This window comes from Enoplosus armatus, chromosome 1 (genome assembly GCF_043641665.1).
Source record: "Enoplosus armatus isolate fEnoArm2 chromosome 1, fEnoArm2.hap1, whole genome shotgun sequence".
In the NCBI taxonomy this organism is placed as follows: domain Eukaryota; kingdom Metazoa; phylum Chordata; class Actinopteri; order Centrarchiformes; family Enoplosidae; genus Enoplosus; species Enoplosus armatus.
The window spans coordinates 8,448,566-8,520,238 of NC_092180.1; the positions used below are offsets into that span (position 1 = coordinate 8,448,566).

General features: G+C 41.0%; 4 protein-coding genes across 8 annotated transcripts; 2 read left to right on the plus strand and 2 right to left on the minus strand.

Annotated features, from left to right (window-relative positions):
- The first annotated feature begins 1,232 nt into the window (after positions 1–1,232).
- Positions 1,233–13,000, plus strand: scg3 (secretogranin III). Of its 5 annotated transcripts, none has more exons than XM_070908972.1 (12): positions 1,233–1,353; positions 2,244–2,296; positions 2,466–2,508; positions 2,648–2,875; positions 3,911–4,053; positions 4,438–4,596; positions 4,685–4,919; positions 5,284–5,400; positions 8,279–8,362; positions 9,110–9,220; positions 10,372–10,461; positions 12,882–13,000. In XM_070908972.1, the coding sequence occupies exons 1-12, from the start codon at positions 1,251–1,253 to the stop codon at positions 12,998–13,000; spliced, it is 1,485 nt and encodes a 494-aa protein (XP_070765073.1). In that variant the 5' UTR covers positions 1,233–1,250. The 5 variants fall into 5 exon arrangements, with proteins under 5 accessions (XP_070765073.1, XP_070765094.1, XP_070765079.1 ...); XM_070908993.1 differs by having other exon boundaries at positions 4,730–4,919; XM_070908978.1 differs by having other exon boundaries at positions 4,438–4,593.
- A 1,500-nt stretch (positions 13,001–14,500) lies between these two features.
- lysmd2 (LysM, putative peptidoglycan-binding, domain containing 2) lies at positions 14,501–19,097 on the minus strand. The gene is made up of 3 exons (XM_070908836.1): positions 18,810–19,097; positions 17,330–17,676; positions 14,501–14,684 (listed from the first exon to the last, which is right to left on the minus strand). The coding sequence occupies exons 1-3, from the start codon at positions 19,053–19,055 to the stop codon at positions 14,633–14,635; spliced, it is 645 nt and encodes a 214-aa protein (XP_070764937.1). The 5' UTR covers positions 19,056–19,097; the 3' UTR covers positions 14,501–14,632.
- A 7,304-nt stretch (positions 19,098–26,401) lies between these two features.
- On the minus strand, positions 26,402–43,126 carry tmod2 (tropomodulin 2). The gene is made up of 10 exons (XM_070906521.1): positions 43,058–43,126; positions 37,582–37,802; positions 36,164–36,320; positions 30,835–30,957; positions 30,396–30,470; positions 30,175–30,305; positions 29,970–30,077; positions 29,717–29,860; positions 29,119–29,263; positions 26,402–28,530 (listed from the first exon to the last, which is right to left on the minus strand). Exons 2-10 carry the CDS (start codon positions 37,705–37,707, stop codon positions 28,499–28,501), a joined length of 1,041 nt encoding a protein of 346 aa, XP_070762622.1. The 5' UTR covers positions 37,708–37,802; positions 43,058–43,126; the 3' UTR covers positions 26,402–28,498.
- Positions 43,127–45,444: 2,318 nt separating this feature from the next.
- Positions 45,445–56,074, plus strand: leo1 (LEO1 homolog, Paf1/RNA polymerase II complex component). Its single transcript, XM_070904263.1, has 14 exons — positions 45,445–45,517; positions 46,924–47,072; positions 48,164–48,453; positions 49,456–49,664; positions 49,948–50,052; positions 50,217–50,320; positions 50,520–50,668; positions 50,960–51,044; positions 51,226–51,320; positions 51,423–51,557; positions 53,249–53,384; positions 55,089–55,281; positions 55,389–55,486; positions 55,761–56,074. Exons 1-14 carry the CDS (start codon positions 45,460–45,462, stop codon positions 55,878–55,880), a joined length of 1,926 nt encoding a protein of 641 aa, XP_070760364.1. The 5' UTR covers positions 45,445–45,459; the 3' UTR covers positions 55,881–56,074.
- The last annotated feature ends 15,599 nt before the right edge of the window (positions 56,075–71,673 follow it).

Below are 71,673 nucleotides of genomic sequence, written 5' to 3' on the forward strand. Positions count from 1 at the left end.
CATCCTGTGACACATGAAGATGTGTCGTTATATCACAAACTCGTTTTTCATGATGACATCTGGTCTGACATCTATTTGAAGACATTTCTATTGCTGTTACGAAAGATGCAGCATCTTCAGTTAGGAGAGGAAGGCTTCTCATCAGGCAAATCCTTCTTCTGCACTCTCTCCTGTTGCTCAAGTCTAATAAAAGAACTGGGACATTAAACCACCTCGTTTTGTTTGGAGCCTCATTTTGGGAGCTGAATAGGCCACTGGAAACTGAACCTAGTAACGCCTGAATCATCCATAAGAGACGTAAGCATCCGTCTAATTAGCAACACCGAGCTTATGAAAGCAAAGTGGTCATAAAACGGGCCTAATTTACCTTTCCCTTTGTTTACGTGTCTGATTGTCTGTCGTTTTAATACCGGTTGCTATTGACTGGGCAGTGGAAGATCTACAACCGTGACGCAGGCTGTGTGTGACGCACGAAATGGGCGGATGTTCTGCTCAAGCGCTGCGAAAAGTATTCAACTCAGCATTTTGTCCCCCCCCCCCCCATAATATGGGTTAACAAATAAGCAAGTGATGCAACATAAATGCTGCTTACTTCCAGTGCAGTCTCACTTGTTTCTCTGGATGTTTCCCGCAAAAGAAATGCATTTTCTCACTGACACTAAAATTGAGACAATTCTACTTTTTTAAAAGAAAAATCTTAATCAACTCTTGAATATTTTGGCACTACAAGTATGTGAAACTTGAAATCAGGTCTATGCTGCTGTATAAAATCAAAGGACTCAACACCAGCTGAAATGTCTTCGTAAGATGGACACTTTTTGCAGTGGTCTCCTCCTCCTCCTCCTCTTCCTCCTCCTCCTCCTCTGTCAGGACAGAGGGGGCAGGTCTTGTTGTAGCGGGCTCTATTACTGCCTTGGCAGGTGATGCTGTATCTCACACGGGGCTTGAAGAGCCTCCCTGCTTATCTTGTTATAATTATAGAGAGGTGACCTGGTTTCAGCACCGCGGCTCGTCAACAGCCCCAGTGCACAGCGGAGATTTGCCCGGCCCCTCCCCGCCCGGAGCGTCTGACACAGCGGGTGCCCGGGGCGCAGCGTCCGCGGCAGTTTCAGCACCAGCGGCCGGCCGGAGCGGAGCGGAGCTGTCCACACATTCAGCACTTTTCTTCCGGGGGAGGGAACCAGACCACAGACAGTAAGGCAGCCAGGATATATCTTCCTCGTGGACACTCCGAGAGAGCTGGTGTCAGGATGGCGTCAAAGTCAGTTGGCCTTTTCGTCCTTTTCCAGCTCCTAGCCCTGAATGTAGTGAGCCAGATATCTGCCTTCCCCACACCTACAGCCTCAACGGACGGTGAGTTGGCCATCGCCTGCCAGAAACATGCAGTGTAGTAGTCTTGTACTGTAAAGCATTTCTGCAAGAAGAAATGTTGCGGAGAGCTGTTTCTGGAAGCACTCACTGAGGACTAAAGAGATTGTAAAAACACCACAAAGTGCAATGTGGTCATAAAACCGCACACATGGTATATGAAATGTAACAGTAGCAAATACTACAAGGTTATGATACACTCATTGTTGATCATCTACTCATTAAACACATTAAAAACATATGCAGGAATATCTGCAGAGATTTCAACTAAATTTAGCCATTACACGTTGTTCAACTCGTACGGTGCACGCAGGGGAAGTTGCACTGTCCAAATGGATATTGTTGGAATTTCTTGGCAGTTTCTGTTCATCTTTATATAGGTTTTATACTGTCTTATGTACTGTTTCAGGAGCTGCAATTTAAATTAAGCTATAAACCTTAACCTTGACTAAGAAAATGTAAGAAAAAAGCAGTGCCTTTAAAGTTGAGCTCCAGCTCAGCCGGGACTGGCGGGGCTTTTAACGTCGCCTGGTCTCATGTTATGGCCGCTTGTGGTCTATTTTCGCCGCAGTTTAATCTTTTGTTTGATAATCCGATTAAGCTCTGCCCTCGGGGCGGTGAGTTGGGAGAGCAGAAACGATCACATAAATCTGAGAGCTGAAAGTGTATTAAAATGACATGGAAAAAAAAAATATAATGAAATTAAGATAGTATAATAAAATATGCGACAATGATGTTATCATTGATTTGTTTAAAAAAGCCTGTTATCTGTGTGCAATTTACATTTGCAACCTACAAAATCTGGGTCTGCTTATTATTAATAAAGTTTGCTCTAAGCCACCAGTTTAGTAATTTCATGTTTTTTTCTGTTGCAGATAAAACTGTGTACAATAGACAGTTGACAGAAGAAAGACCACTACAAGAGCAGGTAAGCTCTTTCTCTAGGTCCCATACAGCTAATTTCCTCATCCAATATCCAGCCAAATGGGCTTTATGATCACTTGCCAAACAACCTAGGTATTAGCCCAGCAAACATTATTAATCAGAGCTTATATCCTGAGTGGAAATTATTTTTCTAATGTTTCTCATTTCCCCAGATTGCTGAGGCGGACAGCGTGAAGGCTGCAGTACAGTCAGCTGGTAAGAGGAAACCTCACTGCCAATCAATTAATGACTTTATTTCCGCCTGCTGAGTGGGGTCATGTTGCAGCACTTCCAGTAAAACAGGCTTCATCTGTACTGAGAAATAACAGTAATGTGTGGTTCTGCTGCCTTTCAGAGAGCAAGCGTCCGACTGCCTCCAAGGACACGGAGTCAGAGCAGGACCTGGATGACTTAACTGTGCTGAAGTCGCTGGCTGATGGCCAGAAATCAAAGGAGGCCACTGAGGTGCCACTCACGAAGGAGGTCCGGTATGTTCCAGATGAATCAGACTCGACCAAGAGCCGGCGTCTGGCTGAGGACTACGACTCCACCAAGAACGGGATGGACTACGGCAAGTACCAGGGTACGCACACCTGTACACCACGCACCTTGTACCAACAGGCCCACGTCCTGGCATCGCTTGTAAAGGTGCAGTCGTTTAGTCGCTTGCTCCATCTGCTTGTGTGACCTTTGCCCCCGTCGTCAAGGGCAGGCCTCATGCCATGTGCTTCTGTCTGTCAGCGGCGGGCCACCAGGCAGACATTTTAAGAAAGAGTAGGCCGAGGAAGCACATGCGTGTGATGGGGATAAGCAGAGACAGATAGAAAGAGTCAAAGACAGAACACGTGCATGCAAGAGAGGAAGATTATCTTCTCTCTCTCTGACACTGCAGTAGTGAAAGCTAATGCTAGGCTACTGTGCCAGCTTTGTCGTTTATCTCTTCACAGGTGGTACAAAAACAATCCTTCAGTTCATTTTGAATTCATATTTTAATTCACTCGCGATCAAATAATTTGCTGATATCTACATAGATTTTTAGTCTCTACAGATTGCGTCAGATCAGCACATATTTCACTGTATATGCATGTCATTTGATATCCAGTCCAATCATCAGCATAAAGCAGGGACTCTGAGGTGAGGTGACTCAGACACAAAGCGCTGAGTGCTACACTTCATTGATTCATGCGGTCGGCCCGGCAATGACAAGCTGCTCGTCAGGTTACGCTACATCTAAATTTGGCAAGCGCAGTCTGGGTTTCATTTCTGATTTTCCTAGAGTGAGATAGAAATAGGCCCAGCGTTTGAAAGTAAAGCACATCACTGATGATTCAACCCGCCAATACAGGCAGAGGTATTCTGGCACTGCTTATTTTTATTGTGTGTGGACGTTGGAAAGCAGAAAGGACTGTTATGTAAGAGTCAAGCTGTAACAATTGCACATTTCTTACTCAGTAATGCAGATATAGATATGTTAGATGAGTCATTTATTACTCTCAAATCTTTTCCCACCTAATGAGAGAGAGACTTTATTTCTAGATTTAACATTTTTGGTAAAGTAGAGAGTAGAGAAGGGAGAAAACTAGTTCCATGAAGTGAATGAATATGTGTTTCCTCTCAGACGACCCAGAAAGTTTCCGTCAGGTCGACGGCACTCCGCTGACAGCAGAAGACATCGTCCAGAAGATCGCAAACAAGATCTACGAGGAGGACGACAGAGGGGTGTTCGACAGGATCGTCTCCAAACTGCTCAAACTGGGGCTGGTAGGTTGTGAGCTTGAACTGTCATTTAATTTGACACAGCTTGGAGCATGACATTTTCTCAACAGGAAGTCTCTCTCTCTCTCTCTCTCTCTCTCTCTCTCTCTCTCTCTCTCTCTCTCTGCACTCCCTGCTGTCTCACCGGGAGAGGAAGAGATGTGTGAATTGTGCTTTGTTCCAGGATCATGGTTGTGAATTACTTTTTTGGCACTCAATAAGTTGTTTGGAGGTGCCCAAATTGCTCCCTGAGATGGATCTCTCAGTGACAGTGATCAATATGTGATACTTGGAGGTTTACAGTCAGTACATGTTGTTCTGTTCTACCACATCTCACAGCGCATTTGTTAGTGTTTCTCAGTCTGTCTCTTTCTCTTTGTCTCTCTGTAGATCACAGACAGTCAGGCAGATACTCTAGAGTACCAGGTGGCCGAAGCTCTCCAGGATCTCATCACCAAGAACGCCAAGAACAACGAGATTGAAGACATTGAGAGCAACGACCAAGAAGCCAGGGGAGAGCAGGACGACCAGGGCTCAGACGCAAACGTGGTAAAACATGCAAAAAAGTGATAGTAACAATAACAGTGATAACAACAACGATGACAACAATAACAACTAAAAACTCTGACATTTCCAGGACACATGGGAGCCACCCAGTCGCCGCTACAATGAAGACGAGGAGAACGAGGAAGAAGATGGTGATGAGAATGAGGACGAGATGGACAGGGATGCAGAAGATGAGGGGGGCGACACAGCCGACAACACCTGGGACAAAGATACAGAAGAGGGCAACGAGGTGAGCCCTGAAGACGGGCTCCAGGACCTGCAGTACTTCCCAAACTTCTACCGTCTGCTCAAGAGCCTCGACTCTGGTAAAGAACACGCACCACGAGGTCGCTGTGACATTTTAGATCAGTGGCATAAAAATCATCACCTCACAGCATCCTCTATCCAAAGATAGAAGTTCTTCAGATCCAGAACAATAGTAGAGAGCTGTTGTTGTCATGGCGATATTGTTCTCAAGCATGAGCTAATGCTTGTTTTGTCCGCCTTTGTTTCCGTGACACATCTTCCTAGGAAGTGCAGACACACACACATAACTAATTATTTATAATCCCGTCATCATGATCCCCCACAGTCAAACAGCATGCGGTAACATTAACACCAGTTACCATTAACAAAACATCCATGCTAGATGTCAGTTTTGAATTTTCATCCTCCGGTTTGCTGTTGCAGATCGAGACACTCAGGAGAGAGAGACATTGATCACCATCATGAAGACGCTAATTGACTTTGTGAAGATGATGGTGAAGTACGGCACCATCACGCCGGAGGAGGGAGTGTCCTATCTGGGTAAGACAACACACAACACCAGCACTGTTTATCTATAGTCCTGCACGTTCAGTGTCAGCATCTTCAGCAAAAGAGGTATCGGAAAAAGACGGATAAAAACTAGTATTATATACTTTGATTTAAGTTTATTCTATCAAATATCTTCTTTCTGTGGTATCAGGTTATGACTATATGATCATATTATGTTATTGTTTTACAAAACGGTGTTGTCCAAAGTAATGATTCCTAATTTAACGAACAAAAAGGATTATTGAGGTTTTGTTTTTTGATGTAATCCATTACAACACAGTCGAGTGCTTTAAAGACCAGTTTCAATCTTGTTTCGTGTGATTTTGCATACATTCGCCATATCAGGGTATATATTGATATTGATTTCAATCATGTTAAACAGCCTTATGTATGTGTGGCTTACATGTGGATGAACGATTTCAAATTTAAGTATAAATCCGTCCATTGCATTAGCCAACGAGCGTTCATGCATTTTTCTGTCTCTGTGTGTTATATGTGCTTTTCCACTGAATTGTGTGTGCTCAGTCGAGCTTATGTCCCCCATCAGCCAGTGCAGTGGAGTGTGACGCCTGCACAGCCAGATTAGTGTCAGGGGCACCCTATATAACCAGTTTTTATGGCTGGCCAACACATCAGTGGCCAGTGGAAAGGTCAGCCACCTGTAAGGACAGCTGTCATCTCTCTCTGTGAGCTTGAGGAAACCCCTGACCTGACATCTCTCTCTCTCTGTTCAAATGACATTCAGTCCCAGAAAGAAAAAATAGAAGTCACTTGCTCATAGATGTGTTCTCATCTAGTGCTGCAAGACTATTGTCAACATCGATTAATGCCCATCACAAGCCCAAGGTGACTTTTTTTTTAATCCAACAGTCCTTTACAGTGATATAAAACAAAGAAAAGCCGCCAATCCTCACATTTGAGAAGCTTAAAACAAAGAATGTTTGGCATTTTTGCTTGATAATTGACTTCAAAATCAAAAACAGTTACAGATTAATTTTCTGTCTATAGCCCAATCAATTTAATAACTAATTGTTTCAACACTAGTCTAAATGTGTTTGTCCCACTATAAGAGATCAAGTATTATAACTAAGGCTGACCTTTGCAGGCTGTGGAAGGATTAATCAATACTCCTTCAGATGACACCTAGCAGCAGCTGGCCGTTGCTGTCTCTTACAGCAGGCATATGCCGTTACACAGGATGTGAGTTTCCTAGACAACCACTCTGGCTTTATGTAGTATAGGTTGTGAGGAGATAAGAGGATGGAATTCCACCATCGCCTAGCAACATGTTAATGCCCCCCCTGCCCCACCTCCACCCCCAACTGGTCGTGACGCTCCGATGAGTCACCCAGGTACACAACTGAATACACACAGCTGCCAATCAACGCTAATCTGCCTGAGGGTGAGACAAGCCCCAAGCTAGATAGAGAAAGAGAGATGTGGAGGAAAAGAGTGGGGGAGGATGAAAAATTGTGTGTGTGGGCAGAGGGTGAAATAATGGGCCTCCACTGTGCTACAGGTGGGAGGAGGCGGCTTGAATACACAGAAAGTGCAAGGGAAAGTGAGATGCTTATGTAATAAGAATTAATGAGATGAGAGAGGAAATTGTGAGGCTCCTTGATGCTCAGTTACGACACTGAAGTCAAGTCTCTGTGGTGTCCTCATATCCTAATATCCAGATATCTAATATTCTGTCACCTTGCAAAGCTCCTTTAAGATCTGGACCCAATTCTGGAAAAAACTGTTCCTCTGCCCTAAATATGTTCTCCTCTTACGTGTACTTGTAAAAAGTAAATGGCCAAAATTTCCAATTTCCTAAATATATGTTAAAATCCAGAATATTAGCTCTGTTGGAGTCCCTATTTAACATTTATAAGTAGTAGCCTATATAATTGAATAAATGGTATATAACACAATAACGTAGCTGTAAGCAGATATAAGTGTTTATTAATGTATTTGTCAGTAACTATAACTCCCATAATGGAGGATGGTGTATAAACAGATAATGAATGATAATATACCAAAACACAGTTCTAATAATATAAAATATGGGTTGAGAAATGGGTTTATTTCTGACAAATGGGACAAATGGGTTAATTTCTGACAAATACTGGACATTAATAAACACTTGTCCTTATAGATGAGTACAACTATAGTATAGTGTTTTATAAACCAGGTGTTAAAGGTTTAAATAGTGCTTCTAAATGCTGAAATGGGGGGCTTAAAGTAAAGTGGTACCGGAACTTGATATTGAGGATGAAGTTTCAGCTGATCGCTGTGGTGTATATCTCCAGAACATCTGCTCCCTCAATTTTTGAACATAATATTTACCCCCGTTAATCCAGGAAGGATCAGTTGTCATTTAACTTCAGTATCTTTTAACCATATGATCTGTTTGTGTCATTCCCTGCTGATTTGGGGTCTTTTAAATTCTCTAATCCTGTTGTGAAAGCATATATCCACTGTAATATGCGCATTAACACTCCCTGAGGACAAATTAATGAACACCCAAAATAAATGTGGTTGTTTTTGTTGTGCATTTGGCACCCCGGCTTTAGATTTTTAAAATTGAGAATAAATTATCCCTATAAAAGCTGTTTCTTATACTGTATAATTTTTTCCAATAATCAGTTTCTGCATAAATAACGTTCGTTTTTGAATCGTGGAAAAAAACAAGATTGTGTTCATTACTCTTGTCGTACTCTTGAACCTCCTTTTCATTAATTAGAGGAAAACCTTTTCTAATGATAATCACCCTCTGAGTCACACAGGAACAGCGTGGGACTTTCAAAAGGTTAAGAGGTTTTCATTCACCATCTGCAGACGACGCAATGCTGATTAAATCTAAAGTTGTTTCACCCACTTGCAGAGAACCTGGACGCAATGATAGCCATGCAGACCAAGAACAAGCTGGGCAAGTCTCTTGGGCCTCCTGACTTCACTGGGCCCAACGGTAAACAGCCTCGCAAGTTACATAACATCAATATAATCATGTCATTGTATTCGACATGGTCAGATGTAATTAGTGTGTTAGATTCTGTGGAGTCTAATTTACAAAATGTGCAGGTGTATGCTATTTTCTTGTTAAATGTGGTTTGATCATGTTTCTACCTATGGGAATGATTTAATTACCAAAATAAAATAAAACACATATGTCATATCAAGTGTTTTTAAACCTTTGAAATTATAAAGTGAAAAATGTGACACAAAACCAGGACAAAAACACATAACTTCCACGTAGAGGGGGTTAAATTTACCTTTGAAGGAATAGTTTGACATTTTGGGAAATATGCTTATTGGCTTGTTAGATGAGAAGGTCAATACCACTCTCAAATCTGTCCGCAGCCAGTTAGCTTAGCTTAGCATAATGACTGAAAACAGCTAGTCTAGCTTTGTCAGACGATCCACCTGCCAGCACCTCTAAATCTCACCAATAAACACAGTATATCTCGTTTGTTTAAACCTAAATGTAAAAACAGCAATTCAGTGTTTTCACAGGGGTTTTGTGTGTGGACTGTTTCTATTTTCAGTTATCAGGCAACAGCGGCGTCTCAGGAAGTCACTGCTGCTTGCAAAGAAATAGCCCAGAACTCAACCCTCCGTAAAACAGCGGATTGCTAATAAACTACTGCTATAAGAATCTCTACCATGCAACAGAGCAACCATTTTTAATGCTCCATGAACTGTTTCTTTGCCGTAGGAAAAAACCTGGATGAGGACGACAACACCAAGACCGAGGCCGCCAAGATGCAGAAGGAGTATGAGAACCTGAAAGACTCAACCAAGGAGGAGCAGCCATCAGCTGAGACCAGTCAGTCCACTATCCAATCCTGATGACCAGAGAGAACATGAATAGCTTTTCGTTTGATAATTTGCTAAAATAATTTGATACAATTTTATCATTTTGCCCCTCAAAAACTATAAACTATGTGCCTTGTAAATTGCATGACTGGGTTTTTTTTGGTTTTTGTTTTTGTTTTGCATTACGGTTTTATTGTTTTGTGTCAAATGTCTCAAATAAATGCAGAATTCTCAAATATAGAAAATTCCCACCACATCGGTTCAATGAAGCAAAACATCTTCTTCGCTTTGCCTCAGTGAAAGGTCTTCAAATTAGAGTGTAAAGGCAGAGACCATTTCAGACCTTTTGTTTTCACTCAGCAGGACCTGACAGGAAAGGAGCACTGTGTAGTCCAGGCCAATCATAGTTAAGTCCCTGCTTGTCCCTGAACTAGGCCAGTCCAATAACACTCACAGGAAAGCTTGTCACAGCTGCCGTCATGCTCTGTCCCTGTACACTGTACTGTACCCGCTGATCAGTCTAATCCACACAAACACACACACATAGACACACATAGAAAAGACATACAAAATGAAATATAAAGCAGGATTAATATCCGGACATTCGTTTCAGCAGGAAATGAAGTAAATCCTGAGTAATGTCAACTAAACTTAGTATCATACGTATGCTAACAGGCTGTGCTGTGCTTTCATAATATAATATTCATGGAAATATTCGGAGGATGCGTTATAATCCAAATTTAATCTGTGGTTCAGCAATAGTCTGATCTTGATTGGTGGTTAATAACAACTGCAGATATCATGCACATACTGTAGCTACCGTTTCTTCCGCAGTGAGTGGGTCTCTTTTGGACCAGAAGGAATGTGTCTTATTGTGCTGCTAGTTTAATATGACAGCACAATCCTGGCTGCCAGCATGTTCCCAATTGGTACTAAAATTTAAAGATAAAGTATAAGTCTTGCTTCAGGAAAATGATGTGGTGTAAATAATTGATAAGTCTAAGATAGCACTGTCTTACTCTTTTGTGGGAACTAGGCTCCTCTGAGTGCTAATATGCCACAGAAGAAGTGAAGGGAAACATAAATCATTTTGTATTTTCTAATACATGAAAGAGGAAGATTGTCATGTCTCATTTTTTCGTTTTCTCCTCTTCTAACCAGATCAGCCTGGCAAGTCTGAGACTTATCTGGAGGCCATCAGGAAGAACATTGAGTGGCTGAAGAAACACAGCAAAGATGAGGGCAAAGATGGTGAGACACACTCCTTTACAAGAGGATAGATGAGAAAAAACAGCAAACCAAAGTATTGTGTGTGTGCCAAATGCCCACACACGACCGTTTCTATTCTAACCAGTCAGTCTAAACTGCTCTCCCTTCTCCGATCTTTGCCGAGTTTTGAGAGTCAGAACAAGAAAACATCCTTATTTGAAAACCCTCGTCTCCTCACTAAACTGTGGTGGGTCACAGACAGGTCTGAGGCGACGCACCGGAGAACAGAAAATTTGAAGCCTCTTTTGTTAGCCCCAAATTTGCAATTAAAATGAGTGTGGGATACCAGGATAGATGCTTCAGTCCAGATCTCATGAATATGGATAATTCTTGACGAGTCTGTCCTAATTACTCGTGATACAGCTTCCTTGTTCAGAGACAAAGGTCTATTCATTTATTCCCTCCTACCTGTTCCTCATCATTTATGTTGTGTCCTGGTGCATGATTACAACTTCTAACACAACAACATAAAAAAAAAACATGAAAAGAGCATCACGCATTTGCCATCAACGTCTGCACATGTCTCGAGATTTATTGTGTTTGTGAGTGTGCATTTATATTTGCTGCATTACCCGTACTGTACCTGTCAGCATTCATATAGAAGTGACCCAGAAAATGCACCAGTTTACAGAGCTGTGAAAACTGTGGTAGTTTCACACACAACAGTGCACTCGTCGAACAGGAGAAAGCCTGCTGTTGGGCTCTCCACAGCATCAAATCAATTCCCAGTGGTGCTTAATTAAGCAGCAGAGAATGCAATGTTAATGAGTTCCCACTATTCAGGCCATCCACCCATTGACGATCATCTCAGTAGGACATCTCAGACAAAAAGACAAGTTCTAGCTCAGTGAGATTTATATTTACCACTAATGTTCACTGGCCTGATCTAATCTGGGCCGATCAATAGGTGATTCAGCCACAAGCGAGTCAACAAAAACAACTCGAAGACAGAGAAATGACAGATTTTGAGTTTGACCTAGATTCTTGAGTGCATCTTAAACGCAGAAGAAAGAAAGACAAGAAAAAAGGCTGACACTGAGCTCATAGTGCTGCAGAGTCCGGAGCAGAGGGGCCGAAGCAGCAGGGAAGTTTTGTTTGGTGCTCATCTTCGACCTGGCTCTATATAGGGCACTTCATTAGCATTCTAGCGTGTGGAGTGGTTGTCTGGGACAACAGGGGCCTCCCCGCCTGCCTGTCAGTGATCTGGGCAGAGGGGACAGACAGATAATGGTGTCAGAAGAGACGAGCTCAGACTGAACACACACACTGATGTGCCCCCAAAAATCACCCAATTTTCCCGTAGTGGGACTCTAAGTAACTAAAATGATACACCGTCAGGACCTACTTTTCTAGCACACCTTGTACCACATTAAACTGCTCTCTAAACCTCACCTCGTCCCTATTCTCTCTATATTTTTCCTTCCTCTCTCTCCGGAGAAAGTACAGCTGCAGGAGAACAAAAGCCTTTTCAACCAAAAAACAGTGTCATAGAAACAGAGTGGGCGACGGGCCATTTATTGTGTTTACTCTACCAGAAGCACCCATTAGGACAATCTCAGCGGACGCTCTGTGTGTGTGTGTGTGTGTGTGTGTGTGTGTGTGTGTGTGCGCCCACACACTACACAGATTAGCCAGAGGAGCAGATGGACGCATGAGGCGACGTCCTGGTTTTGGCTCTCGGCTCCTCACAGCCAAGATTGAGAGAGTTACTGTCTCTAATCACATTCTGTTAATCCCTCACACACGTCACGCTTGTCATCGGCAAAGCAACTATATCTTGAAGCAACGCAATAATTTGCTGCTGCTAGAAATGATATTAGAAGGCACAGACGTCGTTGCGTGACTTCTTGGCTGTCCTCTGTCCTTCTGTTCCCCCTTCACTCAGAGTCGGTTGAAGCAAGGAGAAGTGGTGCAACAGCTGTTTGCCTGCTCTCTGAAACTCATTTGTTACCATGATGGATAATACAGAGTTAGGTTGTGTTTATCTCTAAATATAGCCACATCCTGCTGCGGCCTTATGGTGCTGTGTTATGAAAATGACTTATCTAGAGCAAGGTGAACACAAATGGTACAAGAGGTAAAGGTGTTTTTTTAAAGGTGTATCAAGATCATTTAGTATTTGAGGGAGCCTGGTTTGTTGTCTGAAACTGATTACAGTGAAGTGAAATGAAATCGAATACTAGGACTCATTTCATTGTTAACCCCAGACAAACATGCCAACTCTGACCTTAATCCTTCCTGATAATGAACCACCGTACCAGATTATGGCTTGTTTGGGTGTACCGTCTTAAGAAGACAGTGCTTCAGGAGTTTAATGTCTGATCTATCCTCACAGCCTCTTGACCTTCCTCTTCGAATCTCAGATTATAAACCCATCATTTGCCGTGTCTGTGTCTTTCCAGATTATGACCTGTCCAAGCTGAAGGACTTCATGGACCAGCAGGTTGACTCCTACATTGAGAAGGGCATCATCGCCAAGGACGAAGGCGACACCATCAAGAGGATCTACAGCAGCCTGTAACGCCATCCTCCGTCCTCCAACCAACCTCTGGCCTAAAACACAGGACTGAATCTGATACTTAAGATCTCCAATAAAACCCTAATACTTACAGTTATTTCCCATGGCATGGTAAAGTATATACTGTGTATTCAAAACTACCTGCTTAGGGGAACTTGTTTACCCTCCCAGACATTCCCAAAATGTATCAAGAGAAAGGATTTAATAATACTATCAACAAAACAGTAAAATGACTCTTTACAGCTACCTAACTGATGATATTTGCACGCCAAGATCGCAGAGTAATAATCACTAGAATATTATTGAGAGAGAAATCAGTATTTTATGTAACCAACTCATACGTCCAACTAAATGCTAGCATTTACTCCACCCTGACTCCTGTGGGAAATGAATGTTATGAGAGTATGATGCTGTAGCTTTGTCATCAATTACTGTTTCCAATACATTTTTTTTGCAACAAAATACACATATATCAAATTGTACTCATTCTGTGTAACCTGTCTTAGCCTATTGTATTTCTTTTTTTCCCCTGTGTATATGTAAGATCCTAATGTATTCTTGCTTTTTATTTTACCAAAAATATATTTGTTATGTATCATGTCGGTGCCCTCCATACGCCTCTGCTCTGTTCTGCTGTAATTCTTCTGGGGCCCACTAGAGGGCAGTGTCTGTATCATCAGTTCTCTCTGCATGTCTCTGTGAGTTCAACATTTCCATCTCTGTAGAGACAGAAGATAAGTATTTTTAAATGTAAATATTTGTGATTTTTTCCTAAAGTTTAAAAGCAATTAAAACATTGCCTTTTCTTTATCTGTGTACTTAACTGTGACAATGAAGCAGCACTGGGGCAGGGGGGCAATAACTGACACCCACATGCTCGCAAGAACCTGCAGTGTCACAAAAACACTTCAGATCTTCATGTTTGGTTTAATACATATTTATTCTCATATTCCCAAATAAAACCAATAGAATTTTAAAGCACGATTAAAAACAGCTGTAACAGACATATCTCCACACACATAAATAATGCATTCACACCTCAAAAATAGAGCAGTCCCTTCTGTTCCCAAAGGAAAACAAAACAAAAAAAGCTTCTATGAGGCAAATGGAAGGTGTTCAAAGGCTCCAGAGTCCATCCACCGCTTGTGTTTGGGGAGAGCTCATACAGGGCAAACACTGATGAGGAAGGCCTGAATATACTTTCCAGTGATACTATTCTAGGAGGGGATTTGGAACATCAGAAGCAGTTAGCAAGTGCAACAAGCTAATCCTTCTGCAATCGCTTAGCGCTGTGTGTGTGTGTGTGTGTGTGAACATAAGCAGCAGGTGGGTTCTGTACAGCAGCTTCAGAAGCATATGATGAGTGGATGGGCACGTGTGCTCAGATGCTATTTGCTGCTCTGCGCTGTCAAGTCTCCCAGTAAAACTGTACAAAACAATAACAATCATGTACATCATCATAATTGCATATCAATAAATAAAAAGGCAGACATGACACTTCTGTTCACCGTGGTTTGGTAAAAGCAAAAAGAGAAAGAGAGGGAGGGGGAAAAAAAGCAATGAGATTGTGGTAGTGTTTGTGTGTGTGTGTGTGTGTGCGTCTGAGATAGGGCTTCAGGTAAACAGACTTGTCCTTTATATCTCTTGGTAAGACGTTGTGGGGGCCGTGTAGTCCTCCTCATTACTCCTGCGAATAAGAAAAAGACAGATAACCTTAATTTTTTTGAGATTTGACACATTTTAATATGGTCACACACACACACACACACACACACACACACTTTCTTTAACTCCTTTCCTCTCTTCCTCCCTCTGCTTAACTGCTCACCACAGTGTCTAGGTGAGTGTACCGTGTGTGAATAATGGATGAGGCTAACCAAACAGGCGTATTGTTCTCCGTCACAGCTGAAGGCTCATCTGGCCAGAGAAGGGCCTCTCAGTGCAACACACCAATGTCTTGAGCTTAATCATGAAGTTTAACTTTTTCTGTCAGAACTGCAAGCTTCATAAGTGGAATTCATTGTTTCTTTAGAGCTACATGTCCAAACTATTCACAACGTTGAGAGACCAGTCTAGCTGCTAAGTATTACAATTAATTAGGGGAAGAAATATGGAAGGACCTAAATCAATAGAGGATTAAAAGGAAGGATTTACACCATACCTTTGCATTCTTTGAATAGAAAACATCCTGAGGGATGACAGGATCAATCTTTTAAACTAAGAAGAACTCCCTAAAAAGTGCTGAGTGCTGTTTGGCCTTCAAGAGGCCATTTGTGGAAACAGGGAATTGGTTTCCGATAGATTCCAAACTTGCTCATTTCTTGCAGAGATGCAGTGGAGAGAAAACGTGTCCAATCCCAAAACCACTGCACCGCAAATGATACTTCTACCATGTCTTTTAGTTAGCCTGTCTCTCAGCAGGATATCTCTATCTATATTTAAATTTACATGAAATCTGGTGGAAGGACCAAGGAACAACCAGCTGAATGTTGGTGATTTGGATCTGGGAATTCTGAAGTTGAATGAAACAGACTAACACTTGGTTCCCCTTCCTAACGGGATGTTTCAACAAGTAACCAGGTGTTTGCCTCGAGGGCCTCCAGATTTTGAAATGACCTGCTTGATGAGATGGAACTCTTTTTAAAAACAGATTTTTATTGCAAAGACTTTTTATAGACTATCTATCCTGTATTACACTGAGGCTTTTTTTGTAGTATATGTTTACATATACAACAACTTCACATAATAATTCAAACTTGTTCTATTTTACTATAAACTTGTTCTAGACTCAGAAATTGGACTTGTTTCCTGCATCTTATTTAGCATAGCAATAGTGTTAGGAGTCTTTGTGTTTCTTTGGTCACCCAATAACATCACCCTTTCTTTTTATTATCATTTAGACATATTATATAACTCCTGTTTTTAAAAAGTTATGAAACTATTGCAATAAATGTAAGTGACAGGAAGGGTGTCTTTTTGTTGGATTGCACAGTATTGAGTTTGTGTAATAATGTGTAAACATTTTCAGGCTACAGATCTTCGTAATGTAAACTCAAATAGCGATATCATAGTAACTGATATCAAATTATGATAGATAGATAGATAGATAGATAGATAGATAGATAGATAGATAGATAGAAGGTCTTCTAAAGGAAAAGAGCTAGCTAAAGAGGTTTGTGGTTTGTTCCATCCTAGGGAGGAAGCCAACCAGGCATGCGGTCTGTGTTTGCTCTGAGACTGTGTGGAAACAACGGAGTGAGCCTCTGTTTGTCTAAACACACAGCAGCTCCACAGGCCAGCCTTTGATGTGGCTGGAGTGAGAAACTGGGCTTTACACAAAGCTCGGCTTCGAAACTCAGCTGGTACGTAAATATTTAAAGAGAAATTAAAATCTTTGTCTTGCACATTTACTCAAGGCTCGTGCCCTTGTAAATCAAGACACAGGTCTCGAATTACTGGCACATCGTGACAAAATTAATAGGAATTGCTGTGCAGTCAGTGGTCATATAATAATGAAATACTCGCTGCAATATTATCTTGATTCACTGACAGATATTATCGACCATATTTAGTGGTGACTGTTTATCACATGATGTTAATAAAGATAGTTGCCTTGAGGATTTGTTCTCGCTCTTTCACGTGAAAAAAGAAAAGAAACTGAATAATAGATCATAATATAACAACTGAAAATGAACTTAAAAGTTCTATAATATGGTTTCAGACCATCAGTGATTAGATATAAGGGGATGGTTAGATATTAGATATAAGGGGATGGTTGATGCCAGTGCAGCTGCCAAAACAGTTAGGTTATGTTACCCTGAGGCCCACAGGAAAGAAATTAACATAACAGCTGCTATAGTGCCTGTATCCATTCTGAAAACACAATAGTAAGAGCAAAACACTTTTAGAGAGCCTGAAGTGGAAAAACAGCTTCTACTCCATGTCTGTAGAGGAAACTGCTGCAGTGTGACTCAGTCCTGACTAAACTGATAGTACCAACAAAGCCTGTCTCTCTATGAATGGGTGTATGCCAGGCATCCATTACTACCTCACTGCTGAGTAGACATGAGAGCGTTCTCTGTCTCCACATGCAGTGTCAGGAAGACAAGCTCAGGCCTGATTCAGCAAGCCAAATCTCCTAAATACCTGACCGTTGCATAACGTGGCATCTGACTGGTACAGCACGATTGGCAAAGCCCTGATTGTTCTTTGATCCTCCTTCTATGAGAACATTTTCACTTCCCTGCACTTGGTCTGAAAGGGTGTTCACCAAACACCTGCACACGCAGAAAAAAGAAGCAGCGGTTAGCTGGGGGTAGTTCAACACCTCACCTTACTTCCTCTTCTTTCAGCCTGCGTGCTGCCTGCTTTGACTGTTTAATTTGCAAGTCCAGTCTGTGTAAGAAGTCTTTGGCTGACAGCTCCTCTGGCTGGGGCTGGGGGGGTTTGGAGTCTGCAGGGGGTGGGGAAGGGGGAGGCGAGGGTCCCTCAATATCCTGCGTCACAATACAGGGTGTATCTGCCTCCTGGCTTGCTGCTTCACCGTCCCCATCAGGAGACTCCAGAGACAGTCCATTAAATATGTAGCGCTTCTCCGACACCACAGGGATGTTGAGGCTGTTTCTCAGAAAAATGCAGTCATTGCTGAACAGCTTGTTGGCTCTCTTGACTTGCTCCATCTGGCATATCATGGTGACAGAGAAGATGTCAGTGTTAAAATAGTATCATTTCTATGACAAACCTACCAACTTCCTTGTTTTGATACTTTGCACTTGAGCTTAGACCTGAGGGCCAAATCATCTTATAACACCTTACACGAATATATGATGTCACTGATATAAATACATGGAGTTGCTTTTATTTTGTCCACATGATGACAGTCAGTCTTTAAATCTTTTGAATCCTTGCAAGTGAACCGAAAGTACTAGGTTTTTACGTTACGTTCTTAACTGGAGTGTGAGATTAGGGTTATTAGGGTTTGTTAGCAGCTGTTTGAGCATGCCAAATTCAATGCATAGGGTTTTCAAAAATGTGTAAAGAAACTATCATTGTATTAGATGTTTTTAGTGGATGACTCGTGGCAGGCCACGATACAATATTTCTATAAAAAGTAGAATGTAGAGTATTTTCTAAAATAAAATCAGTCACGAGAAAGTATCTGGAGGATTGGCTTGACTAACCTGTTAGGGTCCCTCCTAGGGCAAAACCTTTGCTGCTGGACCCCTATTGATTAGGTAATTATGCAGGATCAGTTTTTGTGGATATTGGAGCAAACAAATGTGCCAGACCAATTATGACACAGTCAACCTTGGGCTTTTGGGGCCAGTGGGGAACGTGGGCTGTTGCCACTTTGACAGGTTGGTAATCCAGCCATGGTTGGGTGTGAATGCAAACTTGAGAAACCTTCACTTTCAATCAGCTGTCTGCACTGCTTTGTCTGTTCAGTGCAGGGGCATGGCTGGGAATTGAGCCCTCTGAATGAATACTGTCTCCATTCCCCACCTCCCTATTCTTTGAACTATAACAATCATTTTGTACATTTATTGTGGGAACTGTCACCTCCTTTCGCCCAACTGGTATTGGCACATGGTGTGAAAATGAAAGTAAAATCAAGAAGTAAGCCCTTATTCTTTAAAGCTTGTCAATGAATTCATAAGTAAACATGATTCAGAGAATAGACGTGATGTGAGGATCTTGACCAGTGAGGATTGATCCGATGAATTAACACTGATTTCATATTCCACCAGGTGTTCTTGTCAAGGTGAACATCAAAGCACCAACTAACAGAGCAGCGGTTGTGTGGCACCCTTACCGTAACACCGTATTTGAGAGCAATCCCTTGCAGGGTATCAGTGTCTGTAACCCGATGCTCTATGTATTTCTCCCCCAGAGAGGCCGTGACGCTAGCTGTGCTGCCGTACGAGCGGATCTTGGTCCGGGCCAGGCTCTGGGACAGTTCGCTCTCTGATTCGGAACCGGACCTGGACCGAGGGAAGATGGGCTGGCCAAATCGTCCTCCTCCATCCCGCATCGGCAGGACGGGCGAAAACTCCGCCATCTTCTCTTGAATAAATAAAGAGCCCGGCTGCCTCTGTTTGTTTTAACGCTCCAGCTGACTCGCGGCAGTAAAGTCAGTCGCTGATTTAGGCGGCAGGTAGATTCCCATCCCCGGTCATGTTCAGCATGTCAACCCAGGGGATAAGAGACATGTTTCGGGGACCACTACCTCACGGCTCGCTTTTGTCATAGATCCGTTACGTTGACGTAAAAACGTACAGAACGTCGGAACGTCCAGGAGGAACAACAATAATACAGTTTCCGGTTACACTTTCAAAATAATTCACAATACTGTAGAAAAATATGATAACAGTAATGACGAACATTGGTTGAAATGTACCAAATGAATAATAATTGCAAGTTTTTGGAATAAGCTGGAGTGAATTGAAATTTAATTCTTGCTTCAACTGAAAATGCTAAATAGTTGCTAATTTCTTGTATTAACTTCCTGGTTACGGTAGCTAACTTTATACAACACATATAGACAGTAAGTCACTATCACAAAAAAAGGGACATAAACTAAACTGTTTTACGATCTGTATTGATAATAAAGTAGCTACATTTTAAGTTGACACTGCTAGCTTTCTTCAGCCCTACATTCAAAAATCTGTTTTTCTTCTTGTTCCTGCTGTTGGATGTTTGATCTTCGCTGTACATAACAATGAATGTGCAGAGTCTGACACTAGAAGGATGTTTTCACATTCATCTGCTGAAAGTGGGAAGTTTGTAAGTGCTCATTGAAAAGACTTACAAGCATGAGTTATGACACCACAAATAGTTTGGAAATCAATCCTGGTCCAATATTCAGCTTGCAAAAGTGTGATGGGGAAAGGTGAAGCCTCCAGCACACATACACTGAGAAAAGACTTTACAGTGAAGTAGGAAACACCTGATGTCTAGCAGTTCAATTTATATTTATAGATTAGAAGGAGTAGATGTATTCAAATATTTTAACAAGATAATTTTTTGTGAAAAGAACATATATAAAATTATTATTCAAAGTTGAGCAGTTTATATACATGTTAAAACATGTCTGGAGGGGATCTTTAAATTATATTAAACGTGTGTGTGTGTTACCAATCACAAGGGAAAACTCTGGCGTAGTGTGGCTAATCCAAACACCAACATATTTTCTTACAAGGGAAAACTCTGGCGTAGTGTGGCTAATCCAAACACCAACATATTTTCTTAAAACTGAAACTACCAAAACTATAATCTGTTGATCTGTCATTCCCGAGAAGCCAGACTTTCATCATCACACTGTGAAGATATGACGAAGTGCAGTTCATGTGCAGAGCAAGTATGGAAAGAAAGTTGCTGTTGTTGTCACCTGTGTATGTTGTGACACCTATTTAATTTGCATATTTGGCCATTTAATTAATTGCAAATTTGATTATAAATACTGTACACAATTACACCTGCAGTATTATCTAATCTTGAGGCTCCATCTTGTAGAGGGGCCCTGAGTTCAAATCTAATTTTAACGGCTTTATTGTTTCAGTACATTCTTACATGGTGTGTTTTACTAAATAAAATAGTGCGTAATAAAGATAGCACAAATTATTGATCACAAACCAATACAAAGGTGGCTCAGGAGTTTGGACCCAGAGTTGTGCTGTCATCTCTTTTACCAGATAGCTACTTGCTGTTAATTGGATTGACCTTGTAAAACAGCAGTAAAATAGTCCCTAGATACAATGAAAGGTCCTTAGATCCAACACTGAGCTTATTATTAGTTAACTCGCTTTTCTTGAGGGACACATAATGAAGTAGGACGGCGGAGATCCTTTCACATTGGGTGGAAACATTCAGCAGCTCTCTGTGACCACTAACCACTGCATGTGACATCTGGAGCCAGTGCGGTTAAATGCAGGATCACTTTGGATGGCGCCTGCAAGAGGAACCTGGTTAACAGTCCCATGACCACCCATTAATAAAAAGAACATGTTTTCGCTTATCGCTCCATGGTAAAAGCTATAAAAAAATATAAGGGATTTTCCCCAGCTGGGATATCAGCGTCATAAAGTCAAATGAGGAGCTTACTGTTTATACACTAAACAGAGGTTTTCCATATTCCTGGCAATCATATTGACATCAGTCGCACAATCAAAACATTCACCTTTATTTTTAGAATGGAAAGGAAGTATGAAAATGAAGTGATGCAGTTACAGTAAGAAGACATAAATCAAGCAGAACAATATATTTTAATCTTCTTACACTCCATATACAGTGTGTTGAATACGGGTTTTGATTTAATTCCAGATGTCTGTTTCCATATTTCCTCCTTCAACTAATTTTAATTCTATTTGTTTGATTACACCGATAATTACACTGTGAATGTGTTTTTCAGTACATTGATGTTCATTGTATGACACTGACAATAGCAAACACAAATGACTTTTTCCACAGGATGACATGCAACAAAATATTATCTAATCTTTTTTTTTTTTCTCTAAAAGGTGTGATGAAAACCTGAGAATGATCAGAGATCAGCCTGCAGCCTCTGGCAGGTCAGTTATTAATTGCAGAATGGCAAATAAATGAAAGACCATAAATGCACAACAAGATAAATCCCAGTTTCATATCAAGTTACATGATAGCCAATATGTGAACTCAGACCAGACAGTGCTCCTCTCATTATGTATTCATTACTGGATGTTTGCCGGTGGAAATTTTCACTGCCTCCTGTCGCTGTCGTCTGTGCTCTCAGTATTGTTCATGATTATTCAGAACCCAGAATGGTACTGAAGTCCATGAGGTTGTTTTGTCCTGTTTGAATCAATCTGTTAGGAAGTTAGAACCATGTGATTACTTACTCATAGAAACACAGTGCTTGCAGTGGAAAGCAATGATGGTACAAATGTTATTTACATACTAATTTTAATGTGTTGATGAAAGGTATGTGGTTTAACACAATGACTGCAGGTGCTGCTTTGCGATGGGGACAAATACTGGGAAACAACAAGTGGATTCATGATCCCTGAAAGATTAATTTATTCAGTTAATCTCTTTTGGTTATAGATGATGTAATCTCACTGTCTGGCATTTTCTAATGGAAATCAGGTCATTAAACCTACGAGTACAAAGAGAGACCAGGAGGAGAGAGCTCAATTCATTAATTATACATGATGTTCTCAATGTGAGATGACACTTTTTAGATTGAACTGCAAATCAGTTCATTATTCATGTTGTATTTGATCCACATCTTTGGTCTTGACTTATCCAACACACATGGGTACAGGTCTGATTATTTTGATATTTCCTTCATCTATATCTACATTGAGCTCCTGGGATCTAGTCAGGAGTCAAAACAACAACAGGAGATTGAATTGGCAGACCGACCTACAGTAGGAATCGGATTACTTAATTTGTATCGCCCCACCCTCTCTTTCTCTTACAGGCGAAAACCAACAAAAGAAACAAAGAGGGAGGAGAAGCAACAGCACCGTGAGTCATCTGTCACAACGTTACCATGACAACAATCACTCCAGCCGCCTCCTGATCCGACTGCACCCACAGGTCTTGGGAGAGAAGATATTGCAATCAGTGCAATATCTCTCTCACCGTCAGTTTATCGTCTTTAAGGAGCCTGTAGGAATTCAGGTTTTATGGTGTTGTGAGGACTGAAGTTCATTTCACTGTTGGAGAAAAATAAACTAGGTTGACCAAGTGAGTCAGATGGGAGTATTTTCTTTCATTACTGTGTTAGTGTTACATTACTGTCTATGGATTACAATAAAATGTATGCATCTACATGAGGTTAGGATCATGAGGTTGGACAGAGGTAGATCTATAGCTAGATCTATACCTGTCATAGAAAACATAATCAACATGAGACACCTACAGGATCTCTTTCAGTAATGTCTACAATGATGTATCAGTCAGTTATTTTCTGACCCCTACAGGACAATGTTTGATATTGCACCTGTAGAAGTCCCTAATATTTTCAACCACCAGATGGTACCATTTAATCACCAGTCAAATCTGCAACTCCCTGAAGCACACAAATGAAGTGAAATGTGCCTGTCTTTGATCATTCAATGCTTTAGAAAACTTGTACATGTTTGTCATGTATATCATAATATTTCTCCACTCACTTCATGAAAATCTGAGCATTTTGTTGAAGTGAACTGGTTGGTTTGATTTGGTCATATACAGATTTTAGAGGGTTGTTTATCCAAAAATATTTAACAACCAGAGACATTCTGCCAAGACTGATGAATGAATCAAGTAATCATAGTATTGTACTTCTTAATCTGGTCACTGAGCAACAAAATGCTTGAGGATACACTCCGTCATATAATGGAAAGTAATGGTTTAGACGTCCAAGCTGTTCTTTAAATTGTAAACTTTTTATTATAATCAGGCCCACAGAGAAGATTTCAAGAGCCAGGCATCGTTTTAAAGCACTGCTAATAATTATTTTTCCACTCCACGAACTGGCAGTTTCACTTGGCACAATGTGTTTGACATTATGAGGCTGAGATGACTTACTATTTTTAACACAAAAGGAAGCAAAATGAATACTACAGCACTGCTTTGGCTGCCTTGTAATAGAGATGGCTGTTATTCCTGTTGAAGCTGACTTTTAGGACAGGATGCATTTTTTATTCATTAGGGCTACTCATGACTCATCATACGTCTTCCCTGAACTCAATTTTGAAAGAATTAACAATATCTCCACAGTCACTTCTTATATAAACAGTGGTCTTTCTGCTTTTCTTAATAATTTGACCAAAGATACACTTAGCCAAACAGCTGCATGGCTTCAGGCTTAGAAGGACTGGATCAAACACACACTCACAGATGTTGCTTACTTCTTCTCAAGGTTCACTGTTTTCAGTTTGGGTGATTACATAACCCGGTCAGGTATGAGGACACCATCGTTGCTCTCTTGGTAGTGATAACATGTCAGCTCTAACAATGAGGGGCTTCAGCAATGAAGAAACATGCAAAAAAAAATCAATGAACAGGTTTTGAGATCTGATAGGAGTTCAGCTCAATATTGTTAATTATTTTTATTTCTTCCTAAAATGAGGGTGTAAGTTCAATTTGTCAACTTCCCTCTAAAACAAACCAGTGGTGTAGCACTTTATTCAGTGAATGATTCACACCTTTTGCTTGATGAATAAGGTACAGTCCGAGTGCCCTTCCCATTCTCCCCTCTCTCTTGTAATCTGTGAGCCTTTGTTTACCAAGCGCATGATGTCATGCTAGAGAGGGACTGCTGAGAGCTTTTTTCAGGGCCTGGCAGGGCTGACTCGCACTCATTCTGATGGAAAAATAACTAAGGGACTGCAGGTGGACATACCTGCTTAAGAACAAAGCCCCAGAGTGAAAGCTGGCGGTGGAAGAGAAGGAGGGGAAGGGCAGAGGGGCAGCGTTTGGGGGCTAAAAACACTGATGTATATGACTTGATATGAGGGGATGACAAGACACAAGTTCATATCTGTGCATGTGCAACATCTGCTGCCTTTTTGCATCTGCTGCCTTTTTGCATCACTCCAGGTCAACTCCGGTGTTGAAGTCAGTCCAGTTCAGTGATGTTTAATCTTTGTCAGCATCACTGTCTGGGCTACACCTAACCCAACCTCCTGACCAACAGCTGAATCAATGTCACAGTTGATCAGATGACATGACCATGACAAAATGCTGAGCAGAATATCATCCATTTCATCTTGATGGATTTGTATGTTTTTTTCAGTGTGAGCTGGTGCCTTTGCTTCACCAGGCTTTCCTGTTTGATGTTAAGCGCAACTAGTCTAAATTTTGTAATAACCTGGACTGATGTACAGTCAGCATGTAAGCTAGGTTTTATATGACCCATGAATCTTTATCTTCATAGATTGCCAGAGACTCACCCTTTTTACTTAAAACTAAACGTACCATCCTATTCATGACAGTGCTTTCTGAACATCAACCTCAAATAAAGACATGGACTAGAAGCTGTTAGTTAAAGTCTATTTTTTCCACATGCGGAGGAGCAGTGCTTATTAATAGTCATCATCGAAGGGAACAGTTGTACTGTACTTACATAAGCACACAACTGTATATTTTATCGTCAGATCCTGATTCTAGGTCTGGATTTTTCCTTTGAAATGATGCCTTCTGGTGTGATTAACAGACATGACATAAGCCTGCTGTTCTCATTCTCTCTATTCTCACAGAGTGGAAACACTTGAGTCATTCACACACACACACACACACACACCCTCCCCCTCCCAGGCCACAGTTCACTGCCAGCAGTGCAGAGTTTTCTCTGACAGCAGCTCACCGCAGCACTCTGGCACAGGAAACACAGAGAGGGATGGAGTCATATACATTACATCATCTCTCAGGCATGTGCAAACAATCTGAAAAACTGGATCTGATTAAAAGGTGCATACGAACACTACCCAGAGTCCTCCCAAACCAAAAGGCCTCTCAGTCATTAAAATACTGTTTGAACTTGAGATGTGACCACAACCAGCGTTAACTCTGCACTTCAGTAGTTACATACAGAGTCAGTCAGGCAGGTCATTATGAGCTTTTGCTATGTAGACAAGCACCGTTCAAATCTACATTTACTCTCAGTTCTGGATAATATGCTACGACCTTCAAAGACACAGAGGGCCAGATTTACTAAGGCCTTTGGTGCGCTTCTCTTCTCACTGCATATGCATTTAAGGGAGAAATAATATGAGGCATGTTAACATTATGTATTCTGCTGGATTTACTGAGGTCAGTTCACAGGTAAAATTCTCTGCCTCTGAAAAGGAGATGGGATTTACAAGAGTAGTGGGGAAAGAAATGTGCATTAAATATAGGCTTACATTTATAAGCCATCAGGCTCCAACTTAACTTTTGCTTTGTTAAAACATTTAAGTGTGCATTTGGCTGCATTTACCTCCGTATTGACATCCATGTCAACACCATCTCCACTTCCACCTGGTCTCAGTGAAATCCCACCTCTGACCTGCGACTGTGAGCTCTCGTTCACTGGCAGGGTGCACCTGGATGTTCAGTACCAGCTGCTGCCTTAGTAAATCAGACGCTGTCAAACTCCATTTTCTAAAAATCTGGCCCAAAATGTGAATATGCACAAGACGTCCAGAATATAGTTGAGCTTGAAGTTTCATTATAGTAGTTTTTTAGCTTTCTTAGCACAATGTCCACTTACTTAAAATTCTGTGGAGCTTTCAGCCACATTTGGCAGCCTTAATCAGTGAGTGGAGTTTGCTCCTTTGTCAACAACTGAGCATCTCTATGACAACTCAGGAGAGAGGAAACGGGGTCAATAATATCTGCTGTATTAATACATTTTAAAGATGAATAAAACATTTAAAAAAGACAAAGAATGCATAGACAGAGTATGTAAAAACATTTATTGTTGAGGATGTTTTCTATTCAGCAGTGCGTTTTACCAGTCTTGTGGTTTTATAATAGTACATGTTCCTTATGTTGAGTATACACCTGGTTTTTCATTGAAGGTACAAAAAAATCTCAGCAATGAGTTGTGTATATTTGTGTGTGTGTGTGTGTGTGTGTGTGCACTTTGAACTTGAGATGCCATTTTACAATTAATATACATTTTATGAATCACAGAATATTCTCAACAAGCCCAAGCAGAGAAGCGGTTTTCCACTTTAGCTGACTGCCCACCAGCAAAGCACAGTGATGTAAAAACAAAAAAAGGTTCAGGATGAAATACTAGCTGATATGATCGTGGAAGAAGTACACAGATATAAAGGTCAAAGTACTGAACTCACCCATACAACTCTTGTCCAAGCAATGTGAGGCTGTTAAGATGAAAGAGCGTTTTTGGTCGAGAGAAACATGATGTTCACACGTGATGACTTCATGCCAGTATATTGTTCCTATTACACATAAACAGTATGTACAAGTTTCAAGTAAATCCTGAATTAGTCCTGTTACGCCCATCTCAAGCAGGTTAGTGTACCTAAGGAAGTTCAGTTTGAGGCACACAAAGCATGTTGTCATCCGTTACACAATGAATGACCTGCTACGGCTGAGATGTTGCTGAGAGCCGAATGAAAGTGTTTGTGTGTGTGAGGGAGTAAGAAAAGTAAGATGTAAGCTCTGTACAAGACTTTCTATCTGGGAGATGTGGTTCATCATAGAAACATTTCACAAGTAGTCACAACCTGAGAAGTTTCACACCGACTGTTTGTCAACTATTACTCACATCCCACTGAACTACTTAGTGAACATTTTGCTATAAATGACCTAATGACCTATGAAATGATCTAAATAAATGTCTCCATCATTGTTGTTAACCCACAGACTCCTTTCCCAGATTTGTACTGCGAGGAAGGGACTGTAGCTGACAAAGCCAAAACCTGAACCAATAACCGTTAAGTTCAATGTTGATACTATAAGCACTGCATGTGTTAGTCTTTGGCATGGTTAAGCATCAGAGAAACCCAGTGTGTTGAGCAGACATTTACAGCATTGTTTGTAAGAGCAGTTCAAAGCCTCTTCAGTCTAGACTGGTGTTAATATCCTGTTCCTTTTACAGCACAAACCCCACTTTTACTTGATCCAAAATATCAAAACCTAGTTATCACTTCCTGTTAAGGGATATAAGTGATCGGAATAACCAACATCAGCATTTGAACCGTATGAAAACAAGAATTTTAGTGAGAATAAAACAGTAAAGTGATATAAAACATTATGCATTGATACTTACAGTATTACATTTATATAAGAGGGTGAGCCAGCATCTGTTCTTGGGCTGACTACAGCATGAGGCCTGTACAAACTTAACCGTTACACACACCAGACACAGTCAAGCTGGATTTACAAGGCAATAAACGACACCCGCAAACCACCATGCAGATGTTATGTACGACAGTGATCAGATGAGTCAGCCGTTTACTGCATGGTGACTTGTGTTATCTACAGCTGTACACTCAGACAAGGTTTGTAGGCTAGTAGTCATGGCCAGGCTATAACCATTCTGTATGCTATGCCTCAACAGCAAACTATTTGTAGAGGACAGAGGGGTTTCTCAATGTTAGTTATTGTCTTTACAAAGCTGTTATTGTTGTTTCTGTTACTTGGTAACGTTCACGTTTAGTTCACATGATTATAGCATAGTATAAAAGGAAAAAAAGCAAGTAAAAAGTCTGGACAGATCATATAAAGGCTCAAAAAAAAAAAAAAGGAGCAGCTGAAATGAAATGACTAAAAACTAAATCAGATTTACACCTTCAATAACAACATAACAATAAACATAAGTATACACATGTGTATGGGAGAGGGCAATTCCAGTTATTTCCCTTCTTCTCAGATGTTTGTTCTGGTTGCGCACGCCTCGCCTCACAGTTTGGCACAAGACTAAAGTTTCCACACAGTGAGATGAGACCAGGGCATTGGCTGAAATTATTCCACACGGTGAGATGAAACAACAGGATTGGCTGGGAGACAGGTTGGGCTCCATCCCTACAGGTCCCCTTCCACTCGCTTCTTGCGGACTAGAGAGGAAAAGTGGAAAGAAAAGCCAAAAGCATTATTATTATTTATTTTTTTTTTTTACCAAAATCAATTGATTGAGTAAAGAATATAAGAATGAACAACTGCAAACATGCTACACAACCTTCAACCTCCACAGGCCTGTTAGTTCATCATGAAAACACTAAGTGAGTCATCATGAGCTACGCAGTCAAAGTTTAAACCCATTTCAACAGCATGTGCGTCAGCGTGTACAGAAAACAATAAGTGAGATGTCGTCACTCTCAAAGCTGCATGATCACACCGTGTCAGTCTCCATACTGTTAATGCAGTGAATGCTCCAATCACACACTTATAGTCACACCCATGCATCACACCTGTGCTACCGCAACTCTGACAGGATGAGGAGCTAAAAGAGAGGAGAGGTCGTCACTGTGGACTGACGGGGAAAAAAACATCTATCTCAAAAAACAGCTGAGATGTTGGAATTGTCATGACCCACTCTCCCAAAGACAGAGATACGAAGTGGAAGGTAACAATGAGATGGGCAACAATTCACCCAGCTTTTGCAATCTCAAATATTTTTGTGTGTGTGTGTGTATGTGTCATACCCAGGTCGTTGTTCTTGGTGATAGCGGCAGCAGCTCTGGAGCGAGGTCCTTGCTGGGTGAAATGGTAGCCAAACTTCACTATTCTGTTGTTCTCTTCCAACATCTTAGCTATCTCCATCTCTATGGTAGTACCCAGCTGCTGCCTCTGAAACACACACACAAACATACAGAGGTCATGATCTCGACACCGGAGTCTGAACCTCAGTTTGGTTTATAGCAGAAAAGACTTGGACAAGGTTTAACTTCTTTTCCACTACTGGAAACTCTCAACTGGTCTTTTATGTTTTCTTCAGGCTGTGGTTTGTGTTGGTTGGCATTTTCTACAACTGCACGCTGCATAGCACAAACATTTTCTACTACTTTAGGCTGCGTGAAACCACTTTATTTAAAAGTGAGCAAAAACTTCCCCAGTTGGTCAAGTTCCCTGTATCACCTACAGTGACCCCGAATGATTTCAGCAATAAAAAAAAACAAGTCAGCAACTTGTCTTAATCTTTAATTTCACAGGAATTTGAACTTTCTAAAGATTTTTATGAACTATGAAGACTTATCATCTCAGATCCTGGTGTGTTTGTGTGTGTCACGAAGCATCTGGTACCTGGTTGTCTATCTTGATCTCTGTGAGTGTGTCGTTGTCTCGCAACGCATCAACTAGAGCCTGCACCCCTGTACCGGTGATAAAGTTGGTCTCCAAGTTCAAACTTCGCAACGTCTTGTTCTCCCGCAGCATGTCACTGAAGGCCTGGGGAGGAGGAGGAGGAAGGAGAAGGAGGAAATAAAGCAAAGACATAAATATGGAGTTGTCAGGTGTGAACAAAGCTATTAAAGGCCCACAAGCAACGCCCTCTCACCACTGCAATTGGGTCGTTACTCCGTGTTGCTGCCAGGCTGAACTTCTTGACGTGCGTGTTCTTCTCCATGGCTTTGGCCAAATCCTTCAGCGTGGGAATTGGAATGTTCTGAAAAAAAACAACAAATACACACTGCCATTGGTCCACAGATATCCACAGGCATAAACACCCTCTATACTCCATACATACTTGTGTTTCTGTGTACCTTAATGTTGTTGAGGTTGACCTCTGTTAAGGAGCTGTCATTGTTTTTTATCCTCTGCAGAGTTTCTTCTACATTAGTGGGATTGGGAGGCTCATCAAACACTGGGTTCATCTTTTCCCCTTTGATCACATCTAGAAAACACACACAGGTCAAGGTAGGTCAAGATTTTGACCCTTTTGGGACCTTTGAATTAAAAGACTTATTTATATGATTGCACTTACTGTTGTAACCCTCTTTACTTCCAGTCCCATCATATGTCTGAGTACTGGTGACCAGCGTGTGAACACCCAGGATCGCTGCAAACACAAGCAAAGCATAGACTCAGTAGGTGCAGTGAGGGATCAGTGTGTACGCGTGTGTTCTCCAGGGTTCAAAAATGCACCAGTAAGTGAATGAACGGTAACTTAATCTAGATGTCATTGCAGACAAGAGGTGTTATTTTGCTCTGTGAGCCCTTTTATTCCCCCATCAGCACACACAGTAAAGCCTTATAAAAGAGAGTCAGAGTGAAAGTAGCTTGTGTTTTAGTGTCCCAGGAGAAAGTGGGCTCAGGCAGACTGAAACTACAACATTTCAAACAAACCCTCATGCATAGTTATGCTTTTAAAGCCTTTTAACAATGACTTCTTAGCTTTCTCAGCGGTATTAATTCATTCTTACCCGCTAGATCGCACAGTTCTGTATCTGTGGCGCTGGACAGGGCTTCCTCTAATTCTGGATCGAGGGTTGTGACTTCCTCCTGGCGTGTTTCCATTGGTTTCTGCTTGGGAACAAATGCTTTACCTATAGAGAAAGAAGACCGGCAATAAATTACTTTACCATCAACACGGACAGAGGAAACAGGTATGTGCAGGCCAGGTGAAGGTTTTATGAGATGTTACACAACCTAACATTTCTATGACCAACTAATAATGGGACTCGTTATTCTCCGACAGCCATTCCTATCCTCTTGCCGTGTGCCAGTCATAAGACTGCCTGACTGCCGTGCTGTGTGAGTGTGTGTGTGTGCCTACAAGGAAATGGACACATTCCAACTGTATAATTAATACACACACATAGGTTAACACCAACACTAATCAGGGCTTGTATCTGGGGTCGCTACACATTTCACTTTTTTTCTTTGACACCAGACAGCACACTTCACAGCAAGACCTTGAAATGGTCAGCACTCACCTTTGCTCTTGAGCTTTAATCTTGTTTACTTAAACCCATTAAATGTGTTATGCTTTCATGCAATGCACAGAGATTTAGCACAAATCAAATGGTACTTACTTTCACTTTGGCATTTACTGTATTTTTTTCTGTTAGTCAGTGATAAAAAAAAATCTCAATTGCATCTACTGTGATTGAATGTTGTTAAAAAATATGAAATTAATTGAAATTCTTGTCAAGGCCAGCTTATAATAATGATAATGTTTCCGACAAGGAGGTGAAGTCTGAACAACAGAAATGAGCTGTTTGAATAAGTCTGGGCCTCCTGCTATTTTACACCACATTCCCCAACCATCAGTGTTTCAGACTAGCTGAACTCAGTGCAGCCATGACTGTCTGACAACTGTGGTATTGCCATGGTAACCTATCTGAGGGAAGAAACGGAAAGAGTGAAGGAAGTCATGGAACAATGACTGGAGTCTAATCTAAACTGCACTGCTGGGGTAACAAACACTTGCACTGGACGGAGAGACCATCCAGTGGGTGCCATTCACTTTCTATGTGCCTGTCTCCTTAAACAAAAACACCCCAACAGGCCTCTTTCCCTCCTTCTAAGTCAGTCAACCCAGTCAAATTGTTCAAACTGGTCCCTCGTGGGGGCTCTGGCACTTCCTGAAAGCCCGTAAACAGTAAATACAGTCATCAAGCTGCATCCTGTGCCAGCCCCTCTGGAGCGAAGACTGGGCCAAAGTGCTGTCATCTGTATGATCCCACAGGAGCATATATCATGGACTAAATGAGGGAAACACATTGGGGTACACCACCATACAAATGCTGAGGGAGGCACGTCAATGAAGAAGTGTCTGCCTGTAACAGGAGTATCTGAAGTATCAGACAGATGCAGAAAATGTTGGGTTTGAAGGGCTTTAATTTGACACTCAGAATAATCCTGAGCTCCTTTGATAATATGGATTCCATCACATTGATGTAAAAAATGGCACATTTTTTCCAGTCAAGACAACAGATTCTGTCATTCATGCAAGCAATGCCTTAAGCGTAATTTAATTTGATGTGACGAGTCATTCATCACTGCCATTCGTTCATAATACATCATCCTGGTGTTGTGCATGCGAATAGCAATACTCCAAAGCTTGCTTTTTTAAAACACGAGATACAAAACTTAAAGGAAGATTCCAGTTTATTCCAACTTTGGTCTTACTTTTGTAGTTTTGGAACTCATTTCTATGGGTTATGATAAAATTTTACTCTTTAAAGTAATTGCTGAGGTCTGGGAACGCAGTGACATCGCTGTAACAAAGTCGGATAAGACAAGAAATATGAGTATCCAGAAAATCAGACTTTAGGTTATAAACAAGCAGTTTAGCCAGATTACCTCAACCACAATATTTGAAACTAAAACAAAAGTGGAGCGCACCCATGCCACCCCTCACTGCACAGGCCCACTGTGCAAGTGAGATAGGTTAGTTGAACCCAGAAATTGGTCTGTAAACTGCTTACAATAAACCGTTGGCTTTTGTTGACTCTTCCAAATAAGTTTGGCTAACCTGTGGGTTTGTTCATCGCATTACCACATCAGAGCAATTGACTTGGTGAGCTAATGATATAAATGAGGCCAAAACGATGAAAACACAATGTAATGAAGCAGAATAATCCTGTAAACTGACCGATTATTACATCTTTAGCAGTAAATTAGCAGCAACTGATTAATGGCCTTTGCAGTATTAGTTTCCTGTTGCACATGGTCACTTAATGGCAAATGCTTTAACAGTGAAAGCAATACGTAAGGAAATCTGATATTAGTGGCGTGTTACAGAGCTGCCACACCTTCCACTGTAATTTCAACAAACACGATGTTTATCAGACTTCAACAGGAGCATGCCTTGAACTACTCTAGTCAATATAACAAGTAATATATATTCCTTTAGCCACCATCTAGCCAGAACTTTTTAATGTTAATAACATTGACAAACCCTGAAGGAAATCAAGGACGAACTGAAGGAATGAATAATAAAAAAAAGATGGATTATAGAAAAGTAATAAGAAGGACTGACCCAATATAATAACATTTAAGTGGTTAAAATGGTTGCCATGGCATTTAAGCAGGCTGTTTCCTCTGAAATTAGGTGCGTTATTGAAAGGACCCACACACACTCTCATGACCACATTATTTATCAGCAGGGGGTGAGTATAACAAGGGGAAGAGAATCAGCTACATTCCACAGAACCACCACAGCGATTTGAATTTTCCATGTTGTCATAGGGTGCACACACAGTCATGCGTGCACACACACACAGAGTATAATTTCTAACAGGCCAGGGTTGGGTCAGGGGGAAGATGTCAGTTCCATATTTCCTCTCCAATGAGGGAGTATCGCCCAGATCTCTGGATATCCCAACAAAAGGAATTCCTCTGGATAAGAATTTCTACCCAGTAACGTTTCTGCTCTACTCACTTTTCTGGGGTTTTTTCTCTTGTCATGCTGTCACATAAAGCGTCTCCTTTTTCTCTCTTCTGGAAAGATTACCACATGTCTTAAAACCTGTTTGAACAGAACTGGTTTCTCTCGAGAAGATCAGGTAATTTCAGTTTGTACAGCAACATTAATCCCATCTAGATCAGCAGCGGGTGTTTACTTCACCTTGTTGGGAGAAGAGTCCCGCCCACAAACATCTACAGTGTTGTGACAAAAGTCAAGCACCTCTGACAATCATAGATAACTCCATGATATCACAGACTGTTGTAAAGATGATGCATCCCACATTGAATGCCTCGTGTCTTTTCGCTCCTTCAATGCCAATACTACAGGCACAGTTGCCTGATTATATAACTGTGCGAGTATCACATACAACAACATTCAACTGCTGTAAAATTAAAGATAAATTTTATGCCATTAGGACTTTTTTGTAAAGTTAAGACAGGAGACAAAAGGTGGACTCAATAGGCATCTTTAACCCGTGAGCTACCAGGATATTTGTTGATTGACATTTCATTCAATGAGCAAAGCCAAACTAAAAAACTATGTCAACTTGAGAAAGCGTTCCCATTCAAATAGGGCATCGGGCTGAGATTTGCATGGTTTTGTCTGAGAGAAACCTCAGCCTGGGTCTCAGTCTTAAGCACATCAAGTTAAGGTTTGCTCATCTGTCATCATCAGTGCCTTGAGGATGGGCCAAGGGTGCCATAAGATTTATCACATCATTGTTCACTTATCGTTTTTAATAATGTTTCACCACATAAAAAAAAAGAAATAGTCAACATTTATATTAATTACGTTTTATGTTACGTTTTCAAACATATCAAAACAAAAGATAAGAGAATATCAAAACCCTTACCCTATAAAAAATTCCACAGCTCATGACATGATAACTCACAGTTGTCGGTTGTCATAGTAACACAACGCGCTTTCCAGCTCGGGAAATAGTGCCCGTCAGAGCAAGCAATGGAAAGATTTGACACGGTAAACAGAGCTCAAAGAAATGCTTACACATCCAAGGGGTAAAAAAGGGGACTGGCGCACACTGATTGACATGCAGCCTTTGTGCATTGTGCAAACAGTACTGATTACTACCTGTTTCAAATGCTGATCCATCTCAGCCCTCAGCACAGTCCGAGACAAATGAATCCGAGCCCACCAACAAAACTAAAATCAGAACATATCTCGGCTAACAGCTTAACGTTGAGATATCCATCATTCACACATCATATACAGGTGATCTGGCTCTCTCATATCCGATATACATGTAAACCAGACAAGAAACCGCTTGTCAGTGCGATCAGACCTGCGGGTTGAGCTCTCTCTACCCACATCAGAGTGTGTGCGCAGCAGCAGGCGCACATGTCCCGTTAAAATAACTGCAACCTTTTTATGTTTTGTTAGTTTGTCCTTGCGTATTCAATTGTGTTGACTGTTTATTTCAAGTTAAATAACTGTAAATCTGCAGAGCACCTGTTGGCTTTTATTCTGTGAATGAGTGAGTGACAATGGACCTATTATTTGACTGAATATAATATAATAAATATATAATATAACAAAAATTGCTGTTATGATGTTATATGGGGGGTTGGACAGCTCGAGGTGCCATGATGAAAGGGACTGGACATGACATGCCTGTGAAGGGGTTGTGGTCTAAAAAAACAATTTGCTAAAAACCACTGCTTTAGAAACTGAACTGATAAAAAAAATAAACATCAATAAATAAAAGATCCAAGACATTTAATCTTAACCTTGCCTCCTCCTTTGACACTCCCTACCTCCTATCCCCTGTTTCTACCACACCTCCCCCTCACTGCTGTATGTTGCATAAGAGCAGACATGTATTAATAATACCGACAAAGACAGCAGAACAGTAATTACTGCTGTGTGTCTGTACTGCCTATACAGACACAAACACACGTCCCCTGAGAAATACATTACTAACATGTGACAGCACCACACTACTGATGTTATTAATGAGAGTTAGGCATGGTACACTATACAACACTGTACAACATCCCTACTGGAATTTGTTTCATTGTCAGCATTTCAATGACAACACTTACTGACCTTAATAGTTTTTCTCAATTGGAAAGCCCTTTGTAACATTTCCTGTATTTAACCTACAAGGACTGAGGAACATTTACAGTCAAAATGCCACACAGCAATCAAAAAGTACCATTAATCACTCAAAAACATAAAGATTCTGATCTGCACAAGCGTTGTCAGTCATCAGAGGACAGTTATCCTTCAACTTTCAGTCAAGAGAAGTTTTTAAAATGGTAAATATTCATGTTGGTGCTCTATCGTGGACATTTGTCGACAAACACACACACACATACCTTTTTTTTCTCCAGTGAAGGGCACTACATCTTCTCTGTCCTTGTACTCCATGGCTTCCTTCTCCAGGTATTTGAGGAGGCTATCCCTGCTGAAGGATCCCGTTTCTTTCTTAGCCGTCTGGTCCTTCTGGCGTAAGCCCGCTGGCAGAAGAGCATTCTGTGGAGAGCAGACAAGGAGACACATTAGACCTGTCAACTGATGAAGATTTCAATGCACTCACTTTAGACCTGGGTAAATGCTATTATTTCTAAAGCTGTAAATGTATCTGTACGCCTTCTATATAGTGAAAGAATATCCATCCATGCGATAACTTGAACATTTCTGAAACAGTGCCAAGCAGCAAAAAATATAGGTAGAAAGGTTTCATTGTATTGCTCCTCTGCTGCCCAATCTGGCCCCACACCAGTTTGTGATGTCAGTATCTCTTTAAAGGTACATGTACTATGACATCAGTAGAGCATCAAAGTTTTTTTCCGCAGGCTGTTCTGCTCTGAAAGCATTTTTCATATTTGTGTGCTAAGCAGAGGCGGGCTGAAACGGCTGCTTGTCTACTCCAAACTTTGGTGTGTTCTCAAACTTGCGTCATATGCAGCGCTGCCAGTATATTCCTTGCATTTTCAGGACTGTGTGGTTGTTGGCATCAATGCCAGTTTGAGAGTCACATGGGAAATAAGACATTCCTCAAAACAGGAAGTAAACATACTATAAACTATTTTAACTTGATGCCTGCCAACCAAAACCACATGGCTTAAAATACCTAACAAATTAAAATGCATCCAATTGTGGACCGTTTGTTGTAGGTGAGTGAAAACTAAAATTTAGAAACATTTGTCTAGCCAGCCGGTGCACACTGCAGCTACTGAAACCAACTGCAGTGCTTCTTTTTATGAAGACACTAAATTCCACTGTGTCTATTTAATAACATGAGATCCAGAAATTAATATTCCCCCTCTGTTGTTTCCTGTGGGCCTTTCCTGTGGGTCACCACGCAGGGTGATTTGTCTCACTCGGGTTAGATGGAATTTAAATAATACGCCCAGGCTCCTGAGGGGGGTTTCAGTATACTCTACAGTCACAAATAAACACACCAACACTTGGCAGCCTGCTGACAGAGCGACTTCAGCTAAGACTCCCAGTTTAAATTATGATCCCAAACATGGAGGCTGAGGACTGGGAAGTCTTTGTGAAGTTCAATGCATTCCAGGAAAAACAAGAGGCATAAACTTGTTGGTACCAGGTAAGACTGTTGTAGAAAATGATTTATGGCTGCATGGATTTTACGAGCTTGTATGAGTGCATAAAATGGATAAAGTTTTTTTATTTTTAAATTGGCCATTTCCCAATAAACCCCTTTGCCACAGGAACTCCCTCCCACTTATGAGCCCTGGAGCTCCTCCAACCCTCATCGAGGCCTGACCTCAGGGTCCATCTCCTCGAGGGCTGTCTCCAGCTGTTTGAGCTCCTCCGCCGACAGTTTGTTGAGGATTTCATCTTCGTCGAGATCCTTGTACTTGTCCAGGTCCTTCTTGTACGACAACGCCATGGTGCCAGCTATAGCTTGCTTAGCAACACTGAAGAGAAGACCACAGCCACACTTTTCTTTCCCGGGCTCACTGCTCCAGAACAGGAAGAGACGACCTGAAGACAAACAAGGGCACAAACACAAACAAACATACATGATGAGAGATGGGGCTGGTAATTCCTTTTAATTTAGCCGACTAAAACGTAATGTAATTATATCTAGTAAAATGAGATAAACAATGTTTATCAAATGAGATAAACAATGTTTATGTGATAAACAATGTTTATCTCATCCCTGTGAAACAATAGTCGATCACATCTGGGTTGGATAATGAGGCCATGCAATGATGCAACACACACACACACACACACAGCTGGAACAAAGGAAGAACTTTCTCAGGCTCAGACAAATCATCTGACCACTCCCTTGAGGATCAGCAACAGCTCTTTGTGAACGCCAACTTTGTGCTACTTTAAAAAAATTATCAGCTTTAAAAGGGAAACAAAAGAAGCTTATTGTAATGAATACGAAAATGCATGTTTATGTTTTTCTTCAGGGATTATGGGCCTGAAAATAAAGCAAATTGTAACAGTGGCAGGAAACACTGAAGTGAACTCTAGATTTATGAGAAAATGACACCACAGTTAAATGATAAAAGATTAAATAAAGTTCAGGTGAGTTAGGGAGTGAGTGTGTATCCTGTCAAACAAAATAAAGAGGCTTCAGCCTTCAGTTGGCTCTCCCACGCCACAGTCCGAACACAACATGACCTCATGATTTCCAGATTTCCGACAGGACTCCACAGATGGTCTTAGTCCTAATCACTCACGCACACACTTAAACTCTATAGCACACACCATTGGCAAAAACAAGCACTTTTGCAGGAAAGAAAGCTGTGTGTGTTTGTGTAAATTCAGAATAGGCACAAGTACTTATACTTGCAGGGATATTGCATCACTCTCACTGATTCATGTCAATTGAGAAATATAGCATCTCTAAACTCAGTGGCAGCAGAAAAACTAAAAGCTCCAACTCTGTGGGTTAGCCAAGGATTCTTTAAACATTTAGTGCCATTTCCCCGGAGCTGCCAGAGTGTTTTCTCCAATTCATAGGAATTCCCTGACACTGTGTTTCTCGTACCGTTCAGTTCCTTGTCTCTACAATCCAGACTCTGTCCTGGACTAATCCTTCCCCTCACCTCCTCCATTAGACCACTACAACTACTCACATTTATTTCTGAAATGATTATGAGAGTCATAGCAGGAGGATTTGCAAGCTTGAGCGCCAGCAGTTGAAGCTGAGCTTAATTGTCAGCACTCATGACTTTAATAAAAGTGTACAAATATAATGAACTACAATAATAATCTCACCCTAATGTTCTACTGTACAGTAGTTCAATCAGATCCTGGAGAAGAGAGCACAGCAATGCCTGGTACACTGCTACTGCAGGATATTATCACAGCTAACTGGGAGGAAGGAGATTCAAGCTGCAGTGAAGCTAAACTAATCTAACAACAAGTAAGGGTTACCTAACCCTAACCCTAACAATATAAATGGACATGTAGCAATCGAATGTCAGGCTGTACACGAATGTAAATCAAACATAAAAATGTAATTTAAATAGGCTTACAGAAGAAATTCTTAAAAATGACTAAAACTATGAACTCAGCATTAAACTGGAGAAACAACATACATCCAAATACGTTTTAACTTAAGCACTGTATCTGACAGATTAAAAATACCCCATGAATTCAAATAATATAAAAATTGCTTTGCATCGACAACATTAGTCTTCTGTGCTGTGATCGTGGAACAGCGGCGGGGTTTGTTTCTCATGATGTCTTTACAAGCCTTTTGCTCGCATGTTTTTGGAAACGCGAGTTTTGTTCATCTTTCATAATCAACACTGAGATGTTCAGGGACACGAGAAACATATGGAGGCTTTATTGTGATCATGACAGCTTGCCAGGTTTTCATCTAGGCCTAACTCATTCATTTACTTCCACACCAGTCAAATCTTTGCTAGCCAGTGAAAGGGCATATGGAAAAATTGCATCATATGAAGTTTGATTTATGACTGTCTTGGTCCTAATTTTGTTTAAATTACCCAGACTAATTCTAGGATGAACAGAAGGCAATGATGAGATGACATTTCTGACCAGGATCTGGAAAAAGCAGCCTGGGCTAAGCGTTAAGTCACACATACACACAAACATAATGCTCTTATGACAAGATCAGCTCAAAATATAACCACTTACCACATTATCCTACTAAAAAATACGTCCCACTTCACTGACATATAATTCAACACACTTAAAACAACAGCCACTGTTTACCATGAGGTCCAGTACTTTTGAGTGTGCAGACAGAAGAGTAATGGAGCGTGCAGACGGGGATAATGATGGCAATGGGTGGGTTCAGGCCGAGGCGGACACACTGAGAGGATCCATTAGTCCAATCTGATTGATTCCTTTCTCCTTCTCCTCTCTGCTAATCCTTCAAGACAACAACAGATGGCTCTGAGCCAATAATACTGCAAACCTGTCCACACTCTACACTCACCTACACTTTCCTACACTGACCCGTGCACTCAGGCTACTGTTGGGCACATAAACATATCATTGAAGATTGCACAAGAACGCCACAAACATCACGATTTAAGGTCACCTGACAGGTTACATATTTGGTGCTTACTTGTTTCCACTCTGAAAGGACAAGTGATCAAGATCTGGTTGATTTGAGCAAGGCTATAATAAGACATATGATCACATTTACAAAGTTAAACCAAGCCTTAATAGAAACACTCATCTACTGTATATGCGCATAAAAGACCAAAAATAGCTATTTTATTCTCGATAGTGTGCGTAACCTCAAAAATCCCTTTTAATGCTGATTGTCTGACAAAATATTTTACGAGCAAGTCACAAGAAAGACCTTAAACAAAGTTATGTAGCGGATAGGGTTAAGAATATGTTTCTTTATGTTTCTTTCACGGGCAGAATACGGACCACGATCTTTTAGAAATTAAGTGATAAAAAAGGGGAATTGAAATGTAAAACACCTGTTTCTACCTTTGACATCACTACCTCTGATAAAGCTTACCCATGTTTTTAAGTGAAATGTCTGAACATGTTTCAGTTCAAATGATGAGCCTTCATTTTCTTCTCTAAGACTAAGGGTCATTAAGCATGTGATACAATATCAGACGCCATCACAGATATCTCTGGCTCATATTATATAACCCTCAGCAGCTAAAAAAACATACTAAGTTAATCTCTGTCAAGCATAATTGTTGCAATCAATATCCAGGTTGTCTATGCTTTCTCAGATCTCAGAGGTAGAAGCTGGAGGAATAGTAACGTGCAGCTCAGACATGAACAGGAAGCCCTGACTGGTTATTACATTATTGTAGAACACCACCCACAAAAAGACTATAGTTAGAATGGCCCAGCTCTGCTACCCATGGGACAAGAGTCTGCACTTCCTCCTCCCACCTACTCTCCTCCACTTTTATTCTCTATCCTTCTGTCTCTCCACCCTGTTGTTACTCAGTTCTCTTTTATCCTTTTTGAGCTCAGCCTCCTAAGGTGCCTTAAAGTGTCAGAAATGACAGAAAACAGATGGAAGAAGACAAAGATAGCAACAGAGGGTCTGATCATGCTGTCACTAAGATATGTTGACTGTGATATGAACAAGTAAAAGCAATAAGAAGATATAGCTGTTAGGGGAATAAAAAGTGTTTCAATAGTGATGATACAGATGTTTGTGTATCAGTGCAGTGTTATTTTTTTCCAATTAACTGTCAACAAAACTATGTGTCAGAAAAAGACAACAATCAATATTTATGTTGTTCATTCCCTCAAACATTTCTGTGCCTCTAACTTGTGGCCTGGCAAGGTCCACACAGGAAGTGGGGTGTTTCTCCAACAAACCTGCATGATTTGTATACTCTCCCTGTTTTGGCCGCACACTCCAGACACACAACATTATTATATAATGAGAGCTCCTTTCAAGAATTGCCCTGCCTTTCAGCTCAGCAAGGACTTGCAAGAGCTAGAGTGTGAATAATACAGATCCCAGAAAGATTGCCACCTCCACACCTTTAAAAACGAATGACAGTCACTATTCTCTACTGTGGCTGCATTACACCAAGGGAGAAACTAGGCACTCGCAGCCAGGTTTCTATCTCCAGTGAAAGGTATGCAGGTTAAACAAATCCTATCTGAGGAGCCTGTTTGTCTGCAAAACTGTACTGCAGAAAAAAAGGTGGCCCAGTAGGCAGTATCACCATAAAATGCCATGTCAGCAGTCACCATAGTATTGCTCTCTGTTACAATACCTGCTTCACAGCTTCAGGAGGGCCACCTGCCTTCAGGCTTACAAACAGGGCAAACCCCACTTCCCTAAGCAGACGTCCTCCTTTAGACTTGGACCACACCCTTCATTCACCATTGAGCCCTGCTGGTTAAACTACCTTTGTGAACACACACACACATAAACCCCCACATTAGCTCTTGAACAAGGAGTGTGTCAGTAGTCTCACTCACACAGGTACAACGACCTCGCACCTATCTAACAAGTAGTACTGCTGTTAAAGCCACCCTTTAACTAACCCTCCTCAATGGAGTGAGTCATCCAACCAAAAGTACTTCCTTAAAGACACTGAAACTCTTGTCTTAGTCTAACAGACAAACACTGACGGTATTGATGCCCTGTCGGTAAAATGTATTGTCTGGCTGACAGGGATGGGCGGCTGAGATTAATTTAGTCCTACATCGTATCTATAATTAGCAACACTCTTACACAATAATACAAGAACCGTGAAACTAACAGACACCAGAATCATTAGTGGACATTTTAGCACTGCCATAAAATGACATACCATATCGCACTACTAATCTTATATACATCAAGTACGTTATGTCCCTTTGGTGGTTACTTAGCTGCCCTGATTGAGATAGTTTCATCCATCTCCTCTGGACATAGCGGGCTGCGGAACGGCGTTAGCTAAGTTAACTCCCTCTTGACATGTTTATGATTTCCACGCTGACAGTAAACATGTTGATTGTCATTATCGTCGCCTAGCGAGAGGTACCACACATTAGCCAAGAAATAGTTAAAGCCAGGCCAAGCGGTTTATAGGACATTTACTTCGGTAACTTAAGTTACATTTGTCGGATGCAGTAACATCATGCGAAATAGCCCGATGACATGTAGCAGCTAACACGCTAACCTTTGCAGTTGACTGAAGTTGCTAGCCGTTTAGCTAAACCATCCAGCTACACAGCACATTTGAAAGCGACAGTATGTAGAAAAGTAAGGCTGGCACGGTCATTTACGTTACATAGTAATAAGGTATCTATTCCCTTACCTGAGGCTGATGGAACCTAGCTAAAGAACCTCCAAATTGTGCCAGTCTTCCCAATGAATGCGATGTCTTCAGCGCTTGATTTCTTACTCAGCCCAAGGGCGGTAACACAGGAAGAGAGAACGAGAGCGTTGTCTGAGTGACGTCTGACTGAACCAATAGACAGAGAGTCTGCCAGGCGTGAACCAATGGTGTAAATTAACCCGCCCTTTTTGTGTTGAAGAACCAATCAGATGAGAGACGGGGAAGGAAAATAAAATAAAATGAAAAAATTAAATTAAATCAAATATCGACTTAAAATGTATTAACAACTAATGCAGTTTTATGACTACATTTATTTAGACCAATGATTTACATATGACTGATTTCATCACCATTATGATAACTATGTATCTCCATTCTAACTGAGCAAAGCCCATCTGCTATTGGAGAACATAAGAAGTAGTTGAAAGCCCCTGTAAGTGGACCTTGAGTTAAGATTTGTTTAAGTCAAACTACTCAGTATTACACTATTTCGATCTGAGACTGGTGCTGACTAAATGGATCAAAACAAAGCCAAAGAGCACACTTAAAATAGAGTGACAGTGTCAAGTCAAGGTGATTTATACTGTAAAGCCCAAAATCACAAGTTTGTCTAAGAGGCTGTTGCAATCAGAATAACATACGACACCATCTATCCTTAGACTCTATATTCGGATAAGGAAAAACTCTACAAACACACGCACACACAACAACAACTCTTTAAAAGGGGAAAAGGGGGAGAAACCTCCACAGAGCAGGGATCCCTCTTCCAGGACGAATAGGCATGCAGTAGACAGAAGTGACAGAGGTAGAATTACATTACGAAAAAATAAAGACATTTGAGAAATAGTAATTACTAATGATAGTGATTAATGTTAAGTATAATCAGTTGAGATGTTTCAGTCAACATGTAAAAGTGTTTGGAGTGAAGTGGATCAAAGAAGATGTCAAGCAACTTCCAGGTGCTGCCAAGCAGTGGACTTCAAAATACCACAGAGACCTGGAAAGACTACATAGATATATATACACACATAAGGCAAAACTCACACAGACACACAAATTGTCTTGTGCCTCTGGCTGCACCTAGAGTGCAGAGTGTATCTGATCTCCTTTTCATATACAAAAACTAAAATCTCTCTCTCTCTTTCTGTCTTTCCCTCCCTCTCTCACACAAATACACACCTTGGGTACAGTAAAAAAAAACCTTACCTTACCCTTGATTGTAAAGATCAGGGAAAGCTCATCCTCTTTTTACTACACTGTGTTACACAAGAGTAGAGATAGAATTTCATGTACCCTCTCGGTTCACACAACATGTTCCCTGTAACATGATGACTTTCATGTAACACAGAAGCTTTTGGAAGAGATGTGGGTGCTGAAACATATGTTGTTGAAATCAGATAAATGTGATCAGCTAAAGGGGTTGAAATGTACGGAGAGGAAGACTACTTTACTGCCTTTTTAAATCAGTTTAACACCAGAGATACATGTACATACAGTGGATATCTGCCCATGCATTTATACATATTTGCTGAAGGTAAAGGCATGGTTTACTGCAGGGTGACAGAGCTCTTGGCAGTCATCATGGTTTATCTTCTGTGGCGTCAGAAGATAAACCATGCTGCATGACCCCCAAGGATAAGCTGTAGCTAATGGATGGATGAGTGGTAGCTGATTCTGGGGGCTGTCCAGAGACAGATACCCTCGAAATAGGCAGGCATATTATAGACATCCACAGTTTTGCCTACCATGGGAAAAATGCAAGGAAAGACAAGAATTCCAATAAATCTGCTGTGCAACACAGCCTTAGAATATTTAAAAACTACAATACTCCTATAATATTCATATTAAAACCATTATGTTTGCAAGTCTGTATGTGGTTATTCATTCATGACATTTATATAATCCCCTATAAGCATTACAATGAGATGGCTATAATAGTCAGATTGTGAACCATATAGCATCACACTGCTGCTACTGATACACACAAAGACGCACCATACATGTGCCAATACATAATCGGTTTAAAACAATAGAAAGTCATTAAAATATTGCTGAAATAAATAACCAATAAAATAAATATCCAGGTTTTTGTTCTAGCCATGATATGAGTGATTGATCCCCAGGATGTACAAAATTAATTGTGTTGTATAAAAAGGAAAATATTTTTGTTTTTCAAACATGAAATCCTTCCATTTATTGGAGTATTATATTTTGAGACAGGTAGAGCCACAGACTCAGGGTTTACCGTGGTGTATGCCGCCCCCTTGTGTCTGTTAACGCTCACTACACCGTCATGACCGTCTCAGCTTGAACTCGGAAACAAAACCTCAAAGCCCGGCGAGTATTTCCTGTAGGTCACATTTTACTACAGTTTGGAAGAAATGGCGGACATGGATGAATTGTTCGGGAGTGATGGGGACAGCGACAATGATCAGCGAGGTAATGATGTCTCTCAGCCGGTGGAAGTCTTATATGTGTAAGAAGTTAGCTTATTAGAGGTATCGAGTTTTTACCGATGCAAAGCAGAAATTAGTTTTGCCGGAACGATGATCTGAAAAACGGGAACCTGAACGTTACTGATAATGTCTTACATGCATGATCAGGATATTTTCTAAACTCAAGCTTTGTTAGAAACAAGTACACGTTTGTTATATCCTTCATTCGGTTAGCTTTTTATTTAAGCTAGCGTTAACATGCTAGCTAAAACATCATGCTAATGAAAGGGCTGAAACTGTGTTTGAATTAGTTAGCTGAGCTGGAAGTCGTCCCAACTAACGACTGCAATAACATTAAGGTGTTTCTCAAGCACATGTTCAGACCAGCCAGCGTTAATGTTATTGTGCTCAAAAGGCCAACTAGTGCTTGTAATCTGTTTTTACGTTTTTAAGTCAGGTCAGTATGGGAGACTATACAGAAACTGTGTATTTCATTCTTCACTGATAACCTAGTAATTATGTCACATTTTCTCTACAGCCATCTAAAACTGTCAATCTAATCTCATGCCATGCAAACACCAGCTTTAGCTGTAAAATATGTATTTCAAAGTTTCTCAATATACACCGATCCGGTATGTAACTTATTCACAGTATGCTTTGGGGAGGATGATGTTGACAACATCCTTTTTTATCACAGTTTATGTAATTGTTGGCCTCTTTATTAGGCACACCAGTAAAATCTAATGCAATGCAACACAACAGCTCCGCCATAAATTCTACCTTTACAGTAATTTGATTGACACTGTCAGAGGTAATGATTATCTTATGCTTGTTATTGAGGGTATAGTTTGCAGTGGCGTTGTACTGGACTGCATTATATTGACAAAGTCTCTTGACTGTAGACAAATGTATATATTGTCATGTTGCCCACTCCTAATATTGACTTCCAGGGTCAGTAACAGTGATGTTAAAAAAAAACGTGAAATATTTTCTGCCTTGGCTCTGTTTCTGCAATACAGCAATACACTGTGAGGAGAATATTTGGCATTCTGGCAAAATCAGATTATTTAAATTGACAAAACATTTATGTTCGAAAGGTTCTGGCAGTTGACTGGAATATTTTGAAAGTGAGCATATACACAATGAGTTCATTAATAGATCGGCCTGGGAGAAATTCATTAGAAAAGCAATGCAATCTATTCTGATTGCAGAAGCTTACATTGTGTGAAAAGAGATGCATGTACCTGTAGTGTTTTGAGAGAACGAGCTATCTCAGTCAAGAACTGAGCAATTAAGAAAAACTGTAATGTGCTTGAATGTGTCACTCAGCAACCACAACATTCACCTGCTGTGAACTGATGAACTGAAATATGTGCCAGAAGAAAAACAGTCTACTTTATTGTGTTTCAGAGTCTGGCTCTGGCTCCGGTTCAGACTCTGAGCAAGAGAGACCCCGATCTGCCAGCAACGCCTCAGGCAGCGGCAGCGACAGTGAGCGGGAACGGGATGATGATGATGAAGAGGAAGGCCAGGAGGCAGGAAAACCCAGTATAAATAAGGTGTGTGGATGTAGGTTCGACAGTGCCAGAGTAGACAACAGTCAGACATGCTCTACCAGCTAGCCAGACCCCTATCTAATGATCACTTAATTAAACATTAGTTTAATAATGTCATTTTTATCATTCAGCTCCTACAGTGATCTCTGAGGAGTAATAGGGATGGAAAGGCAAGAAACAAATGAACATCTCTGTCTTACATTCGTATTTTATTGTGCCTGGATTTTCATATCCGTGACATTAGACAGCTACATAAGACTTGTAAGCCATTAGGCTTATAATTACAACAAGAGGAGAAACAGAAGTCTCCCCAAGGAAACTCACCAAAACACATTGGCTTAAATACTCAGATCCACGTCTTCTCATTCACAATGTCATTGTTATCTAGAACAAAGGATCATTTTGAGCTTTGGTTTGACACTGTAAAGTGTGTGAACAGTGAAACACGACTTTAATTACATGAAATGCATGAATTGCAAAGTAATTGATGAAAAACTGTGTAAGCCAATTTAAAACAGGTTAACATACACACTGAGATCATCACACAAGTAAAAGTGTCTACCATATGTATTATAGAGATGGACGATATAGCTAATTTTATTGCAATAAAATGTTTAATTTCAGTCTATCGATTTTTAATGACCTATTTTTAATAAAGACCAGGAGGAAAAAAAGGTAGAATTTCACTACTTTATTTTAAATGTAACCACCTTCCTTTGAATTTGCCACACTTGCGAGCTGACCTGTTCTTTCTCATTAACAATTTCCTCACCGTCAGCACTCATTTTCTCACTCCACGCTGTTTTCGTTGTTGTGTCACATGTTGATGGTGCAACCAAACAACACACCTGTTAAATTATTGGCTCTTTGCGTGTCACAGCCATGTATTGAATGTGATTCTACTAACCATTGAAATAATAAATACAAACACAACACCCATGTTGTGTTTATTTATTTTTTCCTTCTTTTTAAAAGTTATAACTGTGCACTGATTGAAAAGTATACTGGAGTGTTGCGTGTGCACTCATATAGATATGGAATGATGGCGATCTGTACATCAGCTGAACGTACTCCCCTTTCCTTCTACCTGATAGGAGCTTTTTGGGGACGACAGCGAGGATGAGCAACACAGTCAACACAGCGGCAGCGACAACCAGTCTGAACGATCAGGGAACCAGTCGGACGCCAGCATGCACTCAGACCAGGGGGACATCGATCACTCTGATGCAGAGCAACACAGCGGCTCGGAGCACGGCCATCGAGATGAGGATGAAGACGAGGAGGAAGGGGGCCACCGGTCAGACGGAGGAAGCCCAGCTGGCAGCGGGATGTCTGGAGCAGGGAGCCCTCACTCTGAGAGGGGCAGTGTCCGTTCAGACAGAAGGTACGCAAACACACACTGACGGTGCCGCAGTGTTTAACTGAGATAACATGAAGCCAGAGGAGACACGATGTTGGTGCGGATTTTAAGATTTACAGAGAGAGTATTTTAAAGATGTACTGATATGTTACTGTGCATTCTTTTTGTAGAGAATAATGACAACATTGTCAACAAATCCAACGGAAAAAAACAAAACCCACAAGTTGATTCCACTAATAAGTATTTCCTGTAAGTCAGATATAACTTATTTCTCTGTCAAAACCTTTTAAAAAAGAATTCATATATCTAACCTTGAGTTAATCAGGTAATCTGAAATGTCCCTTCATAATGAACACAGGCACTATAGTTTATTTTGAGTCAACCCAACATACACGTCCTGCTGCTGTAAATTACTCAGTAGAGCACCAAATGTGTATTAATCCATAACTAAAAATAGTCTCCAACAAGTACACTATTTACTCCTGTTTGTTTGCTAAAACTGCAGTGCCCAGCTGTTTTATGACATTTCTTAGCCTTCACACATATGTGACCTGGTTGAAAGATCTTCGTCTTCAGCAGGATTGAATGGGCTTGTGGCTGAGAGCCATAGACAGACTGCACAGTGATACTATTTACAATTAAACATTTAGTCTGTAAAGCGTCACACAAAAGTGAAAAATGCCCAAATCACAATTTCCCAGAGCCCATGGTGACATCTTCAGTTTGCTTATTTTGTGCAACCAACACCCCAAAACCCAAAGAGATTGAATTTACGATGATATAAACCACAGAAAAGCAGGAAGGCCTCACGGTGTTTTTTAATTAAAGGATGGATCAGTTCAACTATCGATTAGTTTTCTGCTGATTAACTAAACGTTTAAGCACTTATCACAAAATGTACTTGTGTTTCTTCATCTTGGAAGAAACCTGTAATGTTATTAAAAGACACTTTCCTTTGTTGTCAGCTGACCAGGTTTTCATTTCTTGATATATATATTTCTTCCAATGTGTTTTGTTTTAAACCAGCGTGCACAGTGATCCTGGGACTCCGCAGTCGGGGCCAGGAACCCCTCACTCCGATGGAGAGGCTTCTGGCAGGGAGAACCAGTCAGATGATGAGAAGTGGGAAGGAGGTGCCAAGAGCGACCAGTCAGAGGATGAGGAGGAGAAACGTCATTATTCTGATGAAGAAAGAGAGAACTCGGATGACGAGGGCCCGGGGAACAGGAAGTCAGGTACTCTCAGGGTCTGGTGTTAAAGATGGATGGATCATGAGCCAGCCTTCTGTGTTAATCTAGACACATTTGATTTCGTGGAAGAGGATTGGGGCCATATGTGAAACCTCCTGAGCTCTGAGGTTAATCTCAGAACTTTAGAGATTAATATGAGATTAATCTTAGATTCTTTGCATGTGGTAATGATCCTTTTTCATTTACTGTAAGACGTGTTCATGTGTCCCCTACCTTTAGTTAATACCATGATGTGGAAATTATCACCTGTTGTGGTTTTATTTTTCAGAGTCTGCAAAGGGAAGTGATAGTGAAGATGATTTCCTCAGGCAGAAAACCAAAGCAAAACCTGCCTCTGATTCAGATTCAGACAGTGATATCGGAACAAAGAAAAGTAAGAAACCGTTACTGCTACTGTAACTACGACTGTTTTTACTGCAAATCTGACCTTGTTGGTTCTTACAAGTTAAATTTAAATTTTATTAGGTGCAGCTGAATTTGGGATTTTTATTGCACTTCTGTACTTAAAAGTAGTCCCTCTTTCATATTGTTGCACAGATAAGACGACGTCAGTAGCAGCAGCAGACGACCTGTTTGGAGAGGCAGACGACATCTCTTCAGACAGCGATGCAGAGAAGCCGCCGACCCCGGGACAGCCCCTGGTATCTGTCTTTCCTCTCGCTCTCTGTCTCTTTCATCAAGCCTCTTTAATTGTGCCGAGTCCTTTTTCACAAGAGTTCCCAAATCTCTTTTTCTCAGAGCCTCTCGCTAAGCCTCTCCGAGCTGATCCCTATTATCATGGGTCATTGAATCATACAGTGCTTTTTGAAATGTTCTCTTCTTCTCCCTCTCTGCCGATAGGATGCAGAGGATGGGATGGAGGGGGAGCATGCAGAAGAGGAGCCTGCGCCCGAAACTCGAATCGAAGTGGAGATCCCAAAAGTCAGCACAGACCTGGGATCTGACCTTTATTTTGTCAAGTTGCCCAACTTCCTGTCTGTGGAGCCCAGGTCAGAACCTAGGCACTGTCAATAAATAAAATACATTTTTTTTATTTTACAATAAACACATATAGCTCCTTTTAAAATGCAGGGAAAAGATCAAAAGATGTAAAAGGGATGAGATAATGCATATTTTCAGACACTTTCAATAGTGTCTGCTGCCTAGCATCCTTTTACTCTGCTGCTAGTGAGGATTTACAGTCTTTGTAGTGTTCAGCTAAATGTTTTGGTGACTGTAAAATCTTCTGTGTAACTTGAAGGTGTATTTATTTTTGATCTACATTGAATCGTCCTTTACAGACCCTTTGATCCTCAGTACTATGAGGATGAGTTTGAGGATGAAGAAATGCTGGATGAAGAGGGACGGACCAGGCTCAAACTGAAGGTATGTAGGCCACCTTATGTGTGTATTTGAATGTGTTTGTAGTTGTCTGTGTGGGTATTCAATGGAAATAAATTGAAAGCATTAGCAGCCTCTAAGAAATCTTATATGTGATGCTTGTCAGTATATTCAGAAGTCACTGATTTTGTTGTCAAGAGAGTGACAATATAATTATCTCCCGCAGGTGGAGAATACAATTCGGTGGAGAGCCAAGAGAGACGAGGAGGGAAATGAAACACGAGAGAGCAACGCACGCATCGTCAAGTGGTCGGATGGCAGGTGTGTATTCTGTCAAGCTGGGTGTTATGGGAGTTATTGCACTGTGAACAGGACGTGCTCTGTACTTTCCGTGCTTTTAAATGTCTTTTTTTCTTGCCGCAGCATGTCCCTCCACCTGGGGAACGAAGTGTTTGATGTTTACAAAGCTCCTCTCCAGGGAGACCACAACCACCTGTTCATCCGACAGGGCACTGGACTGCAGGGACAGGCTGTGTTCAAAACCAAACTCACTTTCAGGTAATGCGGTAACATGCCATTGTTGTGTTGGTGACAGGCTGCTATTAAGAGCAGAGTCTCACACTCTTGAGGCAAAAACTATGAGTTGCTAGGGATACTCCTCCTCTGCCTGGCTGTCTGACAGCCGTACATGTACTAAATAAGCCCCAGGCTGCTTCTAATTCTAAACAACAACAATAGCAGCCTTCATTCAAGCTCCATTCAGAAATGTACTCTATGCTGTAAGTCCCTGGATCACCTTGTGCAAGCTGCCCAGGTTTCTCCCAATAAGAAGTGTGTAAGCCTCTTAGCGCCCCCAAAGTCCACCTGGATGTTCTGTCTTCTCAGACCACATGGGTCTAGTAGGACACTGGCCAAAGCTGCTTTAATACACAACAGCGCTCCGCGCTCCCTGACGGAACATTAACTGTTCTGATTGAGTATTCTCATCAGAGCAGAGTTTTGATTAGGATTAGAGCTGAAGCTGTTCAGGGTACAAATGGTTGGGACACAGTGTTTTTCTTTTTAAAGGAGAGCTTTAGGCAACTTCACAGATTAATGGAGCAAAAACATTCAAGATGGATACAGAGTTTAGGCTTAGTTTTTTTTCTGTTATTGCGGGTTAATGTACGATGCTCAATTATTCAAACAGAAGAGATTTTAAAAATGAGAGACATATTAATCTGAACACAAACATTTCCATGCGCGTCTATAGGCGTCTAGTGGTCTGTAGTGGGCAGGGTCATGAATTAGTTATAGGTTAAATCATAATCATTGTTAACAAATATGTTGCAAACATATCTCTAATGTGACCTAAGAGCCGCTAATTTAGGGAGTCATTTTTGTTTCTTGTTGTTGAGTGAAATTGACCCTTTTTATTAGAAAATGAATAAGCTGAGGCAGCAATAAATGTTGGTATCTATGCAGGCAGAAACAGAATAAAATGCTGATTCCACTTAAACCACTTTGGTATCAAAACATTTCACTATGTAATTTCATAAAAACAGTGAGGTAGAGGATCTACTGCTTGGCGACCGTGTGGAAAGCAGCACAGTTTCAAGCCATCGACAAGAAGTCTGAGGTGGATGATGCTTAAAGGTGCCATGTGGAGTTTTCCTGCAAACAAACACAGTTATGTTTGCATTTAGTATTTCTCAGCAAAACACACTGTGTGCATCATTGAACTAACACACATGTTGAATGAATTTCCTTCCTCAGAAGACATTTGCAAACAGGATTTTTTCAAATATACACCTACATTGTTTACATCCATATTTGCTTGCTAGCTGTCTTCTTACTTACCTCATTGCTTTGTTTCTTGGTGCATTAACTGCCACCGACTGTTAATCAGTGGAATAGCATGAAACCATTGGAAGGAATATGCATCACATAGCCCACATGCACGAGATAGGAAACACAACGGGGACCCACTCGTAAAAACATGGTTCCATAGCGCTACTAGTGGTCTAAAACTCCACAAGGTACCTTTTTAATGAGTGGATTAAAACTGGTTTGGCAGTATACATTGATGTATTTTGCCAGTATGTCGTTTTTATGGTTAATTTAGCTTTTTTGCCAAATTACCAAAAAAATGAAGGTAAAAATCAATGACAGAGGTGAGTTGCCCACTTAAAACTGTTAATGTTCAAGGGAGAAATATGCTCATTCACCTTAAATCTGACGACGGTGGTGTGTTTCTTCTATGTTTCCAGGCCCCACTCCACAGACAGTGCCACCCACAGGAAGATGACCCTGTCTCTGGCTGACCGCTGCTCCAAGACGCAGAAGATCAGAATCCTTCCCATGGCTGGACGAGATCCCGAGTCGCATCGCAACGAAATGATCAAGGTAACGCACCCTCACACGGTCTGTCCATCCGTGCTGTTCTGTTTGTCTTTCCACAGCCCCGTCTGAGAAGCTTTTGTCACCACAGGGACCAAAAAAAGGTTGCATGAGGCCAGTTGTTGCCAAGCATCGTGGACGGTTACATAAAGACATAACCTGACAGGGTTACATAATGAGGTCACGCAGCGGTCACTGGAATGGAAATATTGTCAGCAAGTCTGGGTAGGGGGGCTGGTTGTGTGTCAACTGTCAACCCAAACTCAAAGTACAGCTGATAGCATAGTTTATAGTTTCACTGTGCTCAGCGCTCACCTGAGGCACTGGGACAGTACCTGTGAAGATGTGCAGCCCCTGCCGTTGTTGAACTTAGAAACACAATTTTGATACCAACTGTTCTCACATGCCAGATTATCTTTATACCCACATGTTTCAACACACATGCTGTATAATCATCACTATAAGTATCAGCGTACTCTGATTTCGGCATGATCTGTAACTGAAGGCAGTGTAGGAGCTGGTAATGTCAAAAGTCTTAATAAACACCACTGCACGTGACTTTCCACATCATTTGCAATGGTACTTGCCAGTTACATTTGTACTGGAATTAAACTACAACAGAAGGTTTAGCAATTTGTTGTTTTTTTGTTTGTTTTTTCATTGGACATCTTAATTACAATTGGAAAGATCCAGCAAAGCAGCTTTGTCTTCCAAAGTACAGCTTATTCAGCAGGGTGACGACTTGAAAGGGTTTTGGCTAACTCTCAGTAGCTGATTGGCTGCCGAAATTGACAGATGGACGGCAAATATTGTGTTACAAACATTTGTGAAGTCTTTGACAAGGGATTATGTCAAGTTTTTTTTTTGCTCCTGTATACTCGATGATATTATTCGCTATTATTCACATCCGTCTGACTAGCATGATCGCCATACTTCTGGTCCATATTTTGACACAGAACTCGGGTTTAGTGCTCCCATTGTAGCTTGTTAAACTGATCAACATGGCAGCCGTTCAGTTGCACTTGCAGCTCATTTCTATTACATCTGTAGTGTATCTGTAGACTTGGATGCATCCCATGTGCTTCCAGCATCTTGAGTTTGACTGTAGCGTCAAACCTTTTAACTGTAATCCCCACTCTTTCTCTTCTACGCCTTGAGCTCTCCATTTAAAATTGATGGAGTACTTTATTAATGCAAGTAGGAAATTGCTTTGTTACAGCAGCCATGTTGCATCAATCACAAAACAATAAGCAGGATAAGGGCACTCAAGGAGGTGGATATGAAACGAAGTACAGTTGAAAAACCATAAATAATCTCTTGTTTGAAAAGAAAAAATGTTTTTTTAGCTAACCCTAATTAAAACAGCCCCAAAATGAACCTTTATTGGTTTTATTATTATTAATTATTTGATTGAAGAAATAACTGATGATATTTTGTAAACAGTTGACTGAATCTTAATTCTCCAAATAACATTTTCATTCTTGTTAATATTTGTAAAGATGTCACCTTACAGTTTATATGAAGAGAGATGAATGAAATCCACTTTTTCCCCACACTCATCTTTGAAATACCAAACAGTGAATTTCTTATCACATGAATTATGCAGTTACTCAGTGTAACAAAAGAAGATTTAGAATTATCAGCAAGAAACAAAATGTCCAACTTGAAGCCAGTGCTTAAAATAATTCCCACCGGTGTCTCTCCTGGCAGAAAGAGGAGGAGAGGCTGCGAGCTTCTATCCGCAGAGAGTCCCAGCAGAGGAGGATGAGGGAGAAGCAGCACCAGAGAGGCCTGAGCAGCAGTTACCTGGAGCCCGACCGCTACGATGACGAGGAGGAGGGCGAGGAAGCCATCAGCCTGGCAGCCATCAAGAGCAAATACAAGGGAGGAGGAGGCCTGAGAGGTGAGGACAAATAGATGTTATATTCTCCCAAGTTGGACATTTTTTTATGAAGTCACTGAGGTCTAATGAGCATCCTCCTTTTTCTACCCCCCCTCCATCCAATCCAGAGGAGCGAGCGAGGATCTACTCGTCAGACAGCGATGAAGGCTCTGACGACGACAAGGCCCAGAGGCTGATGAAGGCCAAGAAGCTAGACAGCGATGAGGTAGGTGTAGTAACCTGCTGGACAGACAGGGGGCAGTGTGGTGCAGGACTTTGGGGAGGTTAAAAAGCCAACTTGTCACATTACCCTCTTGTGAACTGAACAGGACAGGAAATACTAGTCCTTCTAAAGAACATGCACTTAATTCTGACTGTTTCTGCAAAAAGTAAAGTTGTGGTGAGAATAAAAAAGTCAACTGTAACATGACGAACTGTACAGAATGTCTGCTGACACTTATCTTATCAGAGCATCATCTCGTATGTTCTGTTTTGTGCAGGAGGGCGAGGGATCAGGCAAGAGAAAGGCAGATGACGACGAGGAGGAGGAAATGGCCACCAAGAAGGCCAAGAAATATGTCATCAGCGACGAAGAGGAGGAGGAAGAGGATGACGAATAATTCACTTTTTTATCATTCCACTGTATTATCAGTGCTCAGCCCACATGGTATATAAACAGCCATATTTTGTTTTGTAGATTTTCTTAAGACCTGTGTGTGCGTGCGTGCGTGCATGTGTGTGTTTGTGTGGGTGAGTGTGTTTGTGTGTGTGTGTGTTTGCTTGTTTATGTTGTGTACAGCAGAGGTGAGAAATAAAGAAATGGTTGTCTTATGTAACCAAAGCTTCCTAAGGCCCCTTTATCTTTTTTTTTTTTTTTAACATTATGAATCACACTGTTGTGAGATTATTAGTCCAGTTTATAAACAAAAAGGAGGTTAATGGGATAAGTGCTGCAGCAGCGCCCGCCACTTTCACTCACATAACAATACACAGCCGTGACCTGGGTTTCACCAGTGTGCCAGTTTAGCTTTGAAGTTCATGCAGTTCATGTGGATGAAAAAGTGCCCTCGAGGGAAGAACTGGGGTAGTTGGGGGACAGGCGTTGAAAGAACCAACTAAGCCCACCTGACAGGAGAGCAAGAGATTTGTGGATTTGGGAACTGAGATGAAGGAGCTATAGTAGTGAGAGAGAGAAGGTCCTCCACAACCTGCCTGCAAGCCCTGAGGAAAGGGAAGGAGTATAGCTAGGAATTATGGGTCTTTTATAAAAACAAGTTGACATTTGTACCCACACCAGTTTCCAACTCATCCCCACACCATTACCACATCTGCCAAACAACATTAACAGGGTTTTGACAATAGCTTGATAGCTTTCCCACAAGGACTACGATGGAAATAACCTTGCAGCTTTATTGTGTTTTTGTCAACTATTTTAATTATATTTCTGGACTACTGTATTTATCGTTAGTATTGTCAAATAAATCTATCTAGCATTAATCAGCTTTCATAACTATACTTTTAGGAAACCAAATAAAGTTTTAACCACTGTGAAGTCACATTTTCACAAATGGGTCATGTGAGCATTTTGATACAGATTACATTTTTGCATACTGGCTTGTTAATATCCATTTTCGACATGCGTCAACTTGTTAAAAAAACACAATATTGGTGTAAAATAATATTTACTCAACAGTTTGAGCCTAATATTATATTTTAAAGTAAATGTTATCATTGTGGCCTCAGTGTAATTCAGCCAAGCCCTGTTTCAAATGCGAAATGCAATAGTACAATGCAAGACATACTGTATGATTATGAAATATTTAAAAATAGAAATTGGAGGACTCTCAAAAAGCATTTCAGTCCGGTTTCGTACGTCAGTGCTCCAGTTGTTAGACAGCAAGTGAGGCTGGGTATTGTGTGGTATTGTGACTTGATCCCTTTTAAGGCCACAGAGTGAGAGGGGAATGTAGAGAACAACAATCCCGGTTACTGATTCAAGTTCATCAGCCAGAATGACGCACAGTGTCGCACACACACACACACACACACACACACACACACACACACACAGAAGCATTAAACTGGGTTCCCAGAGATAGATAACAACCCTCGAATCCAACCTCTCCCCCAGCCCTGTCCAGACAGAACTGGTTGCAGCCACCCAGTATACAAAACTGGTAAAACACTAACTAAGTGATTCAGTAAGGGGTACATCGGCTGCATTCTCTCTCTTGGCAACAGCCTCTCTGCGACACACACACACACACACACACACACTTAAATACACAGGTGGCCACAATCTACTGTCAGTACAGGGAGAAGTATCAAAGACCTCTTGTTCACACGGCACAGGCTTGTGTAGGAAAGAGGTTCTGTTAGGACAGCAGTGTTTAAAAGAGCCTTTGGAATTTCCTGAGTGTTTTGAATCATGAGACCACTTCCCTGAAAATACATAATGAAGCTGCTTGGTTGAAATGAGGTTATTGTGCGTCTACACCACTCATTGCTGAGGGCGAGTTGTGCCCAGCAGCATTAGCTTTTCTATCATGGACTCAGAAAAGGCCTGCGCGTGTGCAGATGCTTGTACATGCATGTTCATGCGAGTAGACAGCAGTCAGCATTGCGCATGCTAAGCTATAGATAGGACATACTATGAATGTTTAATGCTGCTTCATGCAAATGTTGTGTGTTGCCTTGAAAGAGAAGGTGTCGCCAGTCGTGGTGTGCTGCGTTGTCTCAGACTGCAGTGGGTTATGTAATTCCCCAATTCCTTACAGTAAGGAGTGGGGAAGGGAAGGGAGGGGGAGGCACTGCTACACACAGTCAGCACTGACTGACGGGGGATGAGACAGAGGGGAGGGCTGCAGCATTTCACCCTTCTTTTTTCTTCTCTCCTCCCCCTTCGTCTCGTATTTCACTCTGTATCACATCAGTTGTTTCTCCCAGCTCCCCCTTCTTCCCACCGTCCAGCCTGATCCTGGACTCTGTAACATCACATTTTCTGTAAAGACAGCGGCAAAAGCAGAGCAGAGAGGGTATGTTTTCTATTCCTAGAGCCTTGCAGGCACACACACACACACACACACACACACACACACTGAAACACGACTGAGTCACTAGGAGAAACTCTGGTGTTGTTCAGGGGTAACAAGCCACTGTTCTACCAATCAGGCCCGGGGGGGAGCCAGCGGCCGGGTCAGTGTTAGGCCAGGTGCTTCCTGAAGTAAACAGAGATGTGTTTTCATTGGTCTCAGCCTCCTCTTTGATGCCTGCACTGATGCCCTGGTTGACCTGAGGGTGTGTGTATCCGGATATACCTTGATATTCTGGTTATTCTGCATGTTCCTTGACTCAAACCTTGATTTTATTCCAGGATTCATCTCATCAATAACACTGCTTTATAGTCAGAGTTTGATGCTGGAGTGCTGTTTGTTTGAAAATTAAAAAAGACATTTATTGAATCAGTACATTAAACTACTGTGATTCTTAATTTTGTACTCGTCTTTCTTTATTGTCTTTGTTGGTTAAAACCTTTTCTACATTGTGTGTAATATATTTTATGTCATGTATATTTCCTATTTGTATTATTTGTATAATATGTATATTTGTATTTTCATACTTTGTATTGTCTCACTCAGAGCAATGTTTTACTATTTTCTATTATTTTCAGACTAAAGTTTCAGCCCCTGCAGACCTTCTTCAGATGGTGTTAACTGAAAATGAATAGTGTATTATGATTGGAAAGAAAACAAATCAATATAAAGGGATACTATAATACTATAATACTATATAAGAGATTCTCTGCTGCAAACCCATGTACAACTAAACTTACAATACAATATTGTTTCTTATGTGTAGTTCCCATTACATATAAGTTTTACAGACTTAATGAAAATATTTCCAGAGAATAAACATTTTAGGAGGAATCATTGCTGTTAATTTCTAAATATATTGCCTCAGTCTTTTTTCTGTCTGTTGTGTCTCTTTTGTTCACTTGATTTAGTTCTCTCCATTTTATAAACTACCTCAATAACAGTCTAACTCTGTACCCTGACTGTATTTCAGAGCTCGGTGCCCTTTACCCCTGTCACAGTATGTCCCTTCCCCCTGCTGGTGCTTATATAAGAGGCCTAATAAATAAAATAGAAACACAATACTCTACTCTCACAACAGGATCCTCTCAAACACTCACACATGACGCTGGCCCAGAGGCTGCAGCGAGGGTCTTAGCAGGAACATTTTCCCTTACACACAAGCAGGTGTGCATTGTTCGCACACACACACACACACACACACACACACACACACACACACACACTCAAGCACGACTGTAACAATTCAGTATGATATGTTTTTTTTCCTTCTGACCTTAACGATTTGGGTCAGCTTGTTCTGCCGAAGGACCGGGGTTTAATCTGTAAACAACGGGTTACCTTCAACTGTGAGCTGCTCTGCACACAGATTACACTTGAGCTTTTCCAAAAACAGACAAAAAAAAAAAGCAAGCAAGGTGGCAGAACTTCTCCAGAGCCAGGGACACTCTTCAACCTTATGAAACACAAAAAGTAGTTTGTCCCCCAAATGCACCACTAATAACTCATCATCATCTACAGTATCTATCCATCTATTTGTCTACCATGGTGTTATATTCTGATTTAATTCCATTACAATCCATAAATAAAAATAAACAGTTTTAGTTTGTCGCACTGTGAGCTCATGTAAGTAAAGGATGGTATTTACTGGCTTGGTGACCTTTTAAAAGGGTTGACCTGTGTGCAGCGGTCCATATGGACAACAATTTTGGAGTCCAGGTTTAGGCAGACCCAGGCACATAACATGGGCTGCTCGCAGTTGTGCAAAGTCACCAAGTACATTTAATCAAGTGCTGTACTTGAAAATTATAATTTGAAATATATATATATATTTGTACTTTTGGGTGTTTCCATTTTATGTTACTTATTGTATAGGCTACTTCTACTCCACAACACTTTAGCTGGAAATATGGTACTTTTTACCCAGCTACATTTGACAGCTATAGTTACTTGCTACATTTCAGATTACACTTGTAAAATACAATGCATTGTTGAAGATTAAACCGTAGCTCCCAACCTGACCCGACCTCTTACAAAAAGCAGGGTCTTGTTTGGGGCCCCTTGTCATGTTTCAGATGTCTGAGTTGTTTGCACTACCTTCTCAGATCAGTTTGAGGTCCAAAGAGGTAAAATTATTCAATATTTCATATGAATAGCAAAGTTCAGAGAAAAGTCCAAACGATGAATACACATTTGTGTAGCGGAAATTTCTTTTCTTCTTTTTTTTTACCCCATCAATCACCTCATGACCTCTTTTACTTACGTAGGAGTTAAATTCAGGACTTCTACTTGTAATGGATTATTTTTACATTGTTGTAAAAAGTAAAAGATCTGAATACTTCTTACATCACTGGTTGCTCACGAGAAGCAAGAGACATGTGATTGTATACAGAGCAGACAATGATGTTACACAATTTCTGACCCAGGTGTCATGCCTGGTGAAATTAGTTCAATTGAAACTGGTTGCACAGCAGGAGTTTGCTCGCTGGTCAGTTTACTCACTGGGCCATCGGCAGTGATGTTTAAGGGGTTTAAATGAGAAAGCAGAGGATACACACTAACCATAGGAAGTATGTTTTGGACACGGGGAGAAAGGGTGTTGTGGAAGAGAGCGGAGGATGGGAAAAAGGTGCTGAGGTCAGGTGTGGGCCAAGAGCTCGCCCAGTCTCCCTGGGCCTGCGGTATTTCAGAGCCCGGTGCGACTCACAGCACATTGCACCCTACTTCTGACCTTCGGTTATCTAACCAGCCTGCGAGCACCAAGCCAAGCAAACTCCCTCTCTCCCTTTCTCTCTCTGTGTCTTTCTCTCTTTTCCATCTTATTTGTCTGTCGTTTACCCCCCCCCCCCCCCCGTCTCACCACCCCAGTTAGATAAGCCAAAGTATTTAGAGCAGGGACTTTGGTTGAGTGATCAGTTTAGTTTAATTGATTCCTGATTGCCTGGAAACCAGCTTCACTTTTCTGCCTAAAGGGAAACTTTATGAACCTTTTTTTTCTGATGCAGCTGATTCGGTCCCACCAACAGAGATATTTAGAGTCTTTGGTGTCTGAGCAACCCTGAAACAAATCTGAAGACAATAGAAATAGTTACTGTGTTACACCGTGCGTAATATAAACGGGGCAAGAAGCTCTTAGCATTTGATTTTATAGCTTCCTTTTGATGCTGCATTAGCATAATGTCCTCAATCCTCTGGAATAGATGTACAACTGTAAAGTATCAGAGTAAACAGTGACGGGTTGTTTTTTCCTCCCTCGTCACACAGCACTTATATCCCCTTTGGGACACTTTCATTTAGATGTCTGTTTTGATTGGTTGATGATTGATGATCTGGCCTCTGTTGTCTCTCTCTTCTCTGGAGTCTGCAGTTATGAAATCACCATGCAGTGGGCTGCTGAGAGTGCTGCTGCAGAGAGAGAGAGAGAGAGAGCTGGTTTCTGCTGAAGCTAACACCTTTTCCCTGCTCAAAACAGGCCCCCAACAGAGAGGGAATTATAAAATCTGGTTTGGATTTTAAGTGTGTGTGTGTGTGTGTGTGTGTGTGTGTGTGTGTGTGTGTACACCTTCCACCCATTCCCATCTGTAGTCTCCAGGTAACAGCATAACAGTTGCTTTCAGCTAATTACCTGTTTTCCTACCCTGTCCCCATGTCCCCTCTATGTCAGCAGTGCACAGTCAATGGTACAGTCAGTCATAAAAAAACATCCTCACATTATGTTTTCTAACTTAGGGATTTTCCTCTGTGGATCTAAACAGTGTGTTTCTGGTGAGCAGGTACTGTTCTCTTTACTGTAAATGTTTTGTAAACAGCATCGTTAATGCTGTAGGCGGCTGGTTATGTAATGGCCTATACAGTAGAAAAGCAAGGAAAGCAGAACGCAGCAGCTTTAGTCATGTTGGGAATGTACAGCAACGTGTCTTGTTGCGAATCTAAATCACCCTTGGGGCTAGACTGGAGGTCTGTGTCAGCCCTTTGGTCTTGTCATCACTCACACAACTCTCTATACTTCTCTTTTCCATCGTTCCTTCTTTCATTCTCTGTGGTTTTCTGGAACTTTTTACCCATCGCTTCTTATCCCTGCTTAACCCCCAAGTAGGTAAATAGACTGGCAGGGAGAGATCTCACCCATGTGTGCCAAATAGACGCATCCACTTGTCCATCCACCCCTTTTCCATGACTGCAAATCATTATCACCATGGATACTTCCATAAATAGAGCATCAGTTGAATGAGAACACCCAGTGCATTAGAGAAGAGCCAAAGGCACACACACACACACACACACACACACACACACACTCATTTCATACCTGGAGTGAGGGGGACAATAGTCTAGCCTGCTGGGCAGCCTCTTTTCAGGGCCCCTCACATGCTCGGTCTGACCCACTTTCAGTCTCTATAACTGTGACATAGCAGATAGGTGCAGACACAGAGGAAGGTGTCCAAACTGGGTCAAGACTGAAGCAGAATTTGGAAAAAACAATAAAAGTTGTCGAAAGTTCACATTTCCTGTTAGAAGTGAATGGACCTCTGCAATGAATGGACCAACGACATCAGATTGCTGTTTCTTTGAGTCGTGACTGAGTGCAAATAATCCCTCGAAATGCACTCAAACGTTTGTACAATGCTTAATATTACATTTTCTGTTGTTAATGTTCATTAGCTTAACATTATTTCTTTCAAGATAGCAACAGCTGTAATCATCCTAATCAGTATTGAACCCAGTTTGTTCCGTAACGGCAGGCAGCTGACCTGTGGATGGCTGCAGGGAGTGCAACCTCTGGTAAAGCTTTAATCAGTTAAGAGGATTGATCTGTGAGGTTACATACCTTTGTGGAGGGATTTTCTCTTTCAACATCATATTAACAATCACAGCTCAGCACATTAAGATGCACACATGGTGCAGACATTTCACTGGGAACAAAATGTATATTGATACAGATATTCACTTGCAGAATGTCAACGGTACAGAGGAGAGACAAAACACAATCAGAGAAGACTTTGAAGTCATCTAATCACCTTTACAAATACTGCAAGTAGTTCACTTTAGATTGAATGCCATGTTTGCAGCCATAAAAGAGGTCTCTACAAAGGGAACATGTAAAGGACATTATTTGGAAAAAAAATCCAAACTTTATAAACGATGGTTCAATTGTGAGACACACTGGCTTCAAACTGTAAATTTATTCTAATGGAGCAGGTTTGAGTCACAGTTGGATCTTTGTCAGGTCAAAATGTAAAAAGAAATGGTCACCACATTGTTTATCTAAATCTGCTTTATTGTCTGTATTTCATTTGTACAGATTGACTTTGCTACATTTATTTCACAGCTGTACAAACCAGTTACTAAATATTTTGTATCATTTGGTAAAATGTCTGAAAACCCCTTGTATTAGCTTCGTGAAAACTGCATTTTAACATCATCTAAAACTTTTTTGAGTTTTAAAAATTCTCCACCTGTAGAGGAGTATATAATCCAACTGATCTAAAAGCATGAAAACCCATAAATTAGATATATAAAGTTTTTGAAATCTCAAAAATTATAATGATGTAGTCAGACCTAACACTGTCTGCACCAATAAATATTGCTAATATGTGAATTATTAAAACAATTTGAGAGGAAGCATTCATCACCATGAGTACTTCTATACTACATTTTATTGCTAAGACTTGTTTACTTTTACGTTTTTCATGCAGTGCTGAAGGCAGGACTTTTACTTGTAATGGAGTATTTTCCATTGTGGCTCTGAGTACATGTCCCACTACAGGAAAGGGGAATGGCTGAGTGACTGAGTGACTGTTTGAATTAACAAATGTCAGCAGGCTCTGTTGCATGCTGGGAGGTCTGGTCCCTGTCTTAGTGAGGAATCCCCACGGCAAGCCGGAAGGGGAAAGAGGAGCACATTCTGTTGAGGACTCAGATTCCTCCTAAGAGGCGAAGACTTCCTCACGCGCTTTAAACTGAAACCCACTGAACTACATCATCTCTGTGTGACACCCTTCAGAAAATAGCTCACTGCTGTATCTATTCTGCTGTTTCTATTCTTTAGTTTATGGCTATTGGGAACATTGGCAACGTGAACAGATGACACACTGGACCAGGATCATTCACTCTGTGCAGGAGGCTTCACATCTATGGTCTGCTGTTTTCATTTGTCCTCCATTCTCTCTGACATTTACTGCTTTGATTTCCTCTGTAATTATTTATTCCAGACAACATGACATGCTGCAGGTCACCGCCCATGCAACCTCAGATAGACCACATTCTTGTTGGCCATGACATGTCTCCTTGGATAAAACCTCCCTCCTCCCCCATGAAAGCCCCTCATTTTTCCTCAGGCCTTCCCTTCTTTTCTGTTTCACCACCTTACTCTGGATTTCTTTTGTGTCAACCAGTCGGTAATTCTGCTTCCCTTTATTTCTGGGAATAACTCGCCTCTCCCAGTTCCTATGGTATGTAGGCTAAAGGTTCTCAAGTACTGAATCTGCCAGGGGAGTAAAGCAGGGCTGTAGTAGACTATAGGAGCTGGTGGGGGGGGGGGGCACATAGCTGTGGAAGAGAGAGGGTCTGAGGAATGAGTTTTACAGATTGGCTCTACAGTTCACTGCCACTGTCACACTTGTCACACTGTCTTGTTTTATTGTTGGTCTGAGGATTATATACATATGATTCACCAGATAGGAAGAACAGTGACTGTTGGCCACATAGTGAGTATACTATGTTTTAGATGTGCTGCAGAATGAATTTCCATCTTTTTGTCTCTGTTTTAACATTCGTCGCTGTGCTGTGAAAACCATGTATCTCCAAATGGTTAACAATTTCATTAGAAAAGAAGGAAAACAACCCCGTTTTCAGCTTTGTGAAAATTAATGATCCAGTGGGGTTTAAATGGTTTAAAGAAATTAGATTTAATTTTAAAAAAAATTTATTCATGAAGGAACACTTAATCCAGAGTTTACCTGAAACATTAAAAATTGTCATATTTGGAGATACATTTCTATTGGAAAGCAACAATTTGCTGTATGTAAACCTACATGTGTCTAATTCTGCCACCCCAAAACTACTTGGTTCTTTGTGTGAAGTTAATCCACTCAGAAATATGTTGTTATGTAATTTGATTTTAATTTGCAAAGTGCTGAATATAATGAAAAATAGTAATGTTAATGAAATCATACCAAATTCACTGGTTGGTTAATTTCATCCCTAATTTGCAAGATTGTTTTAGAATGTGATGGGGAGATGGTAAAAATGTGCTGCTTTTTAAAAAAACTATTCAGACGTTTGTGTTTGTAAAACTACAACAACAACTTCTTAAACTTGAACAAGATCCAGACCACACTTTAGAAACCACTGGCAGCTAAATATCAGGGTATCACTGCCTTTGCAGGAAACGTTTGTGCTGGAGGGAAATAAATAGAGAGGGTGAGAAGGTGATAAGAAAAACGCACATTGATGCAAAAACACTATGTGCCATTTATTTATCTGAACAAGTTTGAAGTGTTCTGCTCATTTTTTAGCAATGTCAGTACACTTTTACAGCTGCAAGCTCCTCACACATTTAGGGATTACATGCCTTGCTCAAAGGCACTACATTAGTAATTGTTGTCACTTGTTTTGCTTAATTTGACAAGATTGCAAAAGACATAGGGCGGCATGGTGGCGCAGTGGTTATCACTGTCACGCAGGAGGTAAAGCTGGTTAGAGACTCTTCATGTCGAAGTGTCCTTGAGCAAGACACTGAACCCTAAGTTTCTCCCAATGGAGGCCAGCACCTTGCACAGCAGCTCGGTCGCCATCGGTGTGTGAGTGAATGGGTGAATGAGACTTAGCTGTAAAGCGCTTTGGGAACCGTGAAGGTTTATTTATCATTTACCATTTACATCAAATATAGTGTTGCACCAATAAAACAAGAATGGTTCCATTGAAAATGGCTAACCTCATGGCAGAAAAAACTGTCCTACTTTTGGAACTGAGTCAAGTTAAGTAAGTATTCAAGAAATTACGTTTATTACAGTAGAGTAGAACAACACGACACTCCTGCATAGATACATACAGTACATAGTTGTATCACTTCATCTGAATACCATGTGACTTCAATGAGTCTTGGTGGGTTTCCAGGAAAATGTGTCACCACATAGGCCTGCATGGTCATTGAGATCAGACACAAACTTTACAAAGTTGTTTAGTCTCATACAAACCATGTTTTATTAGGATTGGCTGAGGTGAGATGAGTGCAATATCTTGAACAAGGCACAATTACGTGACCAATGAGACATGTAAGACATGCTCCAAAACTGGAAACATGTCTCCCATGCAGTCAGATATTTAATACAGTAGGCCATGGGAAATGGCCTGTGCAATGCAGAAAGACATTTGGGGCTGACCTTTGGATGAAGACTAATATTAGAGGACATGACCAAACAAGTACACATCATATTCCAAAAAGCCACCAAATTACATGACATTGAATCATACTTTTAAGCCATGTATATGAGAGTTTGAAAGGTTGCTGGTTTGTCATATTTCTCATGTCTGAATATGTCAAATAAAACCCAGTAATAATAAAATGTATTATTATTTGTATTATTTCTGTTTTCCTACACTTTAAGAGACACAAATCAGCACAGCATAATGCATAGATACTTATGCTTCAAGGAATAAGATGGTGTGCTGTCTGTTCTGATACTGTTACATTATATAACTGACCTTTGAAGCCTTCAGTACACCTTCAGGACATCGCTGTAGGTTTGTCTGCATTGCGTTAAGAGCAGAGTGTGTACATGAAAGCGTATTTGATTGTGTTTTGTGAGCTTGTAGTACAAAATGTTCTGTCTGTCATGTGTGTAGTACGTTTCGCTATATGTGAGTAACATGTGGGAGATGGTCTGCTTGGTCGCACACACAAACCTGATGGGCAGAGAGGATGACGAGGGCTTAACAGCAGATGTTAGACCACTGCTGTATACTTTGCGGCTCTGCTTCCTTATCAGTAAGTAGGGCACATTCACTATCTCACTCCCAGTGTGTCTACCTGTAAAGCCCTGAGCCCCAAGTCTCACAGCAGAAAGCAAATCAACACATGGGCCAGTCTGGGGGGAGGACTCTTGTTTGTCTGCATCAACACATAAGAAGAAGAAGAAGCAGCTCTCGGACCTGCTGTACTCACCTCAGCCTCTGTTGCCTCCAACTGTTTCCTCTGTTGAGCCCTTAGGTCCTCATTAGTACCCCTGAGGAAGAGTTCCCATAACACACAAGGCCCTGGTACATCAACACATTGAAGCATGCTGATACACTGAACATAGTATGTTAAAGCACTGCTGTACAGTCCCTCGTCCATGTCAAGTGTTAGGGTTATACTGTAATATAAAGAAGCAAAAAAAAGAGAAAGATTCTCTTGCGAGGGCCTCAACATCTTTTGCCAATGCCAATATTATTTTTCTGTTTCACTGACTAAAATATCAAATTATATGATTTAACAAACATATTTATAGAACTGAGGATGAACATACACAGAAAAATTGGGTTAAGTATGGTGAAAGCAGCATGTCACACACGCCTCTGCTTGTAGATAGAGAGGAAAACTTGAACCACATTAATAAACTTTTGGTGAACCATATCTAAACATTTCTTTTGCAAAAGTATTTGCAGTGATGAGGAGTACATATTTAGATGTGTCTTCCATCAAGAGAATAAATAGTGAGAACTGTCTGACTTGCATAATGGACAGTTTGTATTAATATATTTGTATATAGTCATAACTAATACTTAGACGTAGGGAGTGTGTGTATGTATTCTTCTATCAAGCCTGCCAAATAACTGATTTTTGTGGCCACTTGGGGGCAGCCTGAACACGCTGTGAACACAACATTGACATATTATCATTTTTAAAGTTGACATGGTAAGCAAACATTTGCATATTTACACATCCAGTAGCTCCAGAGCAACATTAGCATTCATTTGAAGTTGTGTTTCTGACCACATGGCAAATGTTTTCCAATATTCATTCTCTTTTAGCTCTGTTTTTGGTCTCCACCAACCCCTCTGGGAAATATCTGTCTCTTTAGCGGCTAATAGCTCCACTATGTTCACCAGCTAGATGCTAACTTTGGTCTGTCTGTCGTTTGGTGCTGAGCAGGTAGTGAACAGTGGATTTTTAGAGCTTTTTTTTCAACTACGAGAGCGGTGAGAGTGAACCAAAATAGTGAAGTTGTAAGCTGGAAAGCCAAAACAATGAGCTGAAAGTCTCTAAAAAGCTCTCTAGAGCTTGGCCAACCTTGGCCTGACCTAGAGTTGTGTGACAATTCTCTGTCTCTGAGACACATATATCATGTTATTCATTACTGAAATAAAAATATTGATCATTTTCAATTAATGCTCTCATTGAAATGTTGTGCACTGCTTTCTCTTCTACCAATTACTCATATTCTCAATTTATGATTGTTGTTTTGCAGAGATGCTCCTCTGCTGATGTGGACATAAGGACGTAATCAAATTTTATACATTTCTTTGTGAATGCAATGTTGCCATGATCTAAATTCTCTGCTATAGTATAGTTATACTATTACTTTGCTCTGTCTTTGTGAAGCATAGATTGGCATCTTTTTACACTGGCACTTTCCCATTTCTTTTCCGCATGAAATTTATCCATTAAACCTGTCTCTAGGCCACAGACGTTTCCCTCTCAAATTAAAGGGATTATTGCGAGGTAATATTTGTACATGCACAGTCTGTGACAACAGTGCACTCACAGAGGCGGTAGGCTTGTTAACAAAGCCTCAGGCCCTCATCCGGAAAAAAAGCGAAATAGAGTGTGTTTGTCAAATTTGATAGTATACCAATATAAGAGAGCATACCATAGTCATTTCCTTCTACAGAGTTTGACAATGCCACAAGCAGCTGAGATGTGTACCTGTTATCCTGAGATGGCAACAATCTCAGAAACAAAGGGAGAAATAGAGGAGAGATAGAAGACACAAAGAGAGACAGAGGTTGTCATTAGCATTATGATGAATCTCAAAGAATCATCTTGTGCAATTTGCATGTGTACCTGAATGTGTAGCAATTAATTGTTATTGTTAGATGTGGAATTTCCCTCTGTTTGTTTGTTTGCTGGAAACTCAGCTGCCAGTCCACATCAGATGTGTTACTCAGCTCTCCTCTGCAGTTTGAAAAGGAACACAGCCCACAGAGTTCAGCTGTCTCATGCATGACTAAGACCAGTTATGCAATTAAACAAAAACAGCCACTGATTTCTCTCTGATCTTCCCTGATGCACAAAGGTTAATACATTGGCTTCTGATTACCTAATAAAGTGTATTTCTTCTGTCATAGGAATCGATGTTGCACTATATTCTTATTCAACCCTGTCTCCTAGAAATTAAGTCTATATAAAACTAATGTGGATTTCATCATTTTGAAGGAAACATAATGCCACACAGATTATGTTTTACATTAACATAATGAAAAAACTCTCTGGACTCTCTGCTGGTGAAGACAGGAATCAAAAAAGTCACTGCGCACGTCTAAGAAATACTCCAGCACAAGACCCCCCGAAAAACTTCAACTTTTCCGCATATCAAGTAAACGAAGTATAACGTGTTAATTAGAGAGTTTAAGAGGTGGCAGTCTAATTTTGTTACCTTTGGACAGAGCCAGGCTAGCTGTTTCCAGTCCTAATGCTAAACTAAGCTGCTGGCTGTTGCCTTAAATTGGTCATCTACACCCCCCCCCTGCAGTGGCTCTATGCCCCCCAGTTTGAGATCCACAGCTTTAATGAAACCTGAACTGAGCACTACAGCATATGTAAAAGAGTTTATGTAGGTGTTATCAAAAAGGCAAATTCTTAATCTAAATGCAGAGAACATTTGTAATCTTACTCATTTGGATGACGTCTTTCATTACATTCCTGAATGTCTGAGAGTGTCTGAGTGTCTGAGGGGGGATTCAACAGAGGTGTAAAAGATCAGTCCTGGCTTGTCGCCTTGGCCTGTCTGTGGCACTGGATTTATCTGAAAGCGCAGGTCATCCATTCACTACTAGCTGTAAATAGAACACTTGTGCATGAATGTCCGAGCGCACTCTTTGCAAATCTAGCGTATTGATCTGTCTCATCATTACTGGAGCATTTACGCTGTGACATCACAGAAATAGTTCAGCAGGACATGGAGCTGTGTGCAGGGATAGGGGCTCCTCTGTCATCTACCCTTATGTAACAACTGGAAAATTATACAATCCCTCTATCCCAAATTCTGATGCGCTCTTAAAGGGATTTTTAGGTGAACTCTGCACTGCCCAATCTCCCAATCTAATCCTTCCTATTAAGAGTTATGTAGGCTCAACAGATGCAAAGAAGAACGCTAGTCCTGTTTCATTTTTTTTTAAATTATGCAATATATTCCTCAGCAGTGCAGAGGAGCAGAAATGGACTGAACTGCAATGACCCATCCACCAAAAAACTCTGCTCCAACCTATCATCCCACACAAGGGTGTACTGTGGAGCATGTAGTGCAGCTGGGAAAACACGTCCGCACATAAACACACACACACACACACACACACACGTCTCCAGATTACCCAATGAACACACACCTCAGTTGGTCCAAGAGCTGCAGCACTCCATGGTACAGGATCACATGTTATTGCAAAACAAACCAGAGTTCAGTGTCCCCTGATAGAGGAAGGATGCAGTGCAGTCGACCTGCAACAACAGCAATGTGTTTTTCCACTCCCCCCCCCCATCTCACCATGCCATAGTAGTACAGGTTAATGATTGATACTTAACGCAGACCAATCGGTCATAGACCTGCTTGTCGTGTGACTGGAAAATCCCATTTTCAAAGCCGTGTTATATTGTCACCATAGAGGAAGCCATATTGACTTTCAGACCCTGGCATGTCTTTGAAGGATCCGTCTCAGACAAGCACCCTCAGCATTTTTGCAGCAAGTCGCCAGTAATGTCAGCCAAGAGATGTGTAGATAGCCAATCCAAGCAGAGCACTGTGAAACCCTTTTATCCAATAATTTGTATGCAGGGGTGGGCAGATCGCAGTGACAGCTCGGCTAGGTCAGGCCAAGATTGGCCAGACGGGCTCCCCATTAGTCCTGCCACTCTGCTGATAGAACTGAACACTGTGTGCTTTCCCCTATTCTACTGCTGCATCAATCCGCAGTGACAGACACAAAGAGCCAATGCAGGGAGGCTAAGGAAGCAAGGCAGTGAGAGCAGCCCCTTGAGGCAAATTGTGATTTGTGATATTGGGTTATATAAATAAAAAACACAATTGACAGCTGCAGTGCAATTCACGGACTGCTGCCACATTGA

What these genes read in the sequence shown, in the direction of transcription:
- scg3 (XM_070908972.1), top strand. Translation starts at nt 1,251, where the DNA reads ATGGCGTCAAAGTCAGTTGGCCTTTTCGTCCTTTTCCAGCTCCTAGCC. An exon ending in GCAGCCATCAGCTGAGACCA is followed by an intron (nt 9,221 to 10,371) that starts GTCAGTCCACTA and finishes TCTTCTAACCAG; the next exon opens with ATCAGCCTGGCAAGTCTGAG. An exon ending in CAAAGATGAGGGCAAAGATG is followed by an intron (nt 10,462 to 12,881) that starts GTGAGACACACT and finishes GTGTCTTTCCAG; the next exon opens with ATTATGACCTGTCCAAGCTG.
- lysmd2 (XM_070908836.1), bottom strand. Translation starts at nt 19,055, where the DNA reads ATGGCGGAGTTTTCGCCCGTCCTGCCGATGCGGGATGGAGGAGGACGA. An exon ending in CTCTCAAATACGGTGTTACG is followed by an intron (nt 17,677 to 18,809) that starts GTAAGGGTGCCA and finishes ATGATATGCCAG; the next exon opens with ATGGAGCAAGTCAAGAGAGC. An exon ending in CTGAAAGAAGAGGAAGTAAG is followed by an intron (nt 14,685 to 17,329) that starts GTGAGGTGTTGA and finishes TCTTATTCGCAG; the next exon opens with GAGTAATGAGGAGGACTACA.
- tmod2 (XM_070906521.1), bottom strand. Translation starts at nt 37,707, where the DNA reads ATGGCGTTGTCGTACAAGAAGGACCTGGACAAGTACAAGGATCTCGAC. An exon ending in TCGAGGAGATGGACCCTGAG is followed by an intron (nt 36,321 to 37,581) that starts GTCAGGCCTCGA and finishes TGCTCTCCACAG; the next exon opens with AATGCTCTTCTGCCAGCGGG. An exon ending in AGAACTGTGCGATCTAGCGG is followed by an intron (nt 30,471 to 30,834) that starts GTAAGAATGAAT and finishes TTGTGTTTGCAG; the next exon opens with CGATCCTGGGTGTTCACACG.
- leo1 (XM_070904263.1), top strand. Translation starts at nt 45,460, where the DNA reads ATGGCGGACATGGATGAATTGTTCGGGAGTGATGGGGACAGCGACAAT. An exon ending in GGACCAGGCTCAAACTGAAG is followed by an intron (nt 51,045 to 51,225) that starts GTATGTAGGCCA and finishes TATCTCCCGCAG; the next exon opens with GTGGAGAATACAATTCGGTG. An exon ending in AAAACCAAACTCACTTTCAG is followed by an intron (nt 51,558 to 53,248) that starts GTAATGCGGTAA and finishes CTATGTTTCCAG; the next exon opens with GCCCCACTCCACAGACAGTG.